This window comes from Rutidosis leptorrhynchoides, chromosome 2 (assembly GCF_046630445.1).
Source record: "Rutidosis leptorrhynchoides isolate AG116_Rl617_1_P2 chromosome 2, CSIRO_AGI_Rlap_v1, whole genome shotgun sequence".
Lineage (NCBI taxonomy): Eukaryota > Viridiplantae > Streptophyta > Magnoliopsida > Asterales > Asteraceae > Rutidosis > Rutidosis leptorrhynchoides.
In genome coordinates, this window is record NC_092334.1 from 636,510,160 (window position 1) to 636,582,248 (window position 72,089).

Genomic DNA, 72,089 nt, shown 5'->3' on the forward strand with positions numbered 1-72,089 from the left:
ATCGATCATTTCCATAATTTTAATAGACCACAAGATTTCATATATTTAATTATACACGTAACCCGAGTACAAAATAATACGCGTAACCCGCGAATTAAAAATCATTCATATGGTGAACGCTTGATAACCGACTTAACTTTAATGCATAGAATATCCCCAAACAGAACATCTTGTCTGTATAATAATAATAATCTCGAAGTACTAAAGCATCCGTACCCCGGATGGGACTTGTCGAGGTCCATAGATCTATCTTTAGGATTCGCGTCAATTAGGGGCCATACCCGTTTCCTAATTATTAGGTTACCAAGCTAAAAAGGGGTGATATTCAATATTCATAATTCAGCCATAGAATGTAGTTTTTGATCACTTGTGTCTATTTCGTAAAACATTAGTAAAATCAGCGCATGTATTCTCAGTCCCAAAAATATATATAAAAAGGGAGTAATGAAACTCACAATCCAATATTTTGTAGTAAAAATATTCATACGACGAAACTGAACAATGCAGGGTTGACCTCAGATTCACGAACCTATATCAAGTATGTATATTAACAAATATTCAAATAAATAATTATTTTTATATTAGTAAGATACTTGTGATATTAAATTTAATATTAATAACTACTTAAATATTTTTATTCTATATATTTTATTAAATTGTCCTAATAATATATTATATACTTTATTAATATATTTTGAATAAATACTTAGTATTAATATTTTTAAATACTCATAATTTTTAATATGATTGTATTTTTAATAAATTCGAGTTATATTAAAAGGTAAATGAACAAAAAGTATTTTATTAATAAAAGTAGTATACTTATTATATATACTTCTATATATCTAATGTTATATCTAATGTTTGTATCTAACTTATAATATCTATCTTTTTAGTTTAAAAATCATTAAAAATATAGTTATATTCTATATACAAAATACATTTAAACTAAAGTTAGAGTAAGTAATATTATTAATAATAATAATAATAATAATGATAATAATAATAACAATAATAATAATAATAATAATAATAATAATGATATTAGTAATAAAAATAATGATGATAATGATAATAATATTGATGTTAGTAATAATAATACTTATAATAATAATAATAATAATAATAATAATAATAATAATAATAATAATAATAATAATAATAATAATAATAATAATAATAATAATCATAATAATAATAATAATAATAATAATAATAATAAAAATAATAATAAAATAATAGGAATAATAAGTATACTACCTTAAAGAAATAGCTTCAAAAAAATAATGTCGCTGCCCGAGCTCGAACCCAAGACCTCCCGCTTAAACATCCACACCCTTAACCACTCCTCCGCTTAATACTTTCTGAGATAACTAGTATCCTAAATCATTTTAACCCAATAGATTATGACCCAACTTGGAACATGGCAGCCCAATACGAATAGCAGGCCAAGAAATCAATCACAGCCCAGACAGCTTCCCTAGATAATTAAAAAAATATTGTAGTGGCCTGGGTTCGAACCCAGGACCTCTCGTTAACTCATCACCACACCAAACCAACTGATCTATCTTGACTTTCTGTTTAAATTCGCAGCTCAATTCTATATAACCATTACATCATATCCCCCTGTTTTATTCTTCTTCCTAACTTAAATAGATATCATATACTCTCCTTCGTCACCTTCATCATCATGCGTATATCATCCCTCTTAATACATCATCATCATAACTTTATGGCTACTTATTAACACCGCATAAAACCTGATCGATCCTATATCAAGTTATTACTTAATTAAGGATCGAGTGCAATAATAAGATGGAGGATGGGATGTTTGATGATTATTTTGGGCCCTGATGATCGTCTTTCACTTTAACAATCAAGTGATCAACCACCCCGACCCGGTCTTGATTGTCAATTAGCATAATTCACCTTAGCGCGATGTAGAAATCCCTTGGGCAAGGTCACAAGTGAAAATCACAAAGGCTTAGGCAAATGGCAGAGAATCAACAACCTACAAATGAGAGGCCATGCTCTCTATTTATAGTATTCGACATATCCGCGGTCTGCGGATTTCTTAACTATCCGCGGAAACTTAGCGGATTAAACCGCAGTCTTTTATTAAGGCGGCAACACAACCGCTATACTTATTTTCAGCGGATATTCCATACCTTTGGATTATAGTCCGCGTAACTCTGCTCTTGACTTTTAGCGAATAAAATATACATATACAATGCTATGTATATGATCAAGTCCCCCTAGTTTATTATGATACATCTCACAAAGTAGATAACTCTAAAAATAAAACCGTGCTTCCTTAAAATGTATTGGCAAGTGATTTTTAATAATTTTTACCACCGAATTATTACCGTTGATTTTATTAAGCTCAACGCATAATTACAACGGTAACTATCGCAAAACTGTCAAATAAGAAACGCTGTAACGGCTAGAAAATTACCGTTTACACGTTGCGGTAATTTTATCCGTTTAAAAGTAATCATTACTCTTTCGATTTCCTCGCCTTGATTCCAATTATAAATAGCTGGAGAACTCGCATTAAAAACTTTACGCTTTTCTTCCTTAATTGCTTACTCAATCAAATTCTCTAATTCATACTCGTGTATTTGCAATTAACCAATTCAACCTTCTAAACCTTTAAATTCAACAACCGATTTAATTATTTTACCACAAATGGCATCTTCATCCTCTGCTACTACTCCTGGAGGCTTTGTGTTATATATGACAGAAGCAAAACTCCAAACTCTTCAGCAATGGTATCCTCCACTTGCTAAGTTTGTTCCTACCGCACCATCAGTGGAGGACAGAGCTAACGCTCCCCCTAAGGGAATGAATACCATCTATGAGTCCGCCATTTCCCAAGGCAATCTACGCCTTCCACTTACTCAATTTTTTTGCAGCGTCTGCAAATATTACAAAATCGCTATTGCTCAGCTGCATCCCAATGCGGTTAACAAGATCGTGTTGATTGAGGTGTATTGCAATTCTATCGACATGCAACCACTGCTTAATGTATTTCGCTCTTGCAATAGCCTAGTGCCACACGATGCAGGGTGGTTCTCATTCCGCAGCAAACTTGGCGTGATGACTTCACCCAAGGACTCTATTGGCAATTGGCGCAGTTCGTTCTTTTTTATCAACGACACCGCACATGTTGATAACAATGTACCAAGAAAGTGGTGTACAGATTTCGATACCACCCTAAACGACAAGATTACTCCAGACGACCTTGAACGAGACATCCTAAAAAGGATCAAGGGTGCAGGGCTACTTTTACGCGCATACTCAAATGTACCACTGTACATTGGTAGGGTTTCAATCCAGTGGCCTTGGAGCGACTGCAATGCGCTCTTGATTGACCAAGTGAATAATGGTATATCGCTTAAACATTTCGCATTAAATTATTATGTAACATACGTTTCCCCCCCTTTTTTATAACCTTATGCATTTTGGTTTTGTAGTGATTGATCTTGACCTAGTTATGAGGTCAACAGATATTAGCAGGATTAGACCCGCTCGTTGCTTAAAAAATGGCGATGGCGAGATTATTCCTATTAATGAGCCAATCATCAATACGCTTACCATTCCTGCTGGTGATGACCGCGGTAAGCGAAAAGCATCAGAGAGTGCCTCCACCCCTCGCAAAAGACGCACACGCACAACAGCTGAACGAGAAACGAGTAAGTGATTTTCAATTCGCATCGTTTTTATATCACGCTTTTACCATATTCGCACTATGTTATTGTACTTGCTTATCTCTTTTTAATTGTACTTGCAAACCCAACAGGTGAGGCTACACCGCTCTACAATATTACTGAGAATATCCTCGAGGATATTCTTGAAGAGCCTGACAATTTAGACTTAACTCTCCCCTCTGACAATGAAACATCTAATCAAGAGGAAGAAGAAGAAGAAGAAGAAGAAGAAGAAGAAGAAGAAGAAGAAGAAGAAGAAGAAGATGCAAATGAAGCCGCGGAGGCAGAACGAGTCAATCGTTTATACCACAGACTCTACAAATTCATCCCCAAAAACACACAAGATGAATACCGCAAACTTACTTTTCCTCAGGCCGAGAGACAGCGACTTCATAACTGCTACAACGCAATATGCCTAGCCATCGACAACGTTGAACGTTTCAGCGAAATATCCGATGAATATGAGAAACAGGTTAAAATTGTCAATGCGCAACAAATGAAAGCGCAGAAACTCGAGGTTCAGCTTAAAAAAGCTGCGGAGGAAAAACGCAAAGCTCAAAAAGAGAGCTGAAAATGCTGAGAACGAATTTGCTCAGCTTGTCAAGTATTTGCCGGAATTCGGCGACAAAGTGATGGATTCTAAACCAGTCACTGAGAAGTTAGGGACATACGTCCAGGCAGCGAAACTCACTACTCGCTGCGAATGGTACGATCTTCTGTGCGAGCTTGGTGACCTTTCTCAACCACTTCCTTCAGACATGGCGGGTGAAATATGCGCCGCGAACGATGCCCGAAAGGCGTTAGCTAGAGCAAAGAAAGAGGCTGAAAAAATCACCATACCAGCATTAGAAGAACTAAGTCAACGCGAGGGCGTTACTTTTGCAGACATTAAAGCGTTGGAGCTTTAAGCTATTTTAGTTAGATTGTAAATATTCACTTTGCAATCATAATTACACTTTTGTAGTAACACTTCGCGCTCTTTCAGCGCTAATTATTATTATTGACATATTTTTCATTCACAGTTGCAACTTATCATATTTATATAGCGCTTTATTTTATCATGTATCCATAATTCAGACTTGCCCTTTGCATTTTCCACATCCGCTATTGTGCACATAACAAACGCGTACTTATGCGAAACAATCTTTTATTCATTATGAATCTTCTAAGTCCGACAAATCGATCCTTAGGAAATTTTAGCATTGCGAAGCATCTAAGTATTGGCAAGATCAAATACTTAGGAAATTTTATCCTTTCGCAACATTTACTGTATAACACAAGTGGGCAATTTCATCACTTGGTTTTCAACGCATTATTTCATAAGATATATATTCGCATTACCATAATTTTAAACATGCCATGTTTAGCGAAAACCATGTCATTTGTTAAAAATATCCGCAGAGTTTTAAATATACTTATACAAACATTAATTCAGTGTAAAGAAAATCAAGCAATTGTATTCTGCAAAATAAGCACTACGTGTGGCCACACACAGTGTTTTTACTTTGTATAGAAACAATCACAAACACTAAAACTAACTTTGCTTTATTCATTATTCTTTTCGCAATACAAATTACAGAAAATAGCATAGCGATCATTGATTATATTTGACTAAGTATTTTGCCTCAAACTTTCTATTACAGATATTCGCATCATTCATAATTGACTGAATGCCCCTCAACTCCCCTACTTTTGGTCACCGTATTCATGGCACAAAATGCCTCTACTTCCGCAGAAGTTAGCGTGCCTATTCCCTTATTAGCAGAGAATTTAACCATGGCATGTATTGTAGAAGGGATTGCGCCAAACATTCGCAAAGCAGTGCGCCCAAGAATCATATTGAATCGTGATTGATTTCGCATTATATAAAGATTCAACAAAGCTTTGTGCCTTATCGTTTCATCGCGATCATCAACTAGCTCAATATGTAATTCTAACTGACCAATAGGCCAAGTTGATTCTCCTGAAAATCCAGCGAGCAAAACCGCAGTAGGTTTCATTAATGCTTTAATGTTTGCAGGCAACTTGCTGAAACATTGCTCATACATTATGTCTACACTGCTACCAGTGTCGACGTGAACTTTCATAATCACAATACCAGTATTCGCAACGCGGCATGAAACTACTACTGGTTTATCCAAATCCGCACTCAAGTTTGCAGGAGTAAAAGTAATAGCAGGACATTGCCAACTTGCAATTTGTTCAGATATTTGAAATACTGAAATTTCGCCTTGCACTTCTACCACATTAATGACCTGAATTTCGCGTTGACTTTCTTTCTTACTGACCATTTTTACCTCAATATTCTTTACTGCAGGAGCTTTGCGATCAGCAGCGTTTGGCACTTGCGGAGCATTGGACTCTGCCAGCAAGATAATCGCGTTCGCAGTGGTTACCGCACCTTGCGCAATCAAATGTTCTAACTTGCCTTGCTCATATGCTTCTGAGATCAGCTCCGCAAAGTCTCTACAACGATTGGTATCATGACTGTAATCGTCGTGGAAAATACAAAACTTGGATTTATCCCGCCTACTATTTTCCCCTAAAGGTTGCGGATCAGGAAAAGACTTAGCAACTCTTTCTTACAACAGAATTTCCTTAGGCGTTTTTGTTAGCATCTGAATGATATTGAAAGACTCGTTGTTCCATTTGCGTGTGGAATAGCGATTTCCACGGCCATATCCATGGTTATCATTGTGGCCTTGATATCTATCATTTCACGGATAACCACCACCGCCATTTCGCCACGGGTATCCAGGACCGCGACAATTATCGCTATTGCCATCGCAAAAAGAATCATTGTCATCTCGCCAACTTTTATCTTTACCCCACCCACACGCAGGGGTGACAGTGCTATCCTCTCCAGCTCGAAGATAGTCGTATGTTTCTTATTGCACTTTAGCGAAAGTTGGCGGGACATCCCTTCACAATCTTCGCACAAGTGTCGGATGCCTCTGTGGATTAATAGCATGCAAAAAATCAGAGATTTTTTGATCTTCATTTAAACTTGGTATCTTTTGGCACTCATAAATGTACCGCGTTAATAATGCACTCAAGGTTTCTTTGCTGCCTTGCTTAATATCATGACATTCTATGCGTGTCTTTTTCTGCGGCAAAAGATTTTGAAACTGCAACAAAAATTTATCGCGAAGATCAATGAAGCCAAGAATACTGCGAGCTTGCAGGCTGTGAAACCACTCCCTTGCGGACCCTTGTAAAACCATAGGAAACACTCTATGTAACACCCCGTTTTTCCCCGTACATGATTTATAGGTGTAAAGTGTACGTACGACTAGTGGATGAAAGGTTCGAGACTTATTCATGTGTTGAGGTTGTACGCGAGAAAAATGAATCAGAAAGGGCATGGTGTCGCGACGCGACAAAGAGGGCCGCGGCGCGGCGTTTCGAAGAAATCCAGACCAGAAGTTCGTTTAAAAATGATCCCAGTTCAAGGCAATCGTCGCGGCGCGACGAAATAGGCCGCGGCGCTGCAATACGGGTAAACTGGTGCCAGTTTTGTGTAATTTTAAATGAGGAGCAAGGGCATTTTGGTCTTTTCACGTTTGAGCCAGATTTGAGGCTTTAACCTCATCTACTCATTCATTTTCTCATTTTAATTTCCCTTTTCTTTTCATTTTTCCTCTCAAACTCAAACACCCATTTGATTTCAAAAGGATTTTTGGAAAGGAAGGATCGGGAGTTGATCTTTGGCGTAGTTGACAAGTGTGTTCTCCTCGTTCCTAGCTGCACTGTGATACTAGTGGTAAGCTCTAACTCTGAATTTCATTTTCGTGTTCATCATTCAAATTTGGGGCTTTTGATTGTATGATTCATAGATGAAACCCATTTAGTTGTTAATTGAAGATTAACACCAATATTCGGGTTTATTGTTGTTATTGGCGGGTTTTGGGTTGGTTAATGATTTAACCATGTTTAAGACTTGAGAATGGTGTACAATCACTAGCATGAGTGATTATGGGTGTTTTGGAGACTTTTAGGGTTTTTGTGGTTGACTAATTTTGACTATGGGTCAAAATTAGGGTTTGTTGAGGATTATAACCCGAATGTCGATTCAATGAGGGTTGTAAACTTAAAATGGATTAAGTTGAGGTATAAAACCGAGTTAAACATATTTTGGTGTCAAAACTTATAAATGGTGAGATTTTGACCTTATGGGTCAAAATTAGGGTTTATGGGCGATTTTGAGAACGATAAGTGTTTAACACTTGTGTTCGGGTTTAATTGGCATATTAGGACCATTATCACTTGTGTTAGTGATTATTGGGTAGTTTAAACGCGCGGTTTATCCTTGGAAGTGCATTTAGGTCGAATTTGCACTAAGTGTCAAATTGGGTTGGTTTGTAAATCCAATCTAAGTGTGTTGTTGAATTTGTGATAATGGATTAGGTACTTTCCATTGACGAGTTGCGGATTCTTGGAAGCATTCTTCAAGGCGACAAGGTGAGTGTTAATATCCTATATGCATATGTATGTGTAGGATGGGTGCGGGTCGGGTGAAGTGATTCTCGGCTATAGAGCTCACTTCACATATAGGTGGATTTGGTGGACTTGTGTATAGGTCCAATTGGCACGGTTGTGCGTTTTGGTTGACCACCTTTGGCGAGGTACACGCTTGTGTGTACGTTATCACACGTGGTTGTGATTTGGATGTTATAACCCCAATGGCGAAGGGTTGATATTGTTGTGATGTGGATAACCCCGATGTGGTGGATTTTATAATCCCGTGACCGTGGGTTTTGATGTTGAGAAGTGAATCGCGTGTAGTTCGGATTCACGGTGATGCGTGTAGTTCGGTCATCTTATTGAGGTAGTAATCTCGTGTGGGTTCGAATTACCAAGGCTCGTGTAGTTCGGCCAACATCGATGTTGTGAAGATAGTAATCTCGTGTGGTTTCGAATTACTAAGGCTCGTGTAGTTCGGCCAATCTTCATTGTGACGTTTGGTATTCGGTAATGGGTTAAGGGGTTAACCTTATTCGTTTTATATTGTTATATTAATGTATTGTTGTGTTGTAGCTAACCCTCCGGGTGTAGCTTATTGGCGTTGTTCACATTGTCGTTGGTGAACTTACACTTTGTTGATATCTTTAGCTTGTTGCTTAGAGGTAGTACGGTATGCTTAGTGTAGTTGCCTTATACATGGATGCTTCGATATGCGGTATTTGATATTTGTGTGGCGTGTCCATTTTATACATATATATATATATATATATATATATATATATATATATATATATATATATATATATATATATATATATATATATATATATGTAGTATATTATCATTCACTAAGCGTTAGCTTACCCTCTCGTTGTTGATATTTTTATAGGTTCGCATGCTTGGCGGCTCGGGTGAGCTTGGGGATTAGAGATCTTGGCTAGGTTGCTTAGAAGATCTTGCTTTTGTATTCGATTAGGATTTGGGTAGCGTAGTCCCAAATCACCATGCTCGGTTTTGTTGGAAACTAAACTAGTCGGGTCGTGTATGTCCGTTTGGACAATTAACTAATGTATTAAATGTTTTAAGGTTATTAAACCTTCTATTGTAATTTAAGATGTTTATGGAAACACAATTGGGACCTAAAGTGTTATTTAAAGCGTATTAAAAGGAAAAAATTTTATGGGCCGGTTTTAATACGGGTTGGGTCGTTTCAAGTGGTATCAGAGCATGGTTTAAGGGATTTAGGCGACTTGAGATAGGTGCCTAGACTTAGACTTTTGTGTGTGCTTAATTGTTGTGGGACTTGTAGGAGTACGGGTTCGAAATAGGTTATAGTTAGTGCCTTGTTGTAGGTGAACTAACGTCGATATTGGTAATGCGGATATTATTAATATATTAATTGTGTTGTGATAATAATTCTCGCGTATGTGTATATCGCGTAGAATTTTGTTTGTGTTTGTTTATATCATCGAGCGAGGCGGTCGTTGTACTAACGAGTTAATACGGCGTGTGTACGTAATAAGGACTTGCAAACCTTATTACGGGTGCAAATCGTGTCTAACAAGTGATGTACGACGAGTGTTTAGCAAGATGGACGTGTGTGGTGTGTGTGTTTTATACGTCCGTGATCTAATCGCTTTGCATTCCTTAGAATGGCGACGGGAAATGGGATTGAGAAGAACGACGAGGAGTTTAACGCTAGAGTTGCGGCCGCCGTTGCGGAGCAAATGAAAGGACCCGTCCTAATCCATCCGAACGAAGTCCGTATCGATTATAAACGATTCACAATAGTTGATTACATCGCGAGGTACTTGACCTCTATATGATACATTTTACAAACATTGCATTCGTTTTTGAAAAAGACAATATTTCATTACATCGAAAGTTGACGGTATGCATACCATTTCATAATATATCTAACTATAATTGACTTAATACTAATCTTGATGAACTCAACGACTCGAATGCAACGTCTTTTGAAATATGTCATGAATGACTCCAAGTAATATCTTTAAAATGAGCAATTGTACAGCGGAAGACTTCTTTCATACCTGAGAATAAACATGCTTTAAAGTGTCAACCAAAAGGTTGGTGAGTGTAGCGACCCGACCAAATCAAATTGACGGCGCCGACTAATTCGGTCCCGTTGCGTGGTCATAAGTCTTTATTATGACTTTTGACCAAAATATGTCGCATTTATTTTATAAGAAAAAGGATGTTTCAAGTTAACAAATGTAGTTCGAAAGACTAGTTACATTACAAAGTTTAACGTACGAATGAAACCTATGCGACACAATTTAAAGTAGTCAAAAGACGCTCCATCTATGCATGTATACTCGACATCCAAGCAAGTATAAAAAAGAGTGCGGAAGCATGTATCAAGTAGCTTTCAAGGACCTGAGAAAACATATAGAAAACTGTTAACGAAAACGTTGGTGAAATCATAGGTGTTTTAGTAATCGTTGCATTTGAACCACAAGATTTAATATAATATGATTATCTAAATCATTTGCATTCCAAAGTTGTTATTTGTTTCGCGGGCACCCAATTATCAAACTTAACTGTTTTGCACCCTTCGCGTAGTGTTAGAACATACACTAGACCCGAAAATATATTTCATCCGCTAACGGTAGCGAACCGTCCGAATGAGGCTCGTCAAGCCCATGTGATCACATAATATAAGTTCACGTTTACACCCTGCAAGTGTAACTAATGATAATTGAATTGAGGCTTTTTGTTCAAACCCGTACGTGGAATGTTCGTTTTCGTACTTGTGTTCAAAGTGTAAAAGTATGATACGTATATGTTTCTCATCCCATAGTTTAAAGCATAAAAGTTGTTTGAAGGATGGGATTATGATCTCACCTTGAGTGCACGTATGAAAAGTACTTCACAAAGTAACGTGTGCGAAGGATAGTGCTAGTCTTGACCTAAACCAATAGGTCGTATCAATAACGGTAAACACGATAGGTCAAAGATGTTTAATTAGTCATATGGCTCGTTACGACTCGATTATGTAGCATGTGAATCAAATTGTCAAGTTTCATGCAAGATACAAGTACAGAAACAAGTTAGGAAGGTTGCATAATCATTTGGTTAAGTTTGACAAAAAGTCAAACTTTGGTCGGTCAAAGTCAACGAAAGTCAACACGTTCGGGTCGGGTCCCGAACTATTTTTCTGAGGTTTTTATTCATATATAAGCATGTTAGAACAAGTCTCATATGAATCGGAGGTCCATAGTGTGCCAAACATTTTTCGTATTTTGACCAAAGAGGTCAGAAACTGGACACGGCTTAGGCCGAGCCGCGGACCCAAATTGTCGCGCCGCGACAATACACGGGAACTGGTACCTGGTCAGTCTCAAATGTCCAAGTCTCAATTCCAAACACTTTCAAGCATAACTCGCAAACCGCTAATACTTAGAACTCGTATCTTATATCGTTAGAAAGGTAATTTGACAAAGAACACAACTAAATACATTTCACCAACCAAAAATGTTATTTGTAACAATCGGCTTTCCAAAGTAAATGATCAATTAATGCACACATTTAATACACAAATTTGATAAGTGCACATTTATGATTCGGGCATTTAATGCATACATATAACATGCCGTTTTGTAGGTAATCGAGCATACAATATAACTAACTACTTACTAACTACAATTCATGTCATTCAATGCATCAAATATTCATTTCAAGCTTATTAAACCCTAACCCGAATTCACCAAAATCACTAATCAAGTTTATGGAGTTTTCTCAAGCAACCTACACATCAATTTGAAGCTAGTGATACTAGGAACACATTTAATACATGCATTTATAACATTTAACAACATTCAAACAACCAAATCACCAAATCAAACACACCAAAGTTCATACTCAAGCTAGTTACTTCAAATAACGAAATCGAGCATATAAATCATATATTCATGTTAGACTTGAGCCATAAACACTAATTAACAACTTTATAAGTTCAAAAATATCAAGAACACAAAATCTAGTGATTTTAGAAAGTTACCCAAACTTGATGAAGTCGGTATGGAATCGAAGAGGAAGTTGCAAGGATTTCAAATATGTAATTTGTTTTGCAAGACACCCGCTAGCTTGGATTTAGATGATGATTCCTTGTTAGAGAAATTGAGAGAAAATATGGAAGTAGAAGAAGAAAAGGGAAAATGAAAAAGAAAAGATGGGGGTGGGGGTTGACTAGTCAAAGGCTAGTCACCTCTTTGGCATTTTGGCAAAACTAGTCCCTCAAGTTCGGTTGCGGGTGCGTGAATTACCTAGACGAGATATTTTTAAAACACGTATTAACGGGAGATGTTATAAACATATAACGGGATTTAAATAGTTAAACGGAAAAGTAAACGGAAAAAGGCGGGATGTTACATTACCTACTCCTTAAAAGAAATTTCGTCCCGAAATTTAAGTAGGCGTAGTAGTCGTTGTTTCTTCCTCGGAATCCTGCGTTTCCGGAATTGGGAATAAATGAGGGTATTTCTTTTGTATTTGATCTTGCCTTTCCCAAGTAAACTCGGGTCCTCTTTTGGCGTTCCAACGGACTTTAACAATCGGGATTCGGCTTTGTTTCAATGTCTTGACGGAGGTGTCCACAATTTCAACCGGTTCCTCCACAAAATGAAGCTTGTCATCAATAGTAAGTTCCTCGAGAGGGATGACGATATCGGGTTCGGCAAGACACTTTTTCAAGTTAGATACATGGAAGGTAGGATGAACGGAGTTCAATTGAGGTGGAAGATCTAAACGATAAGCAACGTTTCCAATACGCTCCAAGATTTCGAAAGGACCAATATACCGCGGATTTAGCTTCCCGCGTTTCCCAAAACGGATTACACCTTTCCAAGGTGCAACCTTTAACATTACTCGGTCACCGACTTGAAATTCGAGGTCGTTGCGTCTTTTGTCGGTGTAGCACTTTTGACGACTCCGGGCCATCCGGAGCCTATCTCGGATTTGTACGATCTTCTCGGTGGTTTCGTGAATGAGTTCGGGTCCGGTGATTTGCACGTCACCTACCTCGGCCCAACAAAGAGGTGAACGACATTTTCGGCCGTATAGCGCTTCAAAAGGTGCAGCTTTAATACTCGCGTGATAACTATTGTTGTAAGAGAACTCGGCGAGAGGTAAGTGCTTGTCCCAAGCTTTTCCAAAATCAACCACGCAAGCTCGTAACATGTCCTCCAAGGTTTGAATTGTACGTTCGCTTTGTCCATCGGTTTGAGGATGATATGCGGTGCTCATGTCTAAACGCGTTCCCAACGCTTCTTGCAAGGTACGCCAAAATCTAGAAACAAAACGGCCATCTCGGTCGGAGATAATCGATAAAGGTACACCGTGTCGGGCTACGATTTCTTTAATGTAAAGTTGCGCAAGTTTCTCCATTTTGTCGGTCTCCTTCATGGCAAGAAAGTGTGCGGATTTGGTGAGACGGTCAACAATAACCCAAATGGTATCATAACCGCCCGTCGTTTTTGGTAGTTTGGTGATAAAATCCATCGTTATCCTTTCCAACTTCCATTGCGGGATCTCGGGTTGTTGAAGTAGTCCGGACGGTCTTTGGCGTTCGGCTTTGACTTTGGAACATGTCAAACACTTGGAAACATAAGTAGCTACGTCCCTTTTGATGTTCGGCCACCAATATTGTTGTTTAAGGTCGTGGTACATCTTATTGGCACCGGGGTGGATCGAGTATCGTGACTTATGGGCTTCATCTAAAATGAGACTTCGTAGGTTCCCATAACTAGGCACCCAAATCCTTCCAGCGAAATATCGGAGTCCGGTTTCCTTAGTTTCGAATCGAGAGATGAGAATGTTCAAGAGCTCGTGTGAAACGTTTTCATCCTTGAGAGCCTCATCTTGGGCTACCCGAATTTGGCTATTAAGGTTGGTGTGGATGGTGATGTTTAAGGCTCGGACACGAAGAGGCACCGCTCTTTCTTTTTGACTTAAGGCATCGGCTACTACGTTTGCCTTCCCGGGATGGTAATGAAGTTCGCAATCTTAATCGTTTAAGGTTTCAATCCACCTTCGTTGTCTCATGTTTAGTTGCTTTTGATCGAAGATGTGTTGGAGACTTTTGTGATCGGTAAAGATAGTACTCTTGGTTCTATAAAGATAGTGTCTCCACATTTTAAGTGCAAAGACAACGGCTCCGAGTTCGAGATCATGTATCGTGTAGTTTCGTTCATGAATTTTGAGTTGTCGAGAAGCATAAGAAATGACTTTCGTTCGTTGCATCAACACACACCCAAAACCATGTTTCGAGGCGTCGCAATACACAACAAAATCATCGTTGCCTTCGGGAAGTGACAAGATAGGAGCGGTGGTAAGCTTTGTCTTCAAGATTTGGAACGCGGATTCTTGCTCGGTCGCCCAAATGAATTTCTTTCCCTTGTGAGTTAATGCGGTTAGAGGACGTGCAACCAAAGAGAAGTTTTCGATGAATCTACGATAGTACCCAGCGAGACCCAAGAATTGACGAATGTGAGTCGGAGTAGTAGGAGTTTCCCATTTACTAATGGCTTCGATTTTTGATGGATCGACTTTAATACCTTGGTCACTTACAACATGACCAAGAAATTGAACTTCCTTCAACCAAAATTCACACTTGGAGAATTTGGCATAGAGTCTTTCTTGTCTTAAAAGTTCAAGCACAAGTCGGAGGTGTTCCTCGTGTTCTTCTTCGCTTTTTGAATAGACCAAAATATCATCGATGAACACGATAACGAATTTGTCAAGATACGGTTTGCACACGCGGTTCATAAGATCTATGAACACCGCCGGTGCGTTAGTGAGACCAAATGGCATTACAAGAAATTTATAACTACCATAACGAGTTCGGAAAGCGGTTTTGGAGACATCTTCCCCCTTAACCCTTAATTGATGATAACCCGAGCGGAGATCGATTTTTGAATATACGCAAGACCCTTGTAATTGGTCAAAGAGGTCATCGATGCGAGGAAGATGATATCGGTTCTTAACCGTCAATTTGTTTAGTTCACGATAATCAATGCACATTCGTAGGGATCCGTCTTTATTTTTAACAAACAAAATCGGAGCGCCCCAAGGTGAATGGCTAGGTTGGATAAAACCACGATCAAGTAGTTCTTGGATTTGACTTTGCAATTCTTGCATTTCGGATGGAGCGAGTCTATATGGTGCACGTGCTACGGGTGCGGCTCCCGGAATAAGATCGATTTGGAATTCAACCGGTCGATGGGGTGGAAGACCCGGAAATTCGTCGGGAAATACATCAAAAAAGTCACTAACAATAGGCACATCATCGATACTGTAACGACCCGCACTTTTCCGATCGTTCTATACTTATGAGATTAATATTTACATAAATTAAACCTTACCAACATGATAAGCAATCCAAATTGTTGAGACTTATGTTTTTGAAAAGAGTTTTACACAACGTTTGACCGTCTAGTTTGACCGATGATATCACGAACTATACAATATATGATAATTATACATACATATTTAACATGATCTAAGGATGTTTTAATATCTCATTTTGTATTAATAACAAAAAGTCATAAGTATATTTTGAAACTACTAACTTAAGTTTTCAAAACAATAACCTACGTAACGTTATTTGACATAAATACTGATGATTTATAATGTTTATACATATATCGTATAAGTAATGTATTTAATCATTTTTAAAGGGCTTTTATACATAAAACAATATAAGTATATTTACAAAAGATAGTTATATTTGAATTCTCGTTCCGTTTCCTCAATAATCCTATACGTATATCTAGGGTACTATACACAGCTTCTAGAAGTATTTACTATTGGTATATACCAATAGAAATCTTCAATTATTGGAATAATATGTCATTCATGACATAATAAATTTTAACTTATCTTAGATATTTTCACTAAAAACCAAATTTTCAAGCCTATAAATAAGCACCATTTCTAACTCATTTTTACACATTCATTTTCCAAATTTTACTTCCAATTTTCACACACACTTGCAAGAACTCTCTCAACTTTTATTTTACTACTTCTTTCCAGCAACTTTACATTTTAAACTTGAGGTAAAAACTCTACTTCAACTCTTTTTCAATTCATATATTTAAAGCTATATATATAAGAGTTTATAAACTAGAACATAGTTTGAATGATTTCAAACTTGTTCGCAAACTAAATAGATCCTTCTAACTTAACTTTTAAAATACTTCAAGACCTGTAACATATCTTAATTATATGCTAACTTAACAAGGTATAACTTGGTTTTTCAAAGAACACCTTAAAAACTGAATTTACGACGTCGGAGTGCAACCGGGGGCTGTTTTGGGTTGGATAATTAAAAACCATCTTAAACTTTGAATTGGAGGTTTATTTTCTGGAAAAATGATTTTTACTATGAATATGATAACACATAAAAATTTCATGATTTAACTCAAAGTATAAGTATTTTTAGAAAAATAATCATTTGAGGTTGTTTACATGATAGAAAATGATTAACTTCATAAGTTTCACTAAAGTTTGACCTATGCCGTGTGATTTTGAATACAAACTAAGGTATTTACAGTTCATAGTCTTAAAGAGGGACTCGATCCAAGGAGATGGCAAGTTGAATCAACGAAAACGGAGTTGTAACGAAGAAACTATGACAGAAACAAAATCGGATATCCAAGACTAGTTTAGCCACGAAAATAATTGGGAAAAAATTAAATAAATCACATCTTTTTAAGTTAACATGATATTTTATATATATGTACTTATAATTCAATTTTATATGGTTCAGGATCACCCGTAAACAACACGAGAAGATTAATCATAAGATCCCATGATTGTACGCAATACGTCATTTGACAACACCGGTACTTTATGTACGCAACACGTCATTTGACAACACCGGTACCATGGGTCAAGATTAATCTCGACCAATACATATACGATGGGGTTTTATTGATTTCGTTGGGGGTTTTATTTATTTCATTGCGGGTATATTAAACATCTAAAAATGAACCATTAAAATTGAATTACTAACATCGGACTGCTAACTACGGACTAAGGAATTATTCAAAGTATTAAAAGTATAACAAGTATATATTTATAACGTTTGTTTAAAAATGAAAACATATTGATATATTATATATGGATAGGTTCGTGATATCAATCGGAAGACCGAGTCAAAATATATATATCATCAAGACAAGGGTGAGTATATAGTCCCACTTTTAAACTCTAAATATTTCGGGATGAGAATACATGTATTTTATGTTTTACGATATGGACACAAGTAACTGAAAAATATGTTCTACGTTGAGTTGTACCACTGGCATACTTCCCTGTAGCTTGGTAACTAATATTTACAGCGGTATTGTAAACGCGAATCCTGTTGATAGATCTATCGGGCCTGACGACCCCAACCGGACTGGACGACCAGTATTCAACGGTTGCACAGTACTTCGTTTTGTGACTACACTTGGTACGGTGTAGTAAGATTTCATATTAAAGGGAATATGCGACGTGAAAATGTTAAGTATGGTTATCAAGTGCTCAACCACTTAGAATACTTTTATTAAACTGTTTATATACGAAATCTTGTGGTCTATATATATATATATTGCTGCCGGCACTAAACCTATATCTCACCAACTTTATGTTGACCTTTTAAAACATGTCTATTCTCAGGAGATTACTAAAGCTTCCGCTGCATTATGTTGGATCTAAGCAGGATCTTGCGTACGCATGTTTGTGTCAAAAATAAAACTGCATATCCGAGATGTTGTACTGTAAAATATGCTAGAAACCGTGTTGTTATTATCATTTGTAAAGTTTGTAAGTCGAAGATTATCGCTAAACGATAATCATCTTTTTATTGTCTAAAGCTTGTAACAAAAATAACGGTTGTGGTTTGTAATGTATAATATATGCAGTTTCTTTTAAAAATGTCGCATATAGAGGTCAATACCTCGCAATGAAATCATACGTTATCTAACACGTTCTTATGGTTAAGGACGGGTTATGACATGTGGTATCAGAGCGGTGGTCTTAGCGAACCAGGTTTGCATTAGTGTGTCTAACCGATAAGTCGTTAGGATACATTAGTAAGTCTGGACTTTGACCGGGTCTGATTTAAAAACCATTGCTTATCATTGTTGGTTAAAATTTATATGTAAATATTATGTAGTACTAATGGGTTAGTTGTTGTATGATAGATGTCGGGCTCAAAACTTGTTATCACATTCAGCGACTCCGAACCAGAATCTTCAGATGGTGTTCCAGTCATTAACCTATCCGATGGCGAAAATAATATCTTTGGGGAAGACTCACAAATTCCGGATGAACCGACTATAGAGAACCCGGAAAGTGAACCCGAGGAGGAAAGTGAACCCGAGGAGGAAAGTGAACCCGAGGAGGAAAGTGAACCCGAGGAAGAAATACAGGAAATTACAAAAGACGAGTTCGAACTAGGAAAGAAACGAAAGGCTAATGAATTAGAAAATTCAAATCCTGAGTTTAATAAGGATGATGTGGCACCAACTCCACTAGACACTACCACCCCTATTCCCGCTATTCCTATTCGTGCTGTCCCGGCATCCAGTTCTTCAGCCCCACAGCCAAAATATAGGCAGACAGCTAGGATAAGCGTTAGGCCATTCCTTGAACCTAAACGTCCTAGAAAATAGACCAAACGATGCGCTGCCGTATTAAACCATGGGATCATATAATGTTTTGTATAATATTATTAGTGTGGTTTGCTTAATGTTCGATATAAGATAAGCATATGTAAAATAGTGAAGTGTGAAATGCAATAATTTTCCATGGTTAAGTATTATTTAGATGGTAGTAATTGATTCTGTACTAAGCTATTAAGTATGGACATTAACGGGTAGGTACTACCCTAGATATAATTATAAAACGCTAATAAGAAGAAAAGGCTTTTATAATAATACCTGGTTCATATTATTAACAAGCTATAATGTACTATAAATACACACTACATCTATAATAATCCATGTGAATAATTATTTTCTTTCATTAGGAAATGGCGCGATTGAACCGAATGACGGAACAAGAAGTCGAGAACTTCATCAACCAGCGAGTCAACGATAGAATGCTATGGGTCGAAGCTGCAAGAGCTACTGCAGTTAATCCAAATCCTCGTGTAGGATGCTCCTACAAGACGTTTCAAGCTTGCAAACCTTCATCATTCAGTGGAACGGAAGGACCTATCGGTTTAACCCGATGGATAGAAAAGATGGAGACGGTGTTCAAAATCAGCGGTTGTGATGAAAAAGACATGACCAAGTTTGCATCGTGCACTTTACAAGATAGTGCACTCACATGGTGGAAGAATTATGTGAAGACGGTAGGAGGAGATGTAGCTTATGATACTCCATGGGAAGAATTCAAAGCAATGATAATCACCGAGTATTGTCCAAGGAATGAGGTTATTAAGTTAGAAGATGAGTTACGAAGTTTGAAGGTGGTTGGTACTGAAATCACCAACTACAACCAGCGATTCATGGAATTGGTTTTACTATGTCCTGAATTGGTTCCAACCGAAGCACGGAAGATTGAAATGTACAAAGGTGGTTTGCCCAAAAAGGTCAAGGCAAACGTTACAGCATCGAAACCTAAGACAATTCATGAAGCTATAACCATGGCAAACGAGCTAATGGATCAGGTCATCATGGATAAGAAAGCATCCAATACTGATGTGAAGGTATCAGGTAACAAAAGAAAGTGGAATGGAAATTATGATCGAGGTAACCAACAACAATCTTTTAAGAAACAAGAAACCATACAAGGTGCAGGTGGTGGTTCAAGCTTTGGTTACAAAGGACAAAATCCTTTATGCAACCGATGCCACAAACATCACTCTGGCTACTGTAATGTGGTATGCAACAAATGTAATCGAAAGGGTCATCTTGCTGAAGATTGTAGGGCTCTCGTTACAAATACAAATGGTACCAAGACTCCTGCCACCAATGCAAATAGAACTGCTTTGGCTACCATTACTTGTTATGAGTGTGGAAAACAAGGTCACTATAAGAGCCAGTGTCCGAATCCAGAGAAGAATAATGGATCTGCACGTGGAAGAGCATTTGTTATTAATGCTAGAGAGGCGTGTGAAGACCCGGAGCTTGTTACGGGTACGTTTACCATTAATAACTTATCCGCATCTATTATATTTGATACTGGTGCCGATAGAAGTTACGTGAGTAGAGGCTTTTACGCTAAATTGAATTGTTCATCATTACCTCTAGATGCTAAGTACTTGATTGAGTTAGCTAATGGTAAACTAATTAAAGCCGATAAAATTTGTCGTGGTTGTGAAATAAATCTAGCCGGAGAAACGTTTAAAATCGACTTAATACCCGTAGAATTAGGAGGTTTTGATGTAATAGTCGGCATGGACTGGATGTCCAAAATAGGAGCGGAAGTTGTTTGTGCCAAGAAGGCAATTCGTATTCCTGGTAAGGATAAAATACCGGTGATGATTTATGGAGAGAAGGGTAATTCAAAGCTAAAACTCATTAGCTGTTTGAAAGCCAAGAAGTGTTTAGAAAAGGGATGTTACGCTATTTTAGCACATGTTAATAAAGTCGAAAAGAAAGAAAAGTGCATCAACGACGTGCCTGTGGCAAGAGATTTTCCTGAAGTTTTTCCGGAAGAATTGCCGGGATTACCTCCATTTAGATCTGTAGAATTTCAAATAGATTTAGTACCAGGAGCTGCACCAGTGGCTCGTGCGCCATATAGACTTGCACCGTCCGAATTAAAAGAACTTCAAAGTCAGTTAAAAGAATTACTAGACCGTGGATTCATACGACCAAGTACTTCACCGTGGGGAGCTCCGATTCTATTTGTTAAAAAGAAAGATGGATCTTTTAGGATGTGCATAGATTATCGTGAATTAAATAAGTTAACTATCAAAAATCGGTATCCACTACCGAGAATTGACGACTTATTTGATCAACTCTAGGGATCATGTGTTTATTCGAAAATCGACCTAAGATCGGGCTATCATCAACTACGTGTCAAAGAAGAGGACATTCCGAAAACTGCTTTTCGAACACGTTATGGTCATTACGAATTTTTGGTCATGCCGTTTGGGTTGACAAATGCGCCAGCTGTATTCATGGACCTCATGAATCGAGTTTGTAGTCCGTATTTGGATAAGTTTGTTATCGTTTTCATTGATGATATTCTTATCTATTCCAAGAGTGAGCAAGAGCATGAGCAGCATTTAAGGTTGATATTAGAGTTGTTGAGAAAAGAACAGCTATACGCTAAATTTTCTAAGTGTGCTTTCTGGTTGAAAGAAGTGCAATTTCTTGGTCACGTTGTTAATAGCAAAGGAATTCAGGTTGATCCAGCAAAAACTGAAGCTATTGAAAAATGGGAGACTCCTAAGACGCCAACACAGATACGCCAATTTTTGGGTTTAGCCGGTTATTATAGAAGGTTTATTCAAGATTTTTCCCGAATAGCTAAGCCGTTGACAGCGTTAACACAAAAAGGGAAGAAATATGAATGGACCTCGGAGCAGGAGAACGCATTTCAATTACTGAAGAAGAAGTTAACTACGGCGCCTATTTTATCGTTACCTGAAGGGAACGATGATTTTGAAATATATTGTGACGCTTCGCGACAAGGTTTTGGTTGTGTTCTTATGCAACGAAAGAAAGTAATTGCATTTGCATCCCGACAATTGAAGATTCACGAGCGGAATTATACGACGCATGATTTAGAACTGGGAGCAGTCGTGTTTGCATTGAAGATGTGGAGACATTACTTGTATGGGGTTAAATTCACTGTATTTACTGATCATAAAAGCCTTCAACATATTTTTGATCAGAAACAATTGAACATGAGGCAACGTAGGTGGGTCGAGTTAATAAACGACTATGATTGTGAGATTCGCTATCATCCCGGGAAAGCGAATGTAGTGGCTGACGCATTAAGCAAAAAGGAACGAGAACCAATTCGAGTACGAGCGATGAACATAAAAATTCGCATGAATCTTAACTCACAAATCAAAGAAGTTCAACGAGAAGCACTTACTAAAGAAAATATAGGAAATGAAATAATGAAGAAGTATGAGAAGCAACTCGTTATACGGGAAGATGGAATTCGATATTTTGCAAACCGTATTTGGGTACCGAAGTTGGGTGGATTAAGGAAGTTGATATTGAACGAGGCACATAAGACAAGATACTCGATACATCCTGGAGTTGGAAAGATGTATCAAGATCTTAAGACACATTATTGGTGGCCTAACTTAAAGACAGACGTTGCAACATATGTTGGGGAGTGTTTAACTTGTTCCAAGGTCAAGGCAGAACACCAGAAACCATCAGGGTTACTTCAACAACCAGAAATCCCAGAATGGAAATGGGATGGTATTACCATGGATTTCATCACGAAGTTACCAAAGACTGCCTGGGGATACGACACCATTTGGGTGATTGTTGATCGTCTTACCAAATCTGCCCATTTCTTGCCTATAAAGGAAACGGATAGAATGGAGAAACTATTACGATTGTATATAAAGGAAATTGTTTCAAGGCATGGAATACCTATTTCCATTATATCCGATCGTGATAGTAGATTTACCTCAAAGTTCTGGCAATCACTGCAGGAGGCACTAGGAACTCGTTTAGATATGAGTACCGCATATCATCCGCAAACCGACGGGCAGAGTGAAAGAACGATTCAGACTCTTGAAGACATGCTCAGGGCATGTGTGATCGATTTTGGAAACGGATGGGATAAGTATCTACCGTTAGCAGAATTTTCGTATAATAATAGTTATCATGCAAGCATTAAAGCTGCACCATTCGAAGCATTGTATGGAAGGAAGTGTAGATCTCCTATCTGTTGGAATGAAGTAGGAGATCGACAATTAACTGGTCCCGAGATCATACACGAAACGACTGAGAAGATAGTACAAATCAAGGAGAGATTGAAAACAGCCCGAAGTCGCCAAAAGAGCTACGCCGATGTCCGAAGGAAACCATTAGAGTTTCAGATTGGGGACATGGTTATGCTAAAGGTGTCACCTTGGAAAGGTGTAATACGTTTCGGTAAAAGAGGTAAACTGAACCCAAGATATGTAGGCCCGTTCAAGATCATCGAACGCATTGGACCGGTAGCTTATCGACTCGAGTTACCGCAACAACTCGCCGGAGTACACAATACCTTTCACGTCTCAAACCTTAAGAAGTGTCTTGCAAAGGAAGACCTCACCATTCATCTTGAAGAAATCCATGTCGATGAGAAACTACAATTCATCGAAGAACCAATCGAAATCATGGATCGTGAAGTTAAACAGCTCAAGCAGAGCAACATACCAATCGTTAAGGTTCGTTGGAATGCTCGAAGAGGTCCTAAGTTTACTTGGGAACGAGAGGATCAGATGAAACAAAAGTATCCACACTTGTTTCTCGATGACGCAAAATAGGTACAATTTTAAAATTTCGGGACGAAATTTATTTAACGGGTAGGTACTGTAACGACCCGCACTTTTCCGATCGTTCTATACTTATGAGATTAATATTTACATAAATTAAACCTTACCAACATGATAAGCAATCCAAATTGTTGAGACTTATGTTTTTGAAAAGAGTTTTACACAACGTTTGACCGTCTAGTTTGACCGATGATATCACGAACTATACAATATATGATAATTATACATACATATTTAACATGATCTAAGGATGTTTTAATATCTCATTTTGTATTAATAACAAAAAGTCATAAGTATATTTTGAAACTACTAACTTAAGTTTTCAAAACAATAACCTACGTAACGTTATTTGACATAAATACTGATGATTTATAATGTTTATACATATATCGTATAAGTAATGTATTTAATCATTTTTAAAGGGCTTTTATACATAAAACAATATAAGTATATTTACAAAAGATAGTTATATTTGAATTCTCGTTCCGTTTCCTCAATAATCCTATACGTATATCTAGGGTACTATACACAGCTTCTAGAAGTATTTACTATTGGTATATACCAATAGAAATCTTCAATTATTGGAATAATATGTCATTCATGACATAATAAATTTTAACTTATCTTAGATATTTTCACTAAAAACCAAATTTTCAAGCCTATAAATAAGCACCATTTCTAACTCATTTTTACACATTCATTTTCCAAATTTTACTTCCAATTTTCACACACACTTGCAAGAACTCTCTCAACTTTTATTTTACTACTTCTTTCCAGCAACTTTACATTTTAAACTTGAGGTAAAAACTCTACTTCAACTCTTTTTCAATTCATATATTTAAAGCTATATATATAAGAGTTTATAAACTAGAACATAGTTTGAATGATTTCAAACTTGTTCGCAAACTAAATAGATCCTTCTAACTTAACTTTTAAAATACTTCAAGACCTGTAACATATCTTAATTATATGCTAACTTAACAAGGTATAACTTGGTTTTTCAAAGAACACCTTAAAAACTGAATTTACGACGTCGGAGTGCAACCGGGGGCTGTTTTGGGTTGGATAATTAAAAACCATCTTAAACTTTGAATTGGAGGTTTATTTTCTGGAAAAATGATTTTTACTATGAATATGATAACACATAAAAATTTCATGATTTAACTCAAAGTATAAGTATTTTTAGAAAAATAATCATTTGAGGTTGTTTACATGATAGAAAATGATTAACTTCATAAGTTTCACTAAAGTTTGACCTATGCCGTGTGATTTTGAATACAAACTAAGGTATTTACAGTTCATAGTCTTAAAGAGGGACTCGATCCAAGGAGATGGCAAGTTGAATCAACGAAAACGGAGTTGTAACGAAGAAACTATGACCGAAACAAAATCGGATATCCAAGACTAGTTTAGCCACGAAAATAATTGGGAAAAAATTAAATAAATCACATCTTTTTAAGTTAACATGATATTTTATATATATGTACTTATAATTCAATTTTATATGGTTCAGGATCACCCGTAAACAACACGAGAAGATTAATCATAAGATCCCATGATTGTACGCAATACGTCATTTGACAACACCGGTACTTTATGTACGCAACACGTCATTTGACAACACCGGTACCATGGGTCAAGATTAATCTCGACCAATACATATACGATGGGGTTTTATTGATTTCGTTGGGGGTTTTATTTATTTCATTGCGGGTATATTAAACATCTAAAAATGAACCATTAAAATTGAATTACTAACATCGGACTGCTAACTACGGACTAAGGAATTATTCAAAGTATTAAAAGTATAACAAGTATATATTTATAACGTTTGTTTAAAAATGAAAACATATTGATATATTATATATGGATAGGTTCGTGATATCAATCGGAAGACCGAGTCAAAATATATATATCATCAAGACAAGGGTGAGTATATAGTCCCACTTTTAAACTCTAAATATTTCGGGATGAGAATACATGTATTTTATGTTTTACGATATGGACACAAGTAACTGAAAAATATGTTCTACGTTGAGTTGTACCACTGGCATACTTCCCTGTAGCTTGGTAACTAATATTTACAGCGGTATTGTAAACGCGAATCCTGTTGATAGATCTATCGGGCCTGACGACCCCAACCGGACTGGACGACCAGTATTCAACGGTTGCACAGTACTTCGTTTTGTGACTACACTTGGTACGGTGTAGTAAGATTTCATATTAAAGGGAATATGCGACGTGAAAATGTTAAGTATGGTTATCAAGTGCTCAACCACTTAGAATACTTTTATTAAACTGTTTATATACGAAATCTTGTGGTCTATATATATATATATTGCTGCCGGCACTAAACCTATATCTCACCAACTTTATGTTGACCTTTTAAAACATGTCTATTCTCAGGAGATTACTAAAGCTTCCGCTGCATTATGTTGGATCTAAGCAGGATCTTGCGTACGCATGTTTGTGTAAAAAATAAAACTGCATATCCGAGATGTTGTACTGTAAAATATGCTAGAAACCGTGTTGTTATTATCATTTGTAAAGTTTGTAAGTCGAAGATTATCGCTAAACGATAATCATCTTTTTATTGTCTAAAGCTTGTAACAAAAATAACGGTTGTGGTTTGTAATGTATAATATATGCAGTTTCTTTTAAAAATGTCGCATATAGAGGTCAATACCTCGCAATGAAATCATACGTTATCTAACACGTTCTTATGGTTAAGGACGGGTTATGACAGATATGCTTCTCATCGGACTCGACTTTCTTAACGTGGGCAAGGATCGCAAAACAACCCTTACGGAGTAGTTTTCTAACTTTAAGGCACGAAACGAGGTTGAGTCTGGTGCAACTCTTATCGCCATAAACAATCAAAGGTTCACCATTCTCGATTGGAATTCGGATTGCGTTAAGATCACAAAGGATGTGAGATTTCGTTTTGACTAACCAATTCATACCGATTATTACATCAAAGCTTCCTAGTTCCATGGGTATCAAGTCAATTTCAAATTCCTTACCTAAAATGTTTAACGTACACCCCCGGTAATATGTGTCGGCACTTAATAGTTTCCCGTTAGCCACTTCAATGGTATAAGTGGTATCTAGTGGAAGTGGTGGAGTGCTAAAAGAATGAGTCAAAGTCTTGGATACAAAACTCTTATCGGCACCCGAATCGAATAAACAAGTAACATAAGTGTTGTTGAGGAGAAACGTACCCGTGACTAATTCATTGTCATCTCGGGCTTCCTCGGTGTTGATGTTGAAAGCTCGGCCGCGTGTGTTGGGGTTGGCTTTCTTCTTCGGACAGGCATTTCTAAAATGACCCGTTTGGCCACATTCATAACAAGTACCCGATTTTGGTGCATTGGGCACCTTTTGAGCGACGGGGGCAGCACTTCTACAATCGTTGGCCATATGACCACCCCTTTGGCACCGGTGGCAAAATAGATTGCTGCATTCACCATAGTGGTGTTTGTGGCATTTGTTGCAAAAGGGTTTATTTCCGCCATAACTTTTCTTGGCGTCGGAGGTGAAAGGCTTTTTGGTGAAGTTGTTGTTGTAGTTGTTGCTTGATTGAGGGGCTTCCCATTTTCTTTTGTTGTTACCCGACTTTTCCTCGGCTTTAGGCGCCGGTACTACGATTTCATCAACCGTTTCGATCTATTGGCGGGCCATGTTCAAAGCTTGTTGTAGGTTAGCGGGTTTGGATGACATCACCCCTTGTTTGATGCTCTTTGGAAGACCATACATATAAAGTTCGACCCTTTGAGATTTGGGGTTCACGAGGTTTGGGCACATCAAGGATAGTTCGGCGAATCGTTGATTATAGGCATTGAGATCGTTTCCGACCGCCTCCAAGGTTCTTAGCTCTTGTTCGAGCTTTCGGGTTTCTTCGCGAGGGAAATATTCGATGACCATCTTTTCCCTTAAATCGGCCCAAGAGAGGGCGTGAGCTTCATCGGTACCCACCGATTGTACATAAGTATTCCACCATGTAAGAGCGACACCGGCGAAAGTGTGAGTGGAGTATTTAACCTTGTCTTGGTCCCGACAACCACTTATGCTAAAGACGGCTTCCGTTTGCTCAAACCATCGGGTGAGCACAACCGGTCCCCCGGTTCCATCAAAAGTGTGAGGTTTGCACCCCATGATGAAATGTCCCGTTCTTATTGATTAAAAACGTTCCATATTAATTGATTTCGTTGCGAGGTTTTGACCTCTATATGAGACGTTTTTCAAAGACTGCATTCATTTTTAAAACAAACCATAACCTTTATTTCATAAATAAAGGTTTAAAAAGCTTTACGTAGATTATCAAATAATGATAATCTAAAATATCCTGTTTACACACGACCATTACATAATGGTTTACAATACAAATATGTTACATCGAAATCAGTTTCTTGAATGCAGTTTTTACACAATATCATACAAACATGGACTCCAAATCTTGTCCTTATTTTAGTATGCAACAGCGGAAGCTCTTAATATTCACCTGAGAATAAACATGCTTTAAACGTCAACAAAAATGTTGGTGAGTTATAGGTTTAACCTATATATATCAAATCGTAACAATAGACCACAAGATTTCATATTTCAATACACATCCCATACATAGAGATAAAAATCATTCATATGGTGAACACCTGGTAACCGACATTAACAAGATGCATATATAAGAATATCCCCATCATTCCGGGACACCCTTCGGATATGATATAAATTTCGAAGTACTAAAGCATCCGGTACTTTGGATGGGGTTTGTTAAGCCCAATAGATCTATCTTTAGGATTCGCGTCAATTAGGGTGTCTGTTCCCTAATTCTTAGATTACCAGACTTAATAAAAAGGGGCATATTCGATTTCGATAATTCAACCATAGAATGTAGTTTCACGTACTTGTGTCTATTTTGTAAATCATTTATAAAACCTGCATGTATTCTCATCCCAAAAATATTAGATTTTAAAAGTGGGACTATAACTCACTTTCACAGATTTTTACTTCGTCGAGAAGTAAGACTTGGCCACTGTTGATTCACGAACCTATAACAATATATACATATATATTAAAGTATGTTCAAAATATATTTACAACACTTTTAATATATTTTGATGTTTTAAGTTTATTAAGTCAGCTGTCCTCGTTAGTAACCTACAACTAGTTGTCCACAGTTAGATGTACAGAAATAAATCAATAAATATTATCTTGAATCAATCCACGACCCAGTGTATACGTATCTCAGTATTGATCACAACTCAAACTATATATATTTTAGAATCAACCTCAACCCTGTATAGCTAACTCCAACATTCACATATAGAGTGTCTATGGTTGTTCCGAAATATATATAGATGTGTCGACATGATAGGTCGAAACATTGTATACGTGTCTATGGTATCTCAAGATTACATAATATACAATACAAGTTGATTAAGTTATGGTTGGAATAGATTTGTTACCAATTTTCACGTAGCTAAAATGAGAAAAATTATCCAATCTTGTTTTACCCATAACTTCTTCATTTTAAATCCGTTTTGAATGAATCAAATTGCTATGGTTTCATATTGAACTGTATTTTATGAATCTAAACAGAAAAAGTATAGGTTTATAGTCAGAAAAATAAGTTACAAGGCGTTTTTGTAAAGGTAGTCATTTCAGTCGAAAGAACGACGTCTAGATGACCATTTTAGAAAACATACTTCCACTTTGAGTTTAACCATAATTTTTGGATATAGTTTCATGTTCATAATAAAAATCATTTTCTGAGAATAACAACTTTTAAATCAAAGTTTATCATAGTTTTTAATTAACTAACCCAAAACAGCCCGCGGTGTTACTACGACGGCGTAAATCCGGTTTTACGGTGTTTTTCGTGTTTCCAGGTTTTAAATCATTAAGTTAGCATATCATATAGATATAGAACATGTGTTTAGTTAATTTTAAAAGTCAAGTTAGAAGGATTAACTTTTGTTTGCGAACAAGTTTAGAATTAACTAAACTATGTTCTAGTGATTACGAGTTTAAACCTTCGAATAAGATAGTTTTATATATATGAATCGAATGATGTTATGAACATCATTACTACCTCAAATTTAGTAGGTAAACCTACTGGAAGTGACAAGAAATGATCTAGCTTCAAAGGATCTTGGATGGCTTGAAAGTTCTTGAAGTAGGATCATGACACAAAAACAAGTTCAAGTAAGATTTTTGCTCGAATTAAGATAGTTTATAGTTATAGAAATTGAATCAAAGTTTGAATATGAATATTACCTTGAATAAGAAAGATAACCTACTGTATATAACAAAGGTTTCTTGATCTTAGATGATTACTTGGAATGGATTAGAAAGCTTGGAAGTAAATTAGTAAACTTGAAGGGATTTTTGAAGTATTCTTGAAGTGTTCTTCCTATGATGATTATAGCTTGATTCTTGAAGTGATTTTTGATGAAGATGATGATTAACTACTGGAAAAATACGTTCATAATAGTGTGGGTGTGTTGAGAGAGAATTAGAAAGAGATTTGGAAGTGAAATGGAGTGAATGATGAGTGTTAATTGGTGAGTGGTGAGTGGGGTTAAAAGGAGTTCTAGTTAGTTGACTAGCTCATGGTAGAAGTTAAAATTGATTAGTCATACATGACATAATCAAGAGTGGAATCCCATGCTAGTTCCTATTGGTATATACCCATAGTAAGTACGTTTTGAAGCTGTGTATAATACGGGTAAGAATACGACTAGAATTCTTGATGAAAGAAAAGAATGGGAAAGTAACTGTAACCATTTTCGTTAAGTATGAGTGTTTTGATATATGTCTTGAAGTCTTCCAAAAGTATTTTAATACATCTAAATACACTACATGTATATACATTTTAACGGAGTCGTTAAGTCATCGTTAGTCGTTACATGTAAGTATTGTTTTGAAACCTTTAAGTTAATGATCTCAATTAATGTTGTTAACCCATTGTTTATTATATCTAATGAGATGTTAAATTATTATATTATCATGATATTATGATATATTAATATATCTTAATATGATATATATACATTTAAATGTCGTTACAACGATAATCGTTACATATATGTCTCGTTTCGAAATCCTTAAGTTAGTAGTCTTGTTTATATGTATATAACTCATTGTTAATATACTTATGGAGATACTTACTTATCATAATCTCATGTTAACCATATGTATATCCATATATATATCGTCAAGTCGTTTTTACAAGTTTTAACGTTCGTGAATCGCCGGTCAACTTGGGTGGTCAATTGTCTATATGAAACATGTTTCAATTAATCAAGTCTTAACAAGTTTGATTGCTTAACATGTTGGAAACATTTAATCATGTAAATATCAATCTCAATTAATATATATAAACATGGAAAAGTTCGGGTCACTACAGTACCTACCCGTTAAATAAATTTCGTCCCGAAATTTTAAGCTGTTGAAGGTGTTGACGAATCTTCTGGAAATAGATGCGGGTATTTCTTCTTCATCTGATCTTCACGCTCCCAGGTGAACTCGGGTCCTCTACGAGCATTCCATCGAACCTTAACAATTGGTATCTTGTTTTGCTTAAGTCTTTTAACCTCACGATCCATTATTTCGACGGGTTCTTCGATGAATTGGAGTTTTTCATTGATTTGGATTTCATCTAACGGAATAGTGAGATCTTCTTTAGCAAAACATTTCTTCAAATTCGAGACGTGGAAAGTGTTATGTACAGCCGCGAGTTGTTGAGGTAACTCAAGTCGGTAAGCTACTGGTCCGACACGATCAATAATCTTGAATGGTCCAATATACCTTGGATTTAATTTCCCTCGTTTACCAAATCGAACAACGCCTTTCCAAGGTGCAACTTTAAGCATGACCATCTCTCCAATTTCAAATTCTATATCTTTTCTTTTAATGTCAGCGTAGCTCTTTTGTCGACTTTGGGCGGTTTTCAACCGTTGTTGAATTTGGATGATCTTCTCGGTAGTTTCTTGTATAATCTCCGGACCCGTAATCTGTCTATCCCCCACTTCACTCCAACAAATCGGAGACCTGCACTTTCTACCATAAAGTGCTTCAAACGGCGCCATCTCAATGCTTGAATGGTAGCTGTTGTTGTAGGAAAATTCTGCTAACGGTAGATGTCGATCCCAACTGTTTCCGAAATCAATAACACATGCTCGTAGCATGTCTTCAAGCGTTTGTATCGTCCTTTCGCTCTGCCCATCAGTTTGTGGATGATAGGCAGTACTCATGTCTAGACGAGTTCCTAATGCTTGCTGTAATGTCTGCCAGAATCTTGAAATAAATCTGCCATCCCTATCAGAGATAATAGAGATTGGTATTCCATGTCTGGAGACGACTTCCTTCAAATACAGTCGTGCTAACTTCTCCATCTTGTCATCTTCTCTTATTGGTAGGAAGTGTGCTGATTTGGTGAGACGATCAACTATTACCCAAATAGTATCAAAACCACTTGCAGTCCTTGGCAATTTAGTGATGAAATCCATGGTAATGTTTTCCCATTTCCATTCCGGGATTTCGGGTTGTTGAAGTAGACCTGATGGTTTCTGATGCTCAGCTTTGACCTTAGAACACGTCAAACATTCTCCTACATATTTAGCAACATCGGCTTTCATACCCGGCCACCAAAAATGTTTCTTGAGATCCTTGTACATCTTCCCCGTTCCAGGATGTATTGAGTATCTGGTTTTATGAGCTTCTCTAAGTACCATTTCTCTCATATCTCCAAATCTTGGTACCCAAATCCTTTCAGCCCTATACCGGGTTCCGTCTTCCCGAATATTAAGATGCTTCTCCGATCCTTTGGGTATTTCATCCTTTAAATTTCCTTCTTTTAAAACTCCTTGTTGCGCCTCCTTTATTTGAGTAGTAAGGTTATTATGAATCATTATATTCATAGATTTTACTCGAATGGGTTCTCTGTCCTTCCTGCTCAAGGCATCGGCTACCACATTTGCCTTTCCCGGGTGGTAACGAATCTCAAAGTCGTAATCATTCAATAATTCAATCCACCTACGCTGCCTCATATTCAGTTGTTTCTGATTAAATATGTGTTGAAGACTTTTGTGGTCGGTATATATAATACTTTTGACCCCATATAAGTAGTGCCTCCAAGTCTTTAATGCAAAAACAACCGCGCCTAATTCCAAATCATGCGTCGTATAATTTTGTTCGTGAATCTTCAATTGTCTAGACGCATAAGCAATCACCTTCGTTCGTTGCATTAATACACAACCGAGACCTTGCTTTGATGCATCACAATAAATCACAAAATCATCATTCCCTTCAGGCAATGACAATATAGGTGCCGTAGTTAGCTTTTTCTTCAATAACTGAAACGCTTTCTCTTGTTCATCATTCCATTCAAATTTCTTCCCTTTATGCGTTAATGCAGTCAAGGGTTTTGCTATTCTGGAAAAGTCTTGGATGAACCTTCTGTAGTAACCAGCTAGTCCTAAAAACTGGCGTATGTGTTTCGGAGTTTTCGGGGTTTCCCACTTTTCAACAGTTTCTATCTTTGCCGGATCCACCTTAATACCTTCTTTGTTCACTATGTGACCGAGGAATTGAACTTCTTCCAACCAAAATGCACACTTTGAAAACTTAGCGTACAATTCTTCCTTCCTCAATACTTCTAACACCTTTCTCAAATGTTCACCGTGTTCTTGGTCATTCTTTGAGTAAATAAGTATGTCATCAATGAAAACAATGACAAACTTGTCAAGGTATGGTCCACACACTCGGTTCATAAGGTCCATGAACACAGCTGGTGCATTAGTTAAACCAAACGGCATGACCATAAACTCGTAATGACCGTAACGTGTTCTGAAAGCAGTCTTTGGAATATCATCTTCTTTCACCCGCATTTGATGATACCCGGAACGTAAATCAATCTTTGAATAAACAGACGAGCCTTGTAGTTGATCAAATAAGTCGTCGATTCTCGGTAGTGGGTAGCGGTTCTTGATGGTAAGTTTGTTCAACTCTCGGTAGTCGATACACAACCTGAATGTACCATCTTTCTTCTTGACAAACAAAACAGGAGCTCCCCACGGTGATGTGCTTGGTCGAATGAAACCACGCTCTAAAAGTTCTTGTAATTGGCTTTGCAGTTCTTTCATCTCGCTGGGTGCGAGTCTGTAAGGAGCACGAGCTATTGGTGCAGCTCCTGGTACAAGATCTATTTGAAATTCAACGGATCGATGTGGGGGTAATCCCGGTAATTCTTTCGGAAATACATCGGGAAATTCTTTTGCAATGGGAACATCATTGATGCTCTTTTCTTCAGTTTGTACTTTCTCGACGTGTGCTAGAACAGCATAGCAACCTTTTCTTATTAGTTTTTGTGCCTTCAAATTACTAATAAGATGTAGCTTCGTGTTGCCCTTTTCTCCGTACACCATTAAGGGTTTTCCTTTTTCTCGTATAATGCGAATTGCATTTTTGTAACAAACGATCTCCGCTTTCACTTCTTTCAACCAGTCCATACCGATTATCACATCAAAACTCCCTAACTCTACTGGTATCAAATCAATCTTAAATGTTTCGCTAACCAGTTTAATTTCTCGATTCCGACATATATTATCTGCTGAAATTAATTTACCATTTGCTAATTCGAGTAAAAATTTACTATCCAAAGGCGTCAATGGACAACTTAATTTAGCACAAAAATCTCTACTCATATAGCTTCTATCCGCACCCGAATCAAATAAAACGTAAGCAGATTTATTGTCAATAAGAAACGTACCCGTAACAAGCTCCGGGTCTTCCTGTGCCTCTACCGCATTAATATTGAAAACTCTTCCACGGCCTTGTCCATTCGTGTTCTCCTGGTTCGGACAATTTCTAATAATGTGGCCTGGTTTTCCACATTTATAACAAACTACATTGGCATAACTTGCTCCGACACTACTTGCTCCGCCATTACTCGTTCCGACACCATTTGTTCCTTTCGTTCTATTAACCCCTGGTCCGTAGACCTCACACTTCGCCGCGCTATGACCATTTCTTTTACACTTGTTGCAAAATTTGGTGCAGAACCCCGAGTGATTCTTTTCACACCTTTGGCATAGCTGCTTCTGATTGTTGTTGTTGTTGCGGTTATTATTGTTGTTGGGATGATTGTTGTAGTTGCTGTTGTTGTTGTTGTTGTTGTTGTTGGGCCGTTTGTTGTAGTTGCGATTGATGTTGCGATTGTTGGGATAATTGTTGCGATTATTGTTGTAATTGCTGTTGTTGTATTGGTGATTCTTATCACCGTTTTCCTCCCACTTTCTTTTGACTTGCTTCACATTGGCCTCTTCAGCAGTCTGTTCTTTAATTCTTTCTTCAATATGGTTCACTAGTTTGTGAGCCATTCTACATGCCTTTTGTATGGAGGCGGGCTCGTGTGAACTTATATCTTCTTGGATTCTTTCTGGTAATCCTTTCACAAACGCGTCGATCTTCTCTTCCTCATCTTCGAATGCTCCCGGACACAATAGGCACAATTCTGTGAATCGTCTTTCGTACGTGGTAATATCAAATCCTTGGGTTCGTAACCCTCTAAGTTCTGTCTTGAGCTTATTGACCTCGGTTCTGGGACGATACTTCTCGTTCATCAAGTGCTTGAATGCTGACCACGGTAGTGCGTACGCATCGTCTTGTCCCACTTGCTCTAGATAGGTATTCCACCATGTTAACGCAGAACCTGTGAAGGTATGCGTAGCGTACTTCACTTTGTCCTCTTCAGTACACTTACTTATGGCAAACACCGATTCAACCTTCTCGGTCCACCGTTTCAATCCGATCGGTCCTTCGGTTCCATCAAATTCCAAAGGTTTGCAGGCAGTGAATTCTTTGTAGGTGCATCCTACACGATTTCCTGTACTGCTAGATCCAAGGTTATTGTTGGTATATAGCGCAGCCTGTACTGCGGCTATGTTTGAAGCTAGAAAAGTACGGAATTCCTCTTCATTCATATTCACGGTGTGTCGAGTAGTCGGTGCCATTTCCTTCAAAATAGTTAAATGGAACAAGTTAATCATACAGAATATTAAGAGTAGTTAATAGTATTTCGTAGCATAATATGAACTCATTTATAAAAGCTTTTTCTTCATATTAGCGTTTTATAAGTTTAAATTCGGGTAGTACCTACCCGTTAAGTTCATACTTAGTAGCTAATATACAATTCAACTACTACAATTCTATATGAAAAACTGATTGTAATAATATTTCGCGTTCAAACTTTTATACAATATTTTACAAACTTACAATACCGCTTATTTTACATAAAGCATGAAATATAGCACACAATAACTTTGATACAACATAGTTGTGAAGACAATTCTAGCTAGTACACAAGTCGTTCAGCAAAGGCAATAAAGACACGTAATTCATACGTCCAGAAACAAGTCATGCATTCTGGTTTTACTAGGATTACTTCCCATCCTTGGTCTTGTGGAACATAACCGTTATGGCCGTTGATAAGACAGCGTGTTGTAACGTCGTCAAAGGGACGAGGGTTACGTAATGACCAACAGTCTCGTAATAACCTAAAAACCTCATTTCTTACCCCAATTACCGACTCCGTCACTTGAGGGAACGTTTTGTTTAATAGTTGTAGCCCGATGTTCTTGTTCTCACTTTGGTGAGAAGCGAACATTACTAACCCGTAAGCATAACATGCTTCTTTATGTTGCATGTTAGCCGCTTTTTCTAAATCACGAAGTCCTATATTTGGATATACTGAGTCAAAATAATTTCTTAACCCGTTGCGTAAAATAGCATTTGGGTTCCCCGCAATATATGCGTCAAAGTAAACACATCGTAACTTATGGATTTCCCAATGTGATATCCCCCATCTTCCGAACGAAAGCCTTTTATAAACCAAATCATTCTTGGAACGTTCTTCGAATGTCTTACAAACTGATCTCGCCTTAAATAGTTGTGCCGAGGAATTCTGACCGACTCTAGACAAGATTTCATCAATCATGTCTCCGGGTAGGTCTCTTAAAATATTGGGTTGTCTATCCATTTTGTGTTTTTATACTGTAAAATAGACAAGAGTTAGATTCATAAAAAAATACTTATTAATACAAGCAATTTTTACATATATCATAAAGCATAAGCACACTATATTACATATATTACACCACACGAATACAACTATCTTATTCCGACTCGCTTGTTTCTTCTTCTTTGGTTTTGGTTCGTTTTCCCAAGTTTCTAGGGATATATGATGTTCCCCTAATACGAGCCGTTATTTTCCACATTGGTTTAGAAAAACCTGGTGGTTTAGAGGTTCCCGGGTCATTGTTACAACTTAAGGACTTCGGGGGTTGACGATACATATAAAGTTCATCGGGGTTGGAATTAGATTTCTCTATTTTTATGCCCTTTCCCTTATTATTTTCTTTTGCCTTTTTAAATTCAGTTGGGGTAATTTCTATAACATCATCGGAATTCTCGTCGGAATCCGATTCATCGGAGAATTGGTAGTCCTCCCAATATTTTGCTTCCTTAGCGGAAACACCATTGACCATAATTAACCTTGGTCGGTTGGTTGAGGATTCTCTTTTACTTAACCGTTTTATTATTTCCCCCACCGGTTCCGATTCTTCTTCCGGTTCCGATTCTTCTTCCGGTTCCGACTCTTCTTCCGGTTCCTCTTCGGGAACTTGTGAATCAGTCCACGAATTATTCCAATTTACATTTGACTCTTCATTATTATTAGGTGAGTCAATGGGATTTGTTCTAGAGGTAGACATCTATCACATAATATCAAACACGTTAAGAGATTAATATATCACATAATATTCATATGTTAAAAATATATAGTTTCCAACAAAAATGTTAAGCAATCATTTTTAAAGAAAACACGGTCGAAGTCCAGACTCACTAATGCATCCTAACAAACTCGATAAGACACACTAATGCAAATTTTCTGGTTCTCTAAGACCAACGCTCTGATACCAACTGAAATGTCCCGTTCTTATTGATTAAAAACGTTCCATATTAATTGATTTCGTTGCGAGGTTTTGACCTCTATATGAGACGTTTTTCAAAGACTGCATTCATTTTTAAAACAAACCATAACCTTTATTTCATAAATAAAGGTTTAAAAAGCTTTACGTAGATTATCAAATAATGATAATCTAAAATATCCTGTTTACACACGACCATTACATAATGGTTTACAATACAAATATGTTACATCGAAATCAGTTTCTTGAATGCAGTTTTTACACAATATCATACAAACATGGACTCCAAATCTTGTCCTTATTTTAGTATGCAACAGCGGAAGCTCTTAATATTCACCTGAGAATAAACATGCTTTAAACGTCAACAAAAATGTTGGTGAGTTATAGGTTTAACCTATATATATCAAATCGTAACAATAGACCACAAGATTTCATATTTCAATACACATCCCATACATAGAGATAAAAATCATTCATATGGTGAACACCTGGTAACCGACATTAACAAGATGCATATATAAGAATATCCCCATCATTCCGGGACACCCTTCGGATATGATATAAATTTCGAAGTACTAAAGCATCCGGTACTTTGGATGGGGTTTGTTAAGCCCAATAGATCTATCTTTAGGATTCGCGTCAATTAGGGTGTCTGTTCCCTAATTCTTAGATTACCAGACTTAATAAAAAGGGGCATATTCGATTTCGATAATTCAACCATAGAATGTAGTTTCACGTACTTGTGTCTATTTTGTAAATCATTTATAAAACCTGCATGTATTCTCATCCCAAAAATATTAGATTTTAAAAGTGGGACTATAACTCACTTTCACAGATTTTTACTTCGTCGAGAAGTAAGACTTGGCCACTGTTGATTCACGAACCTATAACAATATATACATATATATTAAAGTATGTTCAAAATATATTTACAACACTTTTAATATATTTTGATGTTTTAAGTTTATTAAGTCAGCTGTCCTCGTTAGTAACCTACAACTAGTTGTCCACAGTTAGATGTACAGAAATAAATCAATAAATATTATCTTGAATCAATCCACGACCCAGTGTATACGTATCTCAGTATTGATCACAACTCAAACTATATATATTTTAGAATCAACCTCAACCCTGTATAGCTAACTCCAACATTCACATATAGAGTGTCTATGGTTGTTCCGAAATATATATAGATGTGTCGACATGATAGGTCGAAACATTGTATACGTGTCTATGGTATCTCAAGATTACATAATATACAATACAAGTTGATTAAGTTATGGTTGGAATAGATTTGTTACCAATTTTCACGTAGCTAAAATGAGAAAAATTATCCAATCTTGTTTTACCCATAACTTCTTCATTTTAAATCCGTTTTGAATGAATCAAATTGCTATGGTTTCATATTGAACTGTATTTTATGAATCTAAACAGAAAAAGTATAGGTTTATAGTCAGAAAAATAAGTTACAAGGCATTTTTGTAAAGGTAGTCATTTCAGTCGAAAGAACGACGTCTAGATGACCATTTTAGAAAACATACTTCCACTTTGAGTTTAACCATAATTTTTGGATATAGTTTCATGTTCATAATAAAAATCATTTTCTGAGAATAACAACTTTTAAATCAAAGTTTATCATAGTTTTTAATTAACTAACCCAAAACAGCCCGCGGTGTTACTACGACGGCGTAAATCCGGTTTTACGGTGTTTTTCGTGTTTCCAGGTTTTAAATCATTAAGTTAGCATATCATATAGATATAGAACATGTGTTTAGTTAATTTTAAAAGTCAAGTTAGAAGGATTAACTTTTGTTTGCGAACAAGTTTAGAATTAACTAAACTATGTTCTAGTGATTACGAGTTTAAACCTTCGAATAAGATAGTTTTATATATATGAATCGAATGATGTTATGAACATCATTACTACCTCAAATTTAGTAGGTAAACCTACTGGAAGTGACAAGAAATGATCTAGCTTCAAAGGATCTTGGATGGCTTGAAAGTTCTTGAAGTAGGATCATGACACAAAAACAAGTTCAAGTAAGATTTTTGCTCGAATTAAGATAGTTTATAGTTATAGAAATTGAATCAAAGTTTGAATATGAATATTACCTTGAATAAGAAAGATAACCTACTGTATATAACAAAGGTTTCTTGATCTTAGATGATTACTTGGAATGGATTAGAAAGCTTGGAAGTAAATTAGTAAACTTGAAGGGATTTTTGAAGTATTCTTGAAGTGTTCTTCCTATGATGATTATAGCTTGATTCTTGAAGTGATTTTTGATGAAGATGATGATTAACTACTGGAAAAATACGTTCATAATAGTGTGGGTGTGTTGAGAGAGAATTAGAAAGAGATTTGGAAGTGAAATGGAGTGAATGATGAGTGTTAATTGGTGAGTGGTGAGTGGGGTTAAAAGGAGTTCTAGTTAGTTGACTAGCTCATGGTAGAAGTTAAAATTGATTAGTCATACATGACATAATCAAGAGTGGAATCCCATGCTAGTTCCTATTGGTATATACCCATAGTAAGTACGTTTTGAAGCTGTGTATAATACGGGTAAGAATACGACTAGAATTCTTGATGAAAGAAAAGAATGGGAAAGTAACTGTAACCATTTTCGTTAAGTATGAGTGTTTTGATATATGTCTTGAAGTCTTCCAAAAGTATTTTAATACATCTAAATACACTACATGTATATACATTTTAACGGAGTCGTTAAGTCATCGTTAGTCGTTACATGTAAGTATTGTTTTGAAACCTTTAAGTTAATGATCTCAATTAATGTTGTTAACCCATTGTTTATTATATCTAATGAGATGTTAAATTATTATATTATCATGATATTATGATATATTAATATATCTTAATATGATATATATACATTTAAATGTCGTTACAACGATAATCGTTACATATATGTCTCGTTTCGAAATCCTTAAGTTAGTAGTCTTGTTTATATGTATATAACTCATTGTTAATATACTTATGGAGATACTTACTTATCATAATCTCATGTTAACCATATGTATATCCATATATATATCGTCAAGTCATTTTTACAAGTTTTAACGTTCGTGAATCGCCGGTCAACTTGGGTGGTCAATTGTCTATATGAAACATGTTTCAATTAATCAAGTCTTAACAAGTTTGATTGCTTAACATGTTGGAAACATTTAATCATGTAAATATCAATCTCAATTAATATATATAAACATGGAAAAGTTCGGGTCACTACACATGAAGGCTTTATAGGAGCATCCCTCGTTTGAGTTACCGGCTCCATTGTTGTTGTTGTTGTTGTTGTTGTTTTGGTTGTTGTTATTATTATTGTTATTGTTGTTGGATGAGTGACCGGCCATGGCCGCATCTACGGCGGTGGCTATCATGCGTTGTAGAGCTTGTTCGGGTGTTTCACGGCGTGGTGCACGACGAGGAGGCATTGTTCCTTCAAAACAAAAGAATACCGTTGGTTAGTATTCTAAGTAATACTAACCGTGATATGGAATAAAGATAGAGAGAAAATTTTCCTTGACTCGCCTTAAATTCTTTATGTCATAATGTCGGAACGTTCATATGAGTCACCGTAATATAATCCCGTAAATTATATTACCCTGATTCATATGTGCATTCGACATTATTTCATATAGTCAAGGTGGCGTGTCAATCAAATTAAACAACGTGAGATTTAGATGAAATAAGAGTAGATATGAGTAGAAGCGTTCGAGTATAAATGCACAAATAGTCAAGTAATTCCTACTTCAAGTCTATATGCCGGTTGTAGTCTAGACTCACCAATGTACCCTATGACTCGGGGTTGACACCAATGAACTCTAAATCCCTACAACCAACGCTCTGATACCATCTGTAGCGACCCGACCAAATCAAATTGACGGCGCCGACTACTTCGGTTCCGTTGCGTGGTCATAAGTCTTTATTATGACTTTTGACCAAAATATGTCACATTTATTTTATAAGAAAAAGGATGTTTCAAGTTAACAAATGTAGTTCGAAAGACTAGTTACATTACAAAGTTTAACGTACGAATGAAACCTATGCGACACAATTTAAAGTAGTCAAAAGACGCTCCATCTATGCATGTATACTCGACATCCAAGCAAGTATCAAAAAGAGTGCGGAAGCATGTATCAAGTAGCTTTCAAGGACCTGAGAAAACATATAGAAAACTGTCAACGAAAACGTTGGTGAAATCATAGGTGTTTTAGTAATCGTTGCATTTGAACCACAAGATTTAATATAATATGATTATCTAAATCATTTGCATTCCAAAGTTGTTATTTGTTTCGCGGGCACCCAATTATCAAACTTAACTGTTTTTCACCCTTCGCGTAGTGTTAGAACATACACTAGACCCGAAAATATATTTCATCCGCTAACGGTAGCGAACCGTCCGAATGAGGCTCGTCAAGCCCATGTGATCACATAATATAAGTTCACGTTTACACCCTGCAAGTGTAACTAATGATAATTGAATTGAGGCTTTTTGTTCAAACCCGTACGTGGAATGTTCGTTTTCGTACTTGTGTTCAAAGTGTAAAAGTATGATACGTATATGTTTCTCATCCCATAGTTTAAAGCATAAAAGTTGTTTGAAGGATGGGACTATGATCTCACCTTGAGTGCACGTATGAAAAGTACTTCACAAAGTAACGTGTGCGAAGGATAGTGCTAGTCTTGACCTAAACCAATAGGTCGTATCAATAACGGTAAACACGATAGGTCAAAGATGTTTAATTAGTCCTATGGCTCGTTACGACTCGATTATGTAGCATGTGAATCAAATTGTCAAGTTTCATGCAAGATACAAGTACAGAAACAAGTTAGGAAGGTTGCATAATCATTTGGTTAAGTTTGACAAAAAGTCAAACTTTGGTCGGTCAAAGTCAACGAAAGTCAACACGTTCGGGTCGGGTCCCGAACTATTTTTCTGAGGTTTTTATTCATATATAAGCATGTTAGAACAAGTCTCATGTGAATCGGAGGTCCATAGTGTGCCAAACATTTTTTGTATTTTGACCAAAGAGGTCAGAAACTGGACACGGCTTAGGCCGCGCCGCGGCCCCAAATTTTCGCGCCGCGACAATACACGGGAACTGGTACCTGGTCAGTCTCAAATGTCCAAGTCTCAATTCCAAACACTTTCAAGCATAACTCGCAAACCGCTAATACTTAGAACTCGTATCTTATATCGTTAGAAAGGTAATTTGACAAAGAACACAACTAAATACATTTCACCAACCAAAAATGTTATTTGTAACAATCGGCTTTCCAAAGTAAATGATCAATTAATGCACACATTTAATACACAAATTTGATAAGTGCACATTTATGATTCGGGCATTTAATGCATACATATAACATGCCGTTTTGTAGGTAATCGAGCATACAATACAACTAACTACTTACTAACTACAATTCATGTCATTCAATGCATCAAATATTCCTTTCAAGCTTATCAAACCCTAACCCGAATTCACCAAAATCACTAATCAAGTTTATGGAGTTTTCTCAAGCAACCTACACATCAATTTGAAGCTAGTGATACTAGGAACACATTTAATACATGCATTTATAACATTTAACAACATTCAAACAACCAAATCACCAAATCAAACACACCAAAGTTCATACTCAAGCTAGTTACTTCAAATAACGAAATCGAGCATATAAATCATATATTCATGTTAGACTTGAGCCATAGACACTAATTAACAACTTTATAAGTTCAAAAATATCAAGAACACAAAATCTAGTGATTTTAAAAAGTTACCCAAACTTGATGAAGTCGGTATGGAATCGAAGAGGAAGTTGCAAGGATTTCAAATATGTAATTTGTTTTGCAAGACACCCGCTAGCTTGGATTTAGATGATGATTCCTTATTTGAGAAATTGAGAGAAAATATGGAAGTAGAAGAAGAAAAGGGAAAATGAAAAAGAAAAGATGGGGGTGGGGGTTGACTAGTCAAAGGCTAGTCACCTCTTTGGCATTTTGGCGAAACTAGTCCCTCAAGTTCGGTTGCGGGTGCGTGAATTACCTAGACGAGATATTTTTAAAACACGTATTAAAGGGAGATGTTATAAACATATAACGGGATTTAAATAGTTAAACAGAAAAGTAAACGGAAAAAGGCGGGATGTTACAGTGAGTTCATTAGTTTAACATAAATAATCATTTCCATCATTTTAATAGACCACAAGATTTTCATTTCTCATAAATATACGTCCCATGCATAGAGACAAAAATAATCATTCATATGGATTGAACACCTGGTAACCGACATTCACAATATGTATATAAGAATATCCCCATCATTCCGGGATCCTCCTTCGGACATGATATAAATTTCGAAGTACTAAAGCATCCGGTACTTTGGATGGGGCTTGTTGGGCCCGATAGATCTATCTTTAGGATTCGCGTCAATTAGGGTGTTTATTCCCTAATTCTTAGATTACCAGACTAAAAAGGGGCATATTCGGTTTAATAATTCAGCCATAGAATGTAGTTTTAAGTACTTGTGTCTATTTCGTCAAACATTTATAAAACAGCGCATGTATTCTCAGTCCCAAAAATATATATTGCAAAAGCATTTAAAAAGGGAGCAAATGAAACTCACCTAATGTATTTTGTAGTAAAAATACATACGACGACATTGAACAAGTGTAGGGTTGGCTTCGGATTCACGAACCTCACAAGCTTTTGCTAAAAAGAAATATCACGAGCAGGGATTGAACCCGCGACCTCTCGAAACCCGACACCACCTCCCAACCACTCCGCTGCTTCGAATTTTCTGTTTTAAAACGGATTCTGTTTTAATTAAACCTAAAATGAAATTATGTTCTTCTTCCTCTTCCATGAACCAAAATCGACCAGAGATCTTTAAAATCAAAAAATAACGAATGTATAATTTTATTTAAGACTCTTAAACCAACAGGTAACAATAAGATGCATTCTTAAAAAAAAAAAAAAAAAATGAAACAGCTTCCCTGCTGCTCGTCGACTGTTCTAAAAAAAAAAATTATATTGATTTTGAAATTTAGGACGATTTAGACGAAACTTACAACATGAAATATATAGTAAAATGTCTCTGGAAACTTTATGAAGTCTCAATTACAATAGAAACATCATCTACGACTTTAATTTGATCATTGAAAGTTCGTTTGACTTTTTGAATAAAAACTTTGACCTCGAAATTTGATCTCGTTTCAAAAAATTGGAAGTTTAGACTTTGCAGAAAGTTTATGTAACAGATTTCTAATAATTTTGCATTTAAGGATTTTTAAATAATATCAAATTCGAATTTATGCTATAAATCGTGAAGAACAGAGATGAAAAGCCGTGTTCTTTGTTTTTCTGTTTTTTTTTAATTCCTCATTATAACTGGATATGAGTTGTATATAAAAGTGATAAAAAAATAATTGGAACTAGTACACAAAATATAATCGGTTTTTGTCTGGTATTGCAAACTGAGGTCGATGACTTTCAATCACAGACAGGTAGTACCAAAAGTCTGTAGCAGAGGGAATAAAAAATTACATCTGATTGTTACACTCAACAGAATTTGTACGCATTAAGAGCTGAGATCAACCTTTAACAAAATTATAGACATGGAAAATTATTGATCGTGCTTTATCTTAATGTCCTAATTATAATTATTAATAAAAATGCTATTAATATTAATAATTATTAATAATAATAAGTAAAAAAAAGTTTACTGATAATAATAATATTTGTAAAGGTATTAATATTAATATATTGTATTATTTCTAAAAAATATACTAATAATGAGTCTTTGTGATATTAACAATAATAATGCTAACATAAAATTAATAATAATCAAAATTTTAATAACTTCATAATTTTAGTAATAAATATATAACTAGTAATAATATTAGTACTTATATTACTGAAAATTTTTAATAACAATAATAATGATATTAATAATACTAATAAAGATAACCCTAATAGTATTAACATAACAAATTATGCTTATAAATTTTTATACTTTATATTATATATTATATAAATAATACTGATTAGTATAATAGCTATGTTTTAACTTGTAATTAAGTTTAATATATTAATTTTATATATTTTTAATTATATAATACTTATATTGTATACTAATATATTTGAATATTGAATATCTATTTATTTTATATATATTATAACAATATTAATTGTATGCAGAAATCATATATATATTCATATAGATTTATTTTAATAGTAGCCTAATTATATTGTATATTAATTTACATATTTATTTCAAATAAATAAATAAATTGTATTTCATTAATTCAAATTGTTACATATCCTTATATTTATATTTATGTAAATTTATTTACATATTTATTTACACACATTTGTTCGTGAATCGTCAGGCATGGTTAAAGGGTAATTGATTACATGAATATATAGATTTCAAAACTTTCGAGACTTAACATTACAGACTTTGCTTATCGTGTTCGGAAAACATATGAAGATTTAGTTTAAATTTGGTCGGAAATTCCCGGGTCATCACAGTACCTACCCGTTAAAGAAATTTCGTCCCGAAATTTGAGTGAGGTGATCATGGTTGTCAATAAAAAATGTTTTCATGACGAATATGAGTTGACAAATAGAGTTTTATCATCATTGAGTAATATGGATAAAATGATTCGATTAATCGAAGCATATGAATGAAGCTATCACAAGAGATCGAGATGAAGAAATGAAGATTTTTCATAACTTTTGACGTAGTCGCGATTGAATTCCGGAATTTAAGGGATTTAAAGAAAATCTTCGAAATCTATAAGATTTGAGTCTTCAGTGAATAAGGAAATTAAGATCTCTTAATAATTAAATGCAGTGATCTACCTCGATTACTCTGTCTGATATTTCCATTATAAATTAAACTCTTCTGTTCCATTATTTTCACCATTCATATACTTTCTTTCTTATTTCATTCATCTAAAAGATTGTGAAAATGCTTAATCCAGTTCTGATCCTTGTCCTCATTCTTACTATCGCAACAATCATTCTCCTTTTCCAACTCCCACCAGAGGAATCTGCCTTTTTCTACTTCGCCCTTGAGATTATAATGTTTTTAATTCTCCCGTGTCTTTATGTTGCGTTAAACATTGATATACACGGTTTGTAATTTATGTGTTGTTATCGGGCTTTATATTCTTCCTTATATTTCAAAGCTCTATGCTTTTGTTTTCTCTTCCCGACCTCAAGTCAAGCGAATAATAGTCCAGAATTTGTAGATATAGAGTTTCGAATGATTATAATGTTCTAAGCAGGAAGGAACGTGATAGCACGGTTTGATTTGTCAAATTACCAGAATTACTGAGAATAGAACTATCAAGAATATATTTTCTTGATATGTCCGAAGGTGAAGTAGAATGAACGAGTCGTGTAACATGGCACATGATGACGTTATGATCTGTGAATCATCACGTTCCATTAGAAACCCAGCATGACTTACTGTAATATAATCACGTTGATCAAGTGTCATTATATTATACTAACTCATACATCAGTTCCCATCATTACTTCAATAACATTCATATTTTAAGCTCGAAGTTTACAGAATATAGAAACTAACAGTTTCTAGATGATGTAACACTGATAGCACGATGAGATTAATGATTTCAGATAAGAATAGTTATGAAAATATCTTCAGAAATATGGAGGATATTTATAATGAAAGATACGATGATATCTTTGAATATCTAAGATCAGATAATGATGGAGACTATTGTCTGCAAGGGTTTAGAGTAACGAGCAAGATATTCGCTAAAGATTTCAGCAGTCATTGAATCATTTAGATTCTTTGAAGTCAAACTTATTCTTTGTGATTTGTCTACGGATTTCTTCATAGTTTCGCATAACCTGCTTTTCGGTACTAAATTTTCTCTTGAATGTTTCCAATATAATGATACACAGGAAGCACGAAGAGGTATATAATTTCGGACGAGAATATTTTTGAAAATATCCTCAGAAATATCGAAGATATTGATGATGATATTTTGGAATTTCTAAGTTTGATGGTTGATGAAGAAGATTTTCCGCAAGATTTTAACATGAGTACGGAGCAAGATATTCATTGAAGGTTTCATCGGGTCCAGAATTACCTAGATTCTTTGAATATATGGTATGGTCCTTGTATTTGTCCTTGGTCTCCTCCGTGGTTAGCTCAATCCGTTTTTCAGTTCCAACCTTTCTGAGCTTTTCCAACATACTATCCTTTATCATTAAACTTCTGACGATTAAGGTCGTTTACGGTTGTCTACAGTTTCTGCTACTTCATTCAGCTTTTTCACATTCAGAGTATTGATTTGTAGACAGAGTGCTGTTCAGAATTTCAGAATGAAAGATCATAATTCTAAAAGATAAATGTTATACATAAAACTGTTGATGTAAATATGCTGTGCGTTTTCAAAGTACTGATTGCTGATTCCCGATAACTGATATGGTAGTTCTCGTTACAAGATGCGGATGAGTATATGATAAGGTCTCAATGAATAAATGTAATGATTTATCGGAGAGATTTAAACCAAGAAGCAACGAGGTTGCTGGTACGTTTGCTGGTAATATGGTAGAATATGAAAGGTTCCCCGGTAACAATAAAAGAGTACACATATAAATCAAGGTTATAATAAGGTTGTTTCGAACGAAAAGTCAAAGTTGACTTGCTGGAGATGTGACAAAATTTGCTAATTTGGAAAGGGATTGCAAAGTTATTTTGGGTAATAATAACACTAAGAAATTAGCATAGCTACGTTTTAAACGTTTACTCAGTTGCCAAGAGTTTCTCAGGTGAAAAGTTATATGCATTAATCTTTTCTTCCGTAGATGAAATGCGGTTGGTTCATCCTCTCGATTGAGGTGTTTTCAAGAATTACGAAAGGTTTGGGCGCAGATTGTAATCGTCAAGATACAAATGAGGCTTTAGGGTGAGATCAAGTGGCAAACTTGAAGATTCGTTTAGTTTCATATGTTATAATCAATATTTTAATTCATTTTGATTGTCCAATGTTGGTAGTCCTCGATTGATAGTCCACAGTTAGCAATTCAACAATTCATATAGAATTTAATATATAATATTCAAATTAATTAATACATATCGTGACCCGTATTCGTCTCAGACTCGATCACAACTCAAACTATACATATTATTGTAGAACCAACCTCAACCCTGTATAGAGAACTCGATCATTACTGCATATAGAGTGTCTATGGTGATTCCAAATAATATATATAGATGCGTCGATATGATATGTCAAAACCTTGTATACGTGTCCCGATATTTAAAGTGCGTAAAATAAATAACAGAAAATAAATGGCGATAAATAAAGTGCGTAAAGTAAATCACAGAAATTAAATGATGATAAATAAAATTGCGAGAATTTAAATTGCGATAAATAAATTACGATAAATAAAATGTAATCAGTTAGCTAGGAACAGTTAGCTAGGATTTTGTTAGCGTGGATTCTTAACAAAATTTCACATAGTTAATTTGTTTGTTTCTAACCAATTTTATTTTGTCAAATGTTTTCTTCATTATGCCACTTGTTGGATTCTCATAAATCAAAATCCCAATATGAAATTGGATGAATATGGTTGTTATTCTGTGGTGAACGGATTTGTATATCGGTGGATGTAAGTAAGATAGTAAACGACCGTTGAATCAGATTTGAAGAATGTACAGTGTAACTTATTAATGTGAAATCTTAAATATTCCTCGGGTATTACCTACCCGTTAAAATATTTTCATCATTAACAGTTTGTACAAAAGAATTTTTAATTACACTCTTTACGAAAACATATTTACATATATATTTTCTTCAGATGTAATCATGGATTTAATGAGTCAATATGATATTAAACTCATTTGATTTACCGTTAGAACAAGAATATATAATCTCTAAAACATTAGAGATTACATAATCTCCATGAAGAATGAAGATAATTGATGTAGAACGATATGTAGAACGATGATTATACTCGAGGTACAGAATGAGATGTTGAGGCATGGATTGTTGATGGTACTGGTGCTGTTATTGATGGTACTGTTGGTGCCGGTGATGTTGCTGAAGCTGGTACGTTTTGCACCATATTCTCCAAATTGATTACTCGAGCGTGAAGTTCATTGACTTCTTCCATTATTCCGGGATGATTGTCGGTCGGAACGAGCGAATGAATAAGGTTTAGAATTGCAGATAGAGTATAATCGTGGTCAGATATTCGGGAAATGAGGGTGAAAATGGTGTTTCGGACTGGTTCGCCGGTAAGTGCTTTAGGTTCATCGCCAAGAGTTAAATTCGGTTGGTTAAAAGGATCGCCTTCTTCATGTCTCCGTTGATTAAGTCAACTACTAACCCATCAGATGAATTGATGATGGCTGTTTGGTTGATCCATTCAGGTTATACTGTTTTCAGAGCTCAAGTGGATATCCATATCGGAATAGCTGTCGGAATCCGAGGAATTAGAACTGGTTGAGGGATCCATCTCGTACGATTAGATGGAGGATTTTTGATAGGAATTAGATTATAGGATGTAGATTAGTGTCCTGCAATACATAATTTACATATGCATATATAATACTAAAATCTCATAAGTTACGGAGGAATCTACAGAAGCTGTCAGGCAAAGATAACAATAATAGATACGCTAAGATATGAATTAGCAGATACGCTAAGATATGAATTAGCAGATACGCTAAGATATGAATTTTTGTCTATACACTATTCATGCAGTCAATGCAATAAGATGTGTCTAGACTAAGAATAATAAGCAGGTAATTTACTAAGGATGATAAGCAAATGATTTCCGACAAAAATGATAAGCAAAACTTTTGACATGCAGACACGGTCGAAGTCCAGACTCACTAATGCATCCTAACGACTTATCAGTAGTCACACTAATGCAGACCCGATTCGCTAAGACCACCGCTCTGATACCAACTGAAAGGACCCATCCTAATCCATCCGGACGAAGTCCGTATCGATTATAAACGATTCACAATAGTTGATTACATCGCGAGGTACTTGACCTCTATATGATACATTTTACAAACATTGCAATCGTTTTTGAAAAAGACAATATTTCATTACATCAAAAGTTGACGGTATGCATACCATTTCATAATATATCTAACTATAATTGACTTAATACTAATCTTGATGAACTCAACGACTCGAATGCAACGTCTTTTGAAATATGTCATGAATGACTCCAAGTAATATCTTTAAAATGAGCAATTGTACAGCGGAAGACTTCTTTCATACCTGAGAATAAACATGCTTTAAAGTGTCAACCAAAAGATTGGTGAGTTCATTAGTTTAACATAAATAATCATTTCCATCATTTTAATAGACCACAAGATTTTCATTTCTCATAAATATACGTCCCATGCATAGAGACAAAAATAATCATTCATATGGATTGAACACCTGGTAACCGACATTCACAATATGTATATAAGAATATCCCCATCATTCCGGGATCCTCCTTCGGGCATGATATAAATTTCGAAGTACTAAAGCATCCGGTACTTTGGATGGGGCTTGTTGGGCCCGATAGATCTATCTTTAGGATTCGCGTCAATTAGGGTATCTGTTCCCTAATTCTTAGATTACCAGACTAAAAAGGGGCATATTCGGTTTAATAATTCAGCCATAGAATGTAGTTTTAAGTACTTGTGTCTATTTCGTCAAACTTGGATCTCGGATGTCGAAGGGTGTTTTTGTACTAGGTAATGTAACATCCCGCGTTTTTTTCGTTAAATTTATTTTTAACACCGTCTTTTTTTTTAAATAATACCTTTCGTTATTTAAAAATCGTATTTTCCGTTGACTAACGTTCTTAATATTCCTGTTATTTAATTATAACATCTCTCGGTTACTCTAGCGTTTTTAAAATAATTCGTTTGGTTAATTCCCGCACCCGCTTTGAAACTTGAGGGACCGAAGTTGTCAAGTGGGCAAACTAGTTGACTAGGTCAACTAGTCAACCCACCATTCTCATCCATTCATTTCCATCCATCTTCACCTCCTTTTTCTCTCTAGCTCAAGAACTCCATTTCTCCCAACTTCACTAAATCATCATCTAAATTCGATCTAGGAGGCTTACAACAAAACAAATTACATATTTGGAATCCTCTCTTCATCCTCTACAATTTCATACCAACTTCATCTCGTTTGGGTAACATTTCTAAAACTCTAGATTTCTCTAAATTCGTGTTTTTGATTTGAAATGGTGTTAGTTAGTGTCTATGGCTCGTGTCTAGCATGAATATATGATTTACTTGCTCGATTTGTTGTTTTGAGTAACTAGTATGAACAATCGAAATGGGGGTGCTTAATCTTTGATTTTGGATGAGTTAATGTTGTTAAATTGTTAAAGTTCATGTTTTAATTGTATTACTAGTATCACTAGCTTCAATTTGGTGTGTAGGTTGATTTGGAAAAACATCACTAACATGATTATTGATTTTGTGATTCTTGGCTAGGGTTTGATAACTCTTAAAATGGACTTTTGATGATTTGAATGCCATGAAACATTGTTAGTAAGTGTTTAGTTGTATTGTATGTTTCGTTACCTTCAAAACGGCATATCATATGTATAAATTGGATTCCCGAGTCAAGAAATGCGTTTTGTGAACTTGAAGCTTTGATTTTGAACGTTTAATGATCATTTGATGAGGTTTTCATTTTTGTTAGTGATGGATTTGATTCATGAAATGTGTTTAGTTGTATTCCTCTTTAAATTACCTTTCCAACGATATAAGATACGTGTTTTGAATGTTAACAAGTCAAAAGTTATGATCGTTTGAAGTTGAAATCGTATAAGTGAAAACTGCCCCAGAATTTGCTGATACAGCTGCAGATGCGGCGCATCTGCCTCAGATGCGGCGCATCTGAGGCAGACTGCCCAAAAACATCAATTTTCGCTTAATTCTAAGTATGCTACGCACCCCCGATCAACATGAAACTTGGACAACATGCTTATACATGACTTCTAAGCCCAGAAAAATAGTTCGGGACCCGACCCGACCCCGTTGACTTTTTCGTTGACTTTGACCAAGTTTGACTTTTAGTCAAACTTAACAAAACACTTATGCAATCGTTCTAACCTTATTTTATACTTGATTCTTGCATGAAACTTGACAACGTGATTCACATGCTATATAATCGAGTCGTAACGAGCCATAGGACTAATTGAACACATTTCGCCCGACCTTGTGTCGTAACCGGTCAATTGATATAACTTACTTGTTTAGGTCAAGGCTAAGCAAATTTCATGCACACGTTTACTTTGTGAAGTACATTTATACTCGTGCACTCGAGGTGAGATCATAGTCCCACCTTTTCAACAACTTTTTATGCTTTTAAATTGTGGGCTGAGAAACATATACTTTGTTACATTTTGTACTACTTACTTTTATACTTTGAACACAAGTACGATGAAACAAACATTCCACAGCGAGTTAGAACAAAAATCCTCAATTCGATTATCATTAGTTACACTTGCAGGGTGTAAGCGAGAACTTATATTGTGTGGCCATACGGGTTTGACAAACCCTCATTACGGACGGTTCGCTACCGTCTACGGATGAAATATATTTTCGAGAAACAGTGTATGTTCTAACACTATTGTGATGGGGTTCTATGGAAGGAAACGTTAAGTCTTGATAATTTGGTGCTCGCGAACAAACTTTTGGAATGCAAATGATTTAGATAATCAATGTTATGGAAATACAAAATCTTGTGGTTCAAAAACAACGTTTACAAACACCTATGATTTCACCAACGTTTTTCGTTGACAGTTTTCTATATGTTTCTCAGGTTCATACTTGGCTACTTGATATATGCTTCCGCACACTTTGATTACTTGCTTGGAGTCAAGCATACATGCATACGCTAGTGATAGCACCTTTGGATTCAAACATGTTGTTTACATACTTACGCTATTTATAGCAACTGTGATTTTCAACTAATTATGTCGCAAGTTATTTCATTTTTACATTACTACTTTTGTAAACTTAAACTTGTTATCGATCCGTTTGGTAAACTAAACTTTGCAAATCTTGTACTTTCAAATGAATGCGACATAATTTTGGTCAAACGAGTCTCATATAGGGACTACGACCATGTAACGGGACCTAAGTTAGCGGTACCATCAATGACGATTTTGCCGGGTCGTTACAGATGGTATCAGAGCTGGTTTAACCTTAGCCGTAAAGGTAGTCACGCGCGCCGGCTGTCAGGCCGGGCACTCATACGGACTATGCTTTTTGGCGGGTTAATCGTAGAGGGGGTTCTCACAGTGTTACCTGTGACGAAGCATTGGCTCTTACCCCTTGCGATCCCTTAGAATTTGAGGGTTGGCAGTTTGGCAGAAATGCGGGCCGTAAAATCAGTGTCTGAGGTACACTCAGTGGTCACCAAGCGGTTAGCTGGAAAGGCACTGGGTGAGTTTCTACCCCATCTATCGTTACAGATGGTATCAGAGCGTTGGTTGTAGGGAACTAGGATGTGCATTAGTGTGTCTGACAGAGTCGTTAGGACGCATTAGTGAATCTAGACTACAACCGGATAGTTAATCATTGCATTCTAACATACATTTGCTATAGACAGCACTTACTTGACTACTTGTGCATTATACTTGAATCATTCTTAGGCAAACTTTTTAATGGTACCAAGTTTTCATCATACGAACTCGTATTCTGCAACTTTCTGGTAACATGCGTAAATTCATGATTCATATGCGTATGGATGACGATGACTTCATTAGTCACACTTGTTCGGGAACTCTGTCTCCCGGATTGTTATTCGCCACCGTTTCAACTTACTATCGGTTTCCCACCAGCGTTTCTTATTATCTACTATTTCGTGTTACTACCATCACTACTCTAGGTGAGTATCGTCATCACTATTTATCACTACGGTTGCGTACTATTCGTTATCATGATTCGTTACACTTCTCGTACCGGAATACATTATTGTTTGACTTGAATCGCATTGATGTGAACAATCATTTATACACTTCCCTCGAGGAATGCTTCTTTAGAGTTGCACTAAATCGAAACGAGTCACGTTAGAGACATCGTTACACTTTGTTCGTTTTAAAACTTCACTATTATACGAACTTGAATCTATGGAATGATGTGGGAATGGAGGTATGAGTTAGCGTAATATAACAATACTCGATCAACGTGGTTATATTACGGTAAGTCATACCAAAGTTCTAATGACTCGTGATGGTGATTGGACTCGATCAACCTAATCACCACCATGTGCCATGTACATGACTTCATTTTTCTTGTTTGAACATCCGAAAACTCCGAGAATACTGATAACAACCATACCCGGGACACATCTTCGATTATTGTCGAACCATATTTATGCTTCCAAATGAATGGCAAATTCTTTCAACATCAGACGTATGTTACACGTGTATACTATCTCGTTTTCGCACAGTTTTATCGACGAACTACAAACTGTTTGGTATGCTCACATCGAGGCGGAAACTTCTCTCGCATTACACTCGTACTTCCGTATAAGGAAATCTTTATTCTACATTCTCAATTGAGAGAGACTCTTCACGTTATACTAGTATTCACTGCAGGGTGAATAGTCCTAAAGAACGTTTTCGAAAACCGATAAATCTTCCGCGACGCGAAATTTTTGAGAAAACAGAAACTTTTTCTAACAAACGTTTTCAGGTCCTAACAAGCTTGTTCAAATGTATCTTAAAAGAACTGTACCTCGTTTCGGATCGAGATCCTCGTTTCACTTCTAGATTTCGAAGTGCCTTACAAAAAGCCTCGGGACCACGTTTAGACATAAGTACTGCGTGTCATCCACGCATCAAAGAATAAAGCAAATGTACGATTTGAACCTGGGGATCCATAATACAAATTTGTGTTATCGACTTCAAATATACTTGGGAAAAGTCTTTGCCTTTAACCGAATTCTCTTACAACGATAATTATCAAACGAGTATTAACGCCACACCTTCCGAAAACTCATATAGCTGCAATTGTCATTTTCTTAATCGTTGAACTGAAGTAGGTGACAAGCAAACCACCGGACCCGAACTCATTCATGAAACAACCGAAAAATTATTCAAATCCAAGAAAGGCTCAATACGGCCCGTAGTCGCCAAAAGTGCTACACCGATGTTAGACGTAAACATTTCAAATTCCAAGTGGGTAACCGCGTAACGTTAAAAGTCGCACCTTGAAAAGGTGTAATCCGTTTCGGGAAACGTAGAAAGCTAAATTTGCGATACTTTGATCCTTTTGAAATCTTGGGGCGTTTTGGACCCGTTGCTAGCCGTTTATATTTTTTGATTCATTTGATTCTTCGCTCGTCCAACATCCTACGTATCAAACTTAAAGACGTATCTTGCAGAACAAGAACTTGTTATCCTTTTGATGAACTTCCTATCGATGACAAACTTCACTTCCTAGGAGAACCGGTTAAAATTTTGAATCATGAAACCAAACTCTGAAACGACGAAAAATCCCGACTGTCAAAGTTCGTTGAAACACCCAAGGAAGTACCTTTACTTATTTATAGAATTGACAACGCAAGATCTCGAGGAATAAACAACGACTACTACTTCCAACCAAATTTCGGGACGAAATTTCTTTTAAGGTGTAGGTAATGTAACATCCCGCGTTTTTTTCGTTAAATTTATTTTTAACACCGTCTTTTTTTTTAAATAATACCTTTCGTTATTTAAAAATCGTATTTTCCGTTGACTAACGTTCTTAATATTCCTGTTATTTAATTATAACATCTCTCGGTTACTCTAGCGTTTTTAAAATAATTCGTTTGGTTAATTCCCGCACCCGCTTTGAAACTTGAGGGACCGAAGTTGTCAAGTGGGCAAACTAGTTGACTAGGTCAACTAGTCAACCCACCATTCTCATCCATTCATTTCCATCCATCTTCACCTCCTTTTTCTCTCTAGCTCAAGAACTCCATTTCTCCCAACTTCACTAAATCATCATCTAAATTTGATCTAGGAGGCTTACAACAAAACAAATTACATATTTGGAATCCTCTCTTCATCCTCTACAATTTGATACCAACTTCATCTCATTTGGGTAACATTTCTAAAACTCTAGATTTCTATAAATTCGTGTTTTTGATTTGAAATGGTGTTAGTTAGTGTCTATGGCTCGTGTCTAGCATGAATATATGATTTACTTGCTCGATTTGTTGTTTTGAGTAACTAGTATGAACAATCGAAATGGGGGTGCTTAATCTTTGATTTTGGATGAGTTAATGTTGTTAAATTGTTAAAGTTCATGTTTTAATTGTGTTACTAGTATCACTAGCTTCAATTTGGTGTGTAGGTTGATTTGGAAAAACATCACTAACATGATTATTGATTTTGTGATTCTTGGCTAGGGTTTGATAACTCTTAAAATGGACTTTTGATGATTTGAATGCCATGAAACATTGTTAGTAAGTGTTTAGTTGTATTGTATGTTTCGTTACCTTCAAAACGGCATATCAAATGTATAAATTGGATTCCCGAGTCAAGAAATGCGTTTTGTGAACTTGAAGCTTTGATTTTGAACATTTAATGATCATTTGATGAGGTTTTCATTGTTGTTAGTGATGGATTTGATTCATGAAATGTGTTTAGTTGTATTCCTCTTTAAATTACCTTTCCAACGATATAAGATACGTGTTTTGAATGTTAACGAGTCAAAAGTTATGATCGTTTGAAGTTGAAATCGTATAAGTGAAAACTGCCCCAGAATTTGCTGATACAGCTGCAGATGCGGCGCATCTGCCTCAGATGCGGCGCATCTGAGGCAGACTGCCCAAAAACGTCAATTTTCGCTTAATTCTAAGTATGCTACGCACCCCCGATCAACATGAAACTTGGACAACATGCTTATACATGACTTCTAAGCCCAGAAAAATAGTTCGGGACACGACCCGACCCCGTTGACTTTTTCGTTGACTTTGACCAAGTTTGACTTTTAGTCGAACTTAACAAAACACTTATGCAATCGTTCTAACCTTATTTTATACTTGATTCTTGCATGAAACTTGACAACGTGATTCACATGCTATATAATCGAGTCGTAACGAGCCATAGGACTAATTGAACACATTTCGCCCGACCTTGTGTCGTAACCGGTCAATTGATATAACTTACTTGTTTAGGTCAAGGCTAAGCAACTTTCATGAACACGTTTACTTTGTGAAGTACATTTATACTCGTGCACTCGAGGTGAGATCATAGTCCCACCTTTTCAACAACTTTTTATGCTTTTAAATTGTGGGCTGAGAAACATATACTTTGTTACATTTTGTACTACTTACTTTTATACTTTGAACACAAGTACGATGAAACAAACATTCCACAGCGAGTTAGAACAAAAATCCTCAATTTGATTATCATTAGTTACACTTGCAGGGTGTAAGCGAGAACTTATATTGTGTGGCCATACGGGTTTGACAAACCCTCATTACGGACGGTTCGCTACCGTCTACGGATGAAATATATTTTCGAGAAACAGTGTATGTTCTAACACTATTGTGATGGGGTTCTATGGAAGGAAACGTTAAGTCTTGATAATTGGGTGCTCGCGAACAAACTTTTGGAATGCAAATGATTTAGATAATCAATGTTATGGAAATACAAAATCTTGTGGTTCAAAAACAACGTTTACAAACACCTATTATTTCACCAACGTTTTTCGTTGACAGTTTTCTATATGTTTCTCAGGTTCATACTTGGCTACTTGATACATGCTTCCGCACACTTTGATTACTTGCTTGGAGTCAAGCATACATGCATACGCTAGTGATAGCACCTTTGGATTCAAACATGTTGTTTACATACTTACGCTATTTATAGCAACTGTGATTTTCAAATAATTATGTCGCAAGTTTTTTCATTTTTACATTACTACTTTTGTAAACTTAAACTTGTTATCGATCCGTTTGGTAAACTAAACTTTGCAAATCTTGTACTTTCAAATGAATGCGACATAATTTTGGTCAAACGAGTCTCATATAGGGACTACGACCACGTAACGGGACCTAAGTTAGCGGTACCGTCAATGACGATTTTGCCGGGTCGTTACAATAGCAGTACCAAGTACTTTGTCTACTTTTCCAGCCAAAATTTTTAATCGCTTACAATCAGCGATGGTTTCTTCGTGATGTTGCTGCAAATTCCTGCGTGCGACCATTTTTTCAGCAGCGACCTTTAGTTGCGAATCAGCGTTAACAGGATTGCCACTAGGCGCCTTAACTAGCGATTCTTTCCCCGAACTACCCGCGATAGTGTTAGCGTTTGCCTGCGTACTACTTGACAAAGCATTTTGCAAATCATTAACTAACGCATCATCATTGACAGAACTTCCTGTTTGTTTTGTGTTAGCTGCCATTTTCAATGATCAAATCAACCAAAACGTTTCAGCAACTCCCTGCAAATCATCAGAACAATACACGATTTAAATTAAAACAAGCAATTGATTGTTTGTCAGCACAAAACAAAAAAATTCAAGTTTAATTCGTAAAAAAAGTCCCACAGATGGCGCCAATTGATCGATCCTATATCAAGTTATTACTTAATTAAGGATCGAGTGCAATAATAAGATGGAGGATGGGATGTTTGATGATTATTTTGGGCCCTGATGATCGTCTTTCACTTTAACAATCAAGTGATCAACCACCCCGACCCGGTCTTGATTGTCAATTAGCATAATTCACCTTAGCGCGATGTAGAAATCCCTTGGGCAAGGTCACAAGTGAAAATCACAAGGGCTTAGGCAAATGGCAGGGAATCAACAACCTACAAATGAGAGGCCATGCTCTCTATTTATAGTTTTCGACATATTCGCGGTCTGCGGATTTCTTAACTATCCGCGGAAACTTAGCAGATTAAACCGCAGTCTTTTATTAAGGCGGCAACACAACCGCTATACTTATTTTCAGCGGATATTCCATACCTTTGGATTATAGTCCGCGTAACTCTGCTCTTGACTTTTAGCGAATAAAATATACATATACAATGCTATATATATGATCAACACCATTGTAACATCCCACCTTTTTCCATTTATTTTTCCGTTATACTAATATAAAGTCCGTTATATGTTTATAACATCTCCCGTTGATACGCGTTTTAAATTATCTCGTTTAGGTAATTCCCGCACCCGAACGAAAGTTGAGGGACTAAACTTGACAAGGGATCAAACCCTTGACTAGGTCAAAGGGTCAAACCCCTTTCACCCATTCATTACCATCTCCCTATCTCTCTCTCTTTCTCTCTAGCAAGAACACACCCAATTTCCTTTCTCATTCATTCATCATCTAAATCCGGATTAGGGAGCTAGCAACCAAATAAATTACATATTCGTGATCCTCTCTTCATCCTCTTCATTTTGGTACCAACTTCATCTCATTTGGGTAACTTTCTAAAATCACTAGATTTTGTGTTCTTGATGTTTTTAACTTATAAAAGTGTTAATTAGTGTCTATGGCTCAAGTCTAACATGAATATATGATTTATATGCTCGATCTCGTTGTTTTAGTGTAACTAGCATGAACTTGAATTTTGGTGTGTTGTTCTTGAATTTTGGATGATCATATGTTGTTAGATGTTGAAAGTTGATGTTTTAATTGTGTTACTAGCATCACTAGCTTCAATTTGATGTGTAGGTTGCCTTAGAAAATTTCATGAGCTTGATTATTGATTTTTGGTGGAATTGAGTTAGGGTTTGAAGAACTTGAAGTGATTATTTGATGCGTTGATTGCCATGAATTGTTGTTAGTAAGTTGTTAGTTGTATTGTATGCTCCATTACCTACAAAATGGCATGTCACATGTATGCATTGAATGCCCAAATCATTAAATGTGCATTGGTGAGTTTGAAGCATTAATGTGGGCATTGAATGATCACTTGGTTGGAAAACTCGGTTGTTACAAATGAGGTTTTTGATTGTTAAATTGTGTTTAGTTGCATTCTATGTCAAAAGAGCTTTCCAACGATATAAGGTGCGAGTCCTAAGTGTTTGTGGTTTGCGTTTTATGCTTATTTGAAGTTTGGATCAAGTTGGACAAGTGAAACAGACCAGGCACCAGCACCCGCCTATTGTCGCGGCGCGACAGAAGGGTGCCGCGGCGCGGCATAAGCCGTGCCCAGCTTCTGTCTCCGGTGTCCATTTTATGGAAAATGTTTGGCATACTACGGACCTCCGATTCACATGAAACTTGTTCTAACATGTTCATATATGATTAAAAACCTCAGAAAAATAGTTCGGAACCCGACCCGAACGTGTTGACTTTCGTTGACTTTGACCGACCAAAGTTTGACTTTTAATCAAACTTAACCAAATATTTGTGCAATCGTTCTAACATGTTTTTATACTTGTACCTTGCATGAAACATGACAATTTGATTCACATGCTATTATGATCGAGTCTTAACGAGCCATAGGACTAATTGAACATCTTTGACCTATCGTGTTTACCGTTATTGATACAACCTATATGTTTAGGTCAAGACTAGCTTTGTCTTTGCACGCGTCTACTTGTTGAAGTACTTTATTAACTCTTGCACTCAAGGTGAGATCATAGTCCCACTTTTACTCTTTTTGAACTTACATTTGGGATGAGAAAACATAAACATTTCTTTACTAAGTGAACACAAGTACAGGAAAAACAAACATTCTACATACGAGTTTAGAACAAAATCCTCAATTCGATTATCATTAGTTACACTTGCCGGGTGTAAGCGAGAACTTATGTTGTATGGATCCATATGGGTTTGACAAACCCTCATTCAAACGGTTCGCTACCGTTTACGAATGAAATATATTTTCGAGAAACAGTGTATGTTCTAGCACTAAGTGATGGGGTTCAATGGAAGGAAATGTTAAGCATTGATAATTGGGTGCTCGTGAAACAAACTTTTGGAATGTATTACTATTATTTCATTGATGCAAATCTTGTGGTTCATTTGTACTTACTTACTTAAACCTATGATTTCACCAACGTTTTCGTTGACAGATTTCTATGTTTTTCTCAGGTCCTTGAACGATACATGATACATGCTTCCGCTCATTATTTTGATACTTGCATTGGATGTCGAGTATACATGCATACATGGAGCGTCTTTTGGATACTTTTAAATTGTGTCGCATAAGTTTCATTTGTACTTAAAACTTGGTATCGTAACTTGTGGTGGAACTATTCTTGTAAAACTTGAACAACCTTTACATTTGAAATGAATGCGACATATCTTTTGGTCAAACGTTGTTTTAAAGACTTATGACCACGTAACGGGACCTAAGTAGACGGCGCCGTCAATGACGATTTGGTCGGGTCGCTACAGATGGTATCAGAGCGTTGGTTGTAGGGATTTAGAGTTCATTAGTGTCAACCCCGAGTCATAGGGTACATTGGTGAGTCTAGACTACAACCGGCATATAGACTTGAAGTAGGAATTACTTGACTACTTGTGCATTTATACTCGAACGCTTCTACTCATATCTACTCTTAGTTCATCTTAATCTCACGTTGTTTAATTTGATTGACACGCCACCTTGACTTTATAGAATAATGTCGAATGCACATATGAATCAGGGTAATATAATTTCCGGGATTATATTACGGTGACTCATATGAACGTTCCGACATTATGGCATAAAGAATTTAAGGCGAGTCGAGGAAAAACTTCTCTTTATCTTTATTCTATATCACGGTTAGTATTATTGAGAATACTAATCAATGATATTCTTGTGTCTTGAAGGAACAATGGCTCCTCGTCGTGTACGCCGCAATGAAACTCCCGAACAAGCTCTCGAACGGATGATAGCTACCGCCGTAGATGCGGCCATGGCCGGTCACTCATCCAACAACAATAATAATAACAACCACAACAACAACAACAACAACAACAATGGAGCCGGAAACTCAAACGAGGGATGCTCCTATAAAGCTTTCATGGGGTGCAAACCTCACACTTTTGATGGAACCGGGGGACCGGTCGTGCTCACCCGATGGTTTGAGCAAACGGAAGCCGTCTTTAGCATAAGCGGTTGTCGGGACCAAGACAAGGTCAAATACTCCACTCACACTTTCTCCGGAATTGCTCTAACATGGTGGAACACCTATGTTCAATCGGTGGGTACCGATGAAGCTCATGCCCTCTCTTGGGCCGATCTAAAGGAAAAGATGATTGTTGAATATTTTCCGCGCGAAGAAACCCGAAAGCTTGAGGAAGAACTAAGAGCTTTGAAAGCGGTCGGAAACGATCTTAAAGCTTATAATCAACGCTTCGCCGAACTATCCTTGATGTGTCCTAATCTTGTTAATCCCGAATCTCAAAGGATTGAGCTCTACATGCTCGGTCTTCCAAAAAGCATCAAACAAGGGGTGATGTCATCCAAACCCACTACTCATCAAGCCGCTATGAACATGGCTCGCCAACTAATTGAAACGGTTGACGAAATCGTAGTTCCGGCACCTAAGGCCGAGGATAAATCGGGCGGCAACAAAAGAAAGTGGGAACCCTCCCAATCAAGCAACAACAACTTTGCTAAGAAGCCTTACACCTCCGACGGCAAGAGGGGTTATGCCGGGAACCTACCTCTTTGCAACAAATGCAACAAACATCACTTTGGTGAATGTGGCAAGTTAATTTGCCACCGGTGCCAAGGAGTTGGTCATAAGGCCAACGATTGTAAAAGTGCCACTCCCGTTGCTCGAAAGTGGCCCAATGCACCAAAGACGGGCACTTGTTACGAATGTGGTCAAACGGGTCATTATAGAAATGCATGCCCGAAAAGGAAAGATAACACCAATACGCGCGGCCGAGCTTTCAACATCAACACCGAGGAAGCCCGGGATGACACTGAACTAGTCACGGGTACGTTCCTTCTCAACAATTCTTATGTCTCTTGCTTATTCGATTCGGGTGCCGATAAATGCTTTGTATCCAAGACTTTGACTCATTATTTTAGCACTCCACCTCTTCCATTAGATACCACTTATACCATTGAGGTGGCTAACGGGAAACTATTAAGTGCCAACACATATTACCGGGGGTGTACGTTAAACATTTTGGGTAAGGAATTTGAAATTGACTTGATACCCATGGAACTAGGAAGCTTTGATGTAATAATCGGTATGAATTGGTTAGTCAAAACGAAATCTCACATTCTTTGTGATCTTAACGCAATCCGAATTCCTATCGAGAATGGTGAACCTTTGATTGTCTACGGCGATAAGAGTTGCACCAGACTCAACCTCGTTTCGTGCCTTAAAGTTAGAAAACTACTCCGTAAGGGTTGTTTTGCGATCCTTGCCCACGTTAAGAAAGTCGAGTCCGATGATAAGCATATCGATGATGTGCCAATTATTAGTGACTATTCCGATGTATTTCCCGATGAATTGCCGGGTCTTCCGCCTCATCGACCGGTTGAATTCCAAATCGATCTTATCCCGGGAGCCGCACCCGTAGCACGTGCACCATATAGACTCGCTCCATCTGAAATGCAAGAATTGCAAAGTCAAATCCAAGAACTACTTGATCGAGGTTTTATCCAACCTAGCCATTCACCTTGGGGCGCTCCGATTTTGTTTGTTAAAAAGAAAGACGGATCCCTACGAATGTGCATTGATTATCGTGAACTAAATAAATTGACGGTTAAGAACCGATATCCTCTTCCTCGCATCGATGACCTCTTTGATCAACTACAAGGGTCTTGTGTATATTCGAAAATCGATCTCCGCTCGGGTTATCATCAATTAAGGGTTAAGGGGGAATATGTCTCCAAAACCGCTTTCCGAACTCGTTATGGTAGTTATGAATTTCTTGTAATGCCATTTGGTCTCACTAACGCACCGGCGGTGTTCATGGATCTTATGAACCGCGTGTGCAAACCGTATCTTGACAAATTCGTTATCGTGTTCATCGATGATATTTTAGTCTATTCAAAAAGCGAAAAAGAACACGAGGAACACCTCCGACTTGTGCTTGAACTTTTAAGACAAGAAAGACTCTATGCCAAATTCTCCAAGTGTGAATTTTGGTTGAAGGAAGTTCAATTTCTTGGTCATGTTGTAAGTGACCAAGGTATTAAAGTCGATCCATCGAAAATCGAAGCCATTAGTAAATGGGAAACTCCTACTACTCCTACTCACATTCGTCAATTCTTGGGTCTCGCCGGGTACTATCGTAGATTCATCGAAAACTTCTCTTTGGTTGCACGTCCTCTAACCGCATTAACTCACAAGGGAAAGAAATTCATTTGGGCGACCGAGCAAGAATCCGCGTTTCAGATCTTGAAGACGAAGCTAACCACCGCTCCTATCTTGTCACTTCCCGAAGGCAATGATGACTTTGTTGTATATTGCGATGCCTCAAAACATGGTTTTGGGTGTGTATTGATGCAACGAACGAAAGTCATTGCTTATGCTTCTCGACAACTCAAAATTCATGAACGAAACTATACGACACATGATCTCGAACTCGGAGCCGTTGTCTTTGCACTTAAAATGTGGAGACACTATCTTTATGGAACCAAGAGTACTATCTTCACCGATCACAAAAGCCTTCAACACATCTTCGATCAAAAGCAACTAAACATGAGACAACGACGGTGGATTGAAACTTTGAACGATTACGATTGCGAGCTTCGTTACCATCCCGGGAAGGCAAATGTAGTAGCCGATGCCTTAAGTCGAAAAGAAAGAGCGGTGCCTCTCCGTGTCCGAGCTTTAAACATCACCATTCACACCAACCTTAATAGCCAAATTCGGATAGCCCAAGATGAGGCTCTCAAGGATGAAAACCTTTCACACGAGCTCTTGAACATTCTCGTCTCTCGATTCGAAATTAGGGAGACCGGACTCCGATATTACGCCGGAAGGATTTGGGTGCCTAGTTATGGGGACCTACGAAGCCTTATTTTAGATGAAGCCCATAAGTCACGATACTCGATTCACCCCGGTGCCAATAAGATGTACCACGACCTTAAACAACTATATTGGTGGCCGAACATCAAAAGGGACGTAGCTACTTATGTTTCCAAGTGTTTGACATGTTCCAAAGTCAAAGCCGAACACCAAAGACCGTCCGGACTACTTCGACAACCCGAGATCCCGCAATGGAAGTGGGAAAGGATAACGATGGATTTTATCACCAAACTACCAAAAACGACGGGCGGTTATGATACCATTTGGGTTATTGTTGACCGTCTCACCAAATCCGCACACTTCCTGGCCATGAAAGAAACGGACAAAATGGAGAAACTTGCACAACTTTACATTAAGGAGATCGTAGCCCGACACGGTGTACCTTTATCGATTATCTCCGACCGAGATGGCCGTTTCGTTTCTAGATTTTGGCGTACATTGCAAGAAGCGTTGGGAACACGTTTAGACATGAGCACCGCATATCATCCTCAAACCGATGGACAAAGCGAACGTACAATTCAAACCTTAGAGGACATGTTACTAGCTTGCGTGGTTGATTTCGGAAAAGCTTGGGACAAGCACTTACCTCTCGCCGAGTTCTCTTACAACAATAGTTATCACGCGAGTATTAAAGCCGCACCCTTTGAAGCGCTATATGGCCGCAAATGTCGTTCACCTCTTTGTTGGGCCGAGGTAGGCGACGTGCAAATCACCGGACCCGAACTCATTCACGAAACCACCGAGAAAATCGTTCAAATCCGAGATAGGCTTAGGACGGCCCGAAGTCGTCAAAAGAGCTATACCGACAAACGACGCAACGATCTCGAATTTCAAGTCGGTGACCGAGTAATGTTAAAAGTCGCACCTTGGAAGGGTGTAATCCGTTTTGGGAAACGCGGGAAGCTAAATCCGCGGTATATTGGTCCTTTCGAAATCTTGGAGCTTATTGGAACCGTTGCTTATCGTTTAAATCTTCCGCCTCAATTGAACTCCGTTCATCCTACCTTCCATGTATCTAACTTGAAAAAGTGTCTTGCCGAACCCGATATCGTCATCCCTCTTGAGGAACTTACTATTGATGACAAGCTTCATTTTGTGGAGGAACCGGTTGAAATTGTGGATACCTCCGTCAAGACATTGAAACAAAGCCGAATCCCGATTGTCAAGGTTCGCTGGAATGCCAAAAGAGGACCCGAGTTTACTTGGGAAAGACAAGACCAAATGCAAAGGAAGTATCCTCATCTATTTGTGAATTCGGAAACGCAAGATCTCGAGGAAGAAACAACGACTACTACGCCTACTTAAATTTCGGGACGAAATTTCTTTTAAGGAGTAGGTAATGTAACATCCCACCTTTTTCCATTTATTTTTCCGTTATACTAATATAAAGTCCGTTATATGTTTATAACATCTCCCGTTGATACGCGTTTTAAATTATCTCGTTTAGGTAATTCCCGCACCCGAACGAAAGTTGAGGGACTAAACTTGACAAGGGATCAAACCCTTGACTAGGTCAAAGGGTCAAACCCCTTTCACCCATTCATTACCATCTCCCTATCTCTCTCTCTTTCTCTCTAGCAAGAACACACCCAATTTCCTTTCTCATTCATTCATCATCTAAATCCGGATTAGGGAGCTAGCAACCAAATAAATTACATATTCGTGATCCTCTCTTCATCCTCTTCATTTTGGTACCAACTTCATCTCATTTGGGTAACTTTCTAAAATCACTAGATTTTGTGTTCTTGATGTTTTTAACTTATAAAAGTGTTAATTAGTGTCTATGGCTCAAGTCTAACATGAATATATGATTTATATGCTCGATCTCGTTGTTTTAGTGTAACTAGCATGAACTTGAATTTTGGTGTGTTGTTCTTGAATTTTGGATGATCATATGTTGTTAGATGTTGAAAGTTGATGTTTTAATTGTGTTACTAGCATCACTAGCTTCAATTTGATGTGTAGGTTGCCTTAGAAAACTTCATGAGCTTGATTATTGATTTTTGGTGGAATTGAGTTAGGGTTTGAAGAACTTGAAGTGATTATTTGATGCGTTGATTGCCATGAATTGTTGTTAGTAAGTTGTTAGTTGTATTGTATGCTCCATTACCTACAAAATGGCATGTCACATGTTTGCATTGAATGCCCAAATCATTAAATGTGCATTGGTGAGTTTGAAGCATTAATGTGGGCATTGAATGATCACTTGGTTGGAAAACTCGGTTGTTACAAATGAGGTTTTTGATTGTTAAATTGTGTTTAGTTGCATTCTATGTCAAAAGAGCTTTCCAACGATATAAGGTGCGAGTCCTAAGTGTTTGTGGTTTGCGTTTTATGCTTATTTGAAGTTTGGATCAAGTTGGACAAGTGAAACAGACCAGGCACCAGCACCCGCCTATTGTCGCGGCGCGACAGAAGGGTGCCGCGGCGCGGCATAAGCCGTGCCCAGCTTCTGTCTCCGGTGTCCATTTTATGGAAAATGTTTGGCATACTACGGACCTCCGATTCACATGAAACTTGTTCTAACATGTTCATATATGATTAAAAACCTCAGAAAAATAGTTCGGAACCCAACCCGAACGTGTTGACTTTCGTTGACTTTGACCGACCAAAGTTTGACTTTTAATCAAACTTAACCAAATATTTGTGCAATCGTTCTAACATGTTTTTATACTTGTACCTTGCATGAAACATGACAATTTGATTCACATGCTATTATGATCGAGTCTTAACGAGCCATAGGACTAATTGAACATCTTTGACCTATCGTGTTTACCGTTATTGATACAACCTATATGTTTAGGTCAAGACTAGCTTTGTCTTTGCACGCGTCTACTTGTTGAAGTACTTTATTAACTCTTGCACTCAAGGTGAGATCATAGTCCCACTTTTACTCTTTTTGAACTTACATTTGGGATGAGAAAACATAAACATTTCTTTACTAAGTGAACACAAGTACAGGAAAAACAAACATTCTACATACGAGTTTAGAACAAAATCCTCAATTCGATTATCATTAGTTACACTTGCCGGGTGTAAGCGAGAACTTATGTTGTATGGATCCATATGGGTTTGACAAACCCTCATTCAAACGGTTCGCTACCGTTTACGAATGAAATATATTTTCGAGAAACAGTGTATGTTCTAGCACTAAGTGATGGGGTTCAATGGAAGGAAATGTTAAGCATTGATAATTGGGTGCTCGTGAAACAAACTTTTGGAATGTATTACTATTATTTCATTGATGCAAATCTTGTGGTTCATTTGTACTTACTTACTTAAACCTATGATTTCACCAACGTTTTCGTTGACAGATTTCTATGTTTTTCTCAGGTCCTTGAACGATACATGATACATGCTTCCGCTCATTATTTTGATACTTGCATTGGATGTCGAGTATACATGCATACATGGAGCGTCTTTTGGATACTTTTAAATTGTGTCGCATAAGTTTCATTTGTACTTAAAACTTGGTATCGTAACTTGTGGTGGAACTATTCTTGTAAAACTTGAACAACCTTTACATTTGAAATGAATGCGACATATCTTTTGGTCAAACGTTGTTTTAAAGACTTATGACCACGTAACGGGACCTAAGTAGACGGCGCCGTCAATGACGATTTGGTCGGGTCGCTACAACCATCATCTAATTATGATCATACTTATCATCTAATTATTATCACACTTATCATCTAATTATTATAATACGCGTATAATAACATAATCATACCATCATAACATAATCACGATTATCTTCACTGTTATCATCGACCCATCATTATCAAAGAATCACGATCATATCATCACCAAGCTTGTCACAGTCACTCGTTATCATCATCAATCGGTTAGCAATAGAAAGCCTTAACAGTGAATGTTACTGTAGCAAAGAAGAAAGATAAAATAAAACAAAACACCGGTGATTTGCAGTAGTCCTTCACGAGTTCTTAATGATTTTCAAGCAATCAAATGTGGGTTTGGGGTTATTTTCACAGCGGACTGCAGTAGTAGTTTGTGGTGTGTGACTGTCATTAGCCCGTCAAAGAACTGAAGGAGCTGCAGTTATGGGGTGGCGGTTGGGCTGTCATCGAGGGATAAAAGGGTGGCGAGATGGTTGTCTAGTGGTGGTTGTCATGATCGCAAGAGGGTTGAGAGATGGTGAAGTGGTAACAGGAAATAATCGAAGTAAAAAGGGTGGTGTTAATTTGATATGATTTGAGGAAGGTTTCGGTTATGTTTAATGATCACGGTGATGGTGATTCATGGTAGTGGTGGTGTTGTAGGGTGGTGGAAGGAGGATGGTTGATGGTTGCCGGTGGTGAAGGAGAAGGTGTGAGCCAAGGTGGTAGAAGTGGCGGTTGCATATGGTGGAAAAGGGTGATGAAAGGTTGTGGTGGCTCTCGGTAATTGATTGTGAACGGTTTTGGTTGTAGTCGAACATCGAGTACAAACATGAGAAAAAGGTCGATTGAAATGAATGCTGTGTTGATGGAAATGGTGGAATATATTTCTATATCTAATATCTAATACATATATAAGTATATGTATATATAAATCAGAGAATAGAAAGATGGTGGAAGCTAGAACCAAAAACAGTGCATAAAGTAATAATAATCTAACAGATACTGTGCTCAATAGTAAAGCCATCGAAGTTTTGTAATTATATACCGACAGTTTTCACGGAGCGTGTCCATTGCTAAACAGTTAACGTATAAAAGTGTTCCTAAAAATCCCAAATTTTTAAAGTAATCATCTTTTTTTATTTTGGTCATTATGGTATTAAATTCGGTTATTAATTACTAAATAAAAATTACAATAATTATTCACTCCCAACCCCAAGTAAAATATAAAAAGTTTTAAAATTTAATAAGTAGCTCCTAAATACATTTTTACTAAGCTTATAATTTATAAAACCCATTTTCGGATCACCGTTTATTTTAAAATTACATAAGTTTCTTTTTAACTCGTTTATTATCAATCAATATGACAATTGAATGTTACCGTTGTTTACTAAATAACTTCGAATTCACAAAATATATATTTAATATACTTTTTATGTATATATAGATTTATTTTAATAATAAATTTTATTATCTCTTATATCATTTTATAATTTAAATCATATATTATATCAAACTATATTTCAAAGTATTATATATATATATATATATATATATATATATATATATATATATATATATATATATATATATATATATATATATATACATATTTATTTATTTATTTATTTATGTAATAGTTCGTGAATCGTCGAAAATTGGTCGAGGTTCAATTGAATTCATGTAAACAGTTCCAAAATTCTAAGACTCAACTTTACAGACTTTGTTTATCGTATCGAAATCATATAAAGTTTAAGTTTAAATTTGATCGGAAATTTTCGGGTTGTCACAAGCGCGAGAGCACCTTAACTCATTTATTGCAAATTATAGACTATTTCACTAATTATGTCTACTTTTATTCTAGCTAAAATTATTTTCAACAAGACAAAAGTGTTAGAAGTTATTAGGTTCCCTTTTGATTGTTTCTTAACTTTTATTTAGTGTCTTAGTTTGTTAGTTGGTTTGTCTTTAGTTGTGTTCGTCATTTGGTGTTATGAGTTCTTGTTGTTAAGTTGTTTGTGTTTGAACTCGGTTGTATTGCTTTTTTTTTCTTTTTCGTTTTGTTGTTTCGGGACTTCGTTTTCTAACGAAGTGTTCCCATTTTGTTATATCAATAGTTCTTTTCACCAAAAAGAAAAAAAAGCTATAAGATTCAAACACTTCTTTTGATTCAACACTTCTTTTATTGAAGTGTTCCCGTCATATAACTCATACTGCTACTATAAATGGGCTTATTTGTCTTATAATTCCCCCATATGTTTTCACTTGACAAGTCTCTTCATTTCAATTTAATTGTCCCTAAATGAAAAAACATGTTGTTTAAGAAAAAGTTATTGTAACATATACCTTTTTCTTTACTTTACCGTTTACCTTTTACTTTTTACTTACATTTTTGTCATACATGCATAAATAAGAGTATAAACTTTAACCCTTTATTCTTATCAATTTATGGACGTAAACAATTAATTTGGGATATTTCGAAAGGAAATGCTAGACAATAAATTATGGACGTAGGGAGTATAACGCAATTTTGAAAATTTCACTTATTACAATTTAATTAAGTTAAGAATTTTTTTAATAATAGCCTAAGTGTTGATAAAGTACATATAGTGTTATACATAACTATTATTACATGTTAACTTTAAAAAGATGATTATTATACAACACTTTATTTATCTCAATGGCAACTCTAGTCTCTAAAAGCTCTCGTTTGATGCATTCTTAAGTTAAAATTAGTCTCCGATACTATGATAGTATGACAAAAACCCAAACCTAAATATGATGAGTTTTCACGAACAGTTAAGATGTAGACCTTTTTTTTTTTTTTTTTTTTATTAGCAAGGAAGACCTTTTGGTATTAAGG

General features: G+C 36.5%; 1 protein-coding gene across 1 annotated transcript; it reads right to left on the minus strand.

Moving 5' to 3' along the window:
• Window positions 1–5,362: 5,362 nt before the first annotated feature.
• On the minus strand, window positions 5,363–59,072 carry LOC139890119 (uncharacterized). Its single transcript, XM_071873019.1, has 4 exons — window positions 58,778–59,072; window positions 6,747–6,921; window positions 6,348–6,664; window positions 5,363–6,252 (listed from the first exon to the last, which is right to left on the minus strand). Exons 1-4 carry the CDS (start codon window positions 59,070–59,072, stop codon window positions 5,363–5,365), a joined length of 1,677 nt encoding a protein of 558 aa, XP_071729120.1.
• Window positions 59,073–72,089: the final 13,017 nt, after the last annotated feature.

Bases quoted from the DNA above. Each gene is read 5' to 3' on its own strand.
- LOC139890119 (XM_071873019.1), bottom strand. From the start codon at position 59,072: ATGGCAGCTAACACAAAACAAACAGGAAGTTCTGTCAATGATGATGCG. The intron at 6,922-58,777 runs GTACTGCTATTG...TGGTTTTACAAG, and splicing joins AAAAGTAGACAAAGTACTTG to GGTCCGCAAGGGAGTGGTTT. The intron at 6,665-6,746 runs GTACATTTATGA...ATTAATCCACAG, and splicing joins TTGAGTGCATTATTAACGCG to AGGCATCCGACACTTGTGCG.